This window comes from Euwallacea fornicatus, chromosome 12 (assembly GCF_040115645.1).
Source record: "Euwallacea fornicatus isolate EFF26 chromosome 12, ASM4011564v1, whole genome shotgun sequence".
In the NCBI taxonomy this organism is placed as follows: domain Eukaryota; kingdom Metazoa; phylum Arthropoda; class Insecta; order Coleoptera; family Curculionidae; genus Euwallacea; species Euwallacea fornicatus.
This window is the reverse complement of record NC_089552.1, coordinates 4,189,636-4,261,724: the sequence shown is the minus strand read 5'-3', so window position 1 is coordinate 4,261,724 and position 72,089 is coordinate 4,189,636. Positions and strand designations below refer to the sequence as shown.

Here is a 72,089-nt window from a genome sequence, read left to right as displayed (position 1 = left end):
TCCGGTTGAAAAGACAGAGAAGACCCCGACGATTCAGTTCAATTTTAAACCACCACCAGATTTTGCTTCAGATATTTTCACTAGTTATCTGCAAAATTAGAGTTAGATTTTTTTAAATATATAATCTCTTTCATGCTATACGTCGATAATCCTAAGCATAAGATAAGTACAAAAGGTTTCTATGCAGGACTAATTACTAATAATACAGTTTTATTTAACGTGTAATTAAATATCAGGTTTAGCGCAAGCGTCTAGGCACAAGTTGTTTTTCAAAGCCCCTTTCTTTGTTAATTGCACTGGCTCCATTATTCATCGGGCTTTCCATTAATTTTCGTTTTGTACTTCTCTCCCGATTCTTCTTCCAGGGGATGAACGAAAAACTTTCCTTCGTTTTCGATGTAAAGACTTATTAATGGCGAAATTAAGCGACCCTTCGTCCAATTTTCTTCCATTAAAGGAGAATATTATTTAAAGCAGCTGAACGTCTCATTGGCGTAGGAGTTTACAGGCCGCGACGAAAAAGTACCTTTTAATGTTATTCCACACACCTATTTCAAATACAAATTTACCGTGACTGTAGTGTTTGCTGAGAAAGAAAGGAAATTGGAGGGAAAGTTGAAAATCTCCAGAGAAATCTAAATTCGCCAGCCAGCGCCTCGTTCTTTGTTTTATAAGGGAGAAATTTGTAAGAATTTCAACAAATTTCCTTATTCGTCGAAACCCTTGAGAGGTGAACGTAAAGAAATTAAATCTGAAATAAGAAACTTCAGCAGGCTAAATTAACAAAGGGGAAAATTAAGTTTTCTGCCAGTTCTAAATTTCAATGTTTAATGGTGTATTTTATGTATTATGCACCCTTATGTTGAACCGAAAGGGGCATGCCTACTAGGGCACCCTATATTTTTGACCGATATCCCTGTATCAAGGTATTCTAATTCTATGAGCTACCGTTGTTTAATTAAAGGTAGGAATCTATTCATGCGGAACACGTGAATAGTGTGCTAGTACTTGTGTGTAGGAAAATAAGGATTGAAATATATACTTTCCTGGATCATCCAAATTCAAAGTTATACGTGAACGAAAAGAGTTACTTCCCGCACTTGTCTGGAGGTTATTAGCTGTTTTCTAGTTTTAATTTACCTTATTTTACGTTGTTTCGTAATTCTTAGTCAATAAGGGATTTTCTTACTCATAAATCATTACACTTTTAAAATGACGGTTACAAGCTAGCTCTTGAACGTATGCACCAATGAGCTGACGTCGTATAATATGTTTCACTCTGTATATATTCATGGTGATGCTGTAATTTTTGAGTGATACTAGTAATTCAAATTTTACATTGATGAGAAACAAGTCCTTAACCTGAATAAATAATTAAACTAGCTACAAAGATCCATGAAACTCAGCCATATTAACATCACGACAAAATATGCTAACGGCAACACAAAAAGGACAACAAAAAGGGAAACTCGGCAGCTTTCAATTAAAAACTTTAATGAAACTGGGAGAAATATAAAATCTGGAACTAGACGAGAGGAGCATAAAAAGTTGTTGGCTCGGCTCAAGCCATTACGCTACAGAAATTTAATGAATTTTCAAGGAATTGCCAGAGGATGAGGGGAGAATCTCGGTTTTTAATTGCTCCAGCCCTTATTGGGTGGTTATTAAATTGTGATTTTGTTTTTGTTGCGGTTTTATGGAATGTTCTCCACTTGAGACATACCGCGACTTCGAAAATGTTGGACTAACTATTTGATCTGACTAAAAACTAAATTTCAGGTGAGTGTCCGTAATTCTCTTCAACTTCTCGAAAATATGGATAAAACAAATTTATTAAGTTCAACATAATTTTACCCGTAACATACGATTTTATGTATTAAATATTTAACCCCATGTTGAGATCCGTTCTCGTATAGCTACAGCTATGAAACTTGAGGTTTTAACTTTACTCTAATTTATCAATTAGATCACAAAAGCAAAACTCCTTGGAAAGAGTTCTCGTCTGCGGTACTGCTCAGCTGCAAATAGGAGTCACAGACATTAACAGCGCTACCGACTTTTCCTTTCTTCGAGATATTATGTGTTGGACATAAATCGGCTTGAAATCTATGGATAATGATTCCACCACTGTATCTGATTCAAGCCTTTTATTATCCATTTTTGCGATTATTCTAAATAGCATTTATTAGTTTAGTATCTTTTCATGTTTTTTATGTTTAGTATATTTTTATTTGTCCAATTCGACCTCTTGCCTAAGCATAGGTAACCAAGTGTTATTCATGCTTGGTGAGCAAGAGGCCACACATCGGTTTTTATTAAGCAAAATATATAAACTTTCGTTAATTTTACGCTTCTTTGCTAATGGATTCTTGGTAACGATCCGAGCATCGTTTCGTTTCATTCTCTGACCATCAACTAAGGCATACTAACATACACAGGATGCCTCCGAAAATGGGCGAAGCCGTAACTCAGTTGTTTAAGAATATATTTTAATGAACTAAAAACCAAATAAACTACCATTTTTCAGTTTACTAAGAGACGTCAAAATTGTTTTTTTTTTAATTCAATTTCTTCTGCTTTAAGCGTCAACTTGAGTACTTCAAATAGAAAAAAAAAATTGAACAATATCAGTTATGTAAGCACCTGTATACTAAGTTTGGACATTGTGAGTTATATAACCATCTCTATCGTCATGGGGCCATCTGCGTTATTCTGTGGTCATTTGCATTTCATTCCATCTCATCCCATTGTATCATCTTGCACAAAGGCGCCTGGCGCCATGGACAAGTGGCTTGCATATCATACCCAGCGAGAAGGGACAAGATAAAGCCGCTCTTAACTATTGGAACCACTTCGTTCTACCTCATAATTTTCTTTGAGTAGTTATGCTGCAAGCGAGATTATTGTAAATTAGTTCTGTAAAAAATATTTTTCTGAATCTGATTATGTATGACAAGGTAATGTTAAAATAAACTTAACCTGAAAAAGTTGAAAAATTTTATTTCTTTTAATACTGATACATCGGCTTAAATATTACAAGTAGGATTTGTCTTGTTCATTTAACAATGTATTCACCAAAATTGACACTTGATAATAATCGCCAATAACAAAACGAAGAACTATTTCTATTGATGAGAAGAACTAATTTAGAATAATCACACTTGCAGCATAATTGCTCACAGAAAATTATAAAGAAGGATGATGTAGTTCCAATAGTTAAGGACGGTTTTACGTAGTCTCTTCTCTCGCTGGATATCATTCGGGCGCTACTTGTCCATGTTATCAAGCGTCTTAGTATAAAATATACAATATAGGAGGTTAAATAACTCATAGTGTTAAAATTCATTTTTTTTTCTAGTTAAAAATTGTTTTAACATTAACTTTTCATACATTATTATATTCGGAAAAATATTTTTTATCAAAAAATGTAAAAAAACATGGAGTTCTATTTTTTTTTTGCGAGGAGGTGGAAATCTTCTAAAGACACCTGATCCAGGGTGTTGTTGGGGCCAGGTAGTGTGGGATTCGAGCTTTCAGAAAAACCGAATTCGCCCGGCTACCCACTAAAACCACCTCCCCTCTTCCGCCCCGGAACCGCCGTTAAGCATTACTTCAGGGCATGGAGTTCTATTTGAAATACTGAAGTTGACGCCTGAAGCAAAAGAAGTTGAGGTTTAAAAAATTACCTTTGACGTTAATTAATAATCTGAAAAATATCATTTTATTTGGTTTCTAGTTCATCAAAATCCGTTCATAAATAATTGGGCTGTAGCTTCACCTGTTTTTTTTTGAGACACTGTATTTGACCTATTAAATAATCTAATTTTTCGTGTTCATTGATTCTAATTTTTAAAAGTGTAGACGTTTCGCCGATATAAAATTTCACACATGCGCAAAAAATTTTCAATTTAAACCGTGCTAATCCATTATCAAGAAATTCTCGATATGTAGTATGTTGCCTTTTATGTCAGATTGGTCGGCATCTCTTCTGAGTTGAATTCAGGTCAGTCCGGAACAGCATCGTCCTCAACTCAGGGCGGCGGGCTTGCCAAGACCGGTCCTGGTCTAGGATCAGGTTAGTTCCGCAATTCGCAAATGTTTACACCATGTCACGTGGAATTTCAACACTTACGTGGACGTAGCATGCTGATAAAGGACAAAACTCTATCACATTCCCATAAATTTAACAATACCGCTAGAAACCTTTTGAAAGGGCACTTTATCTCCCGGTAAAAACGTCCTCTCAATGTACTTAAGAAGAAGACAAGGGGAAACGTCTAAAACAGTGCAAAAAAGGAGAAGAAAGATGGCCGCTGGCACCGCAGACGGGTGACAAATTAAGATGGCTGCGATTCGGGACGTCTTAATCTTAATTCTAAGATAAATTGCCAGCAGAAAATACTTTCATTAATCTGGATCAAGCTATCTGGATACTATCTTAGATGAGGTGCCGTTAGGAGGGTCCGTATTGAACGAGACCGAATGCATTGAAGAACTTTTTTTGTTACGTTTTCCTGAATTTAAAACGTTACATAATGAGTTTCAGCTACGACCATATCATGTTAAAAAACAAACACGCTAACCACTAAGTAAAGTTCATTTATTTGTATGTTTATCCTATCCCCTTTTTTACGCAGTAATCAGCCTATGTGAATAATATGACGTTTACGGCTCACGTTTATAACATTAGGGTTCGCACAGGACTTTTATGGAGTAATTTACGTGGACGTGCCATCGCAAAAGAAAGAATATTCAGAAACTTTAAGACAGCAGGGAAGAGCTGACTCCAAGGAAAATACCTTCTGAGTAATTAGCTATAATTTGTGTTCTGCCGTCTATTGTTGGCAATGAATTAAATTTTACGTAATAACTATGTCGATTACAAAAAATAGGACGTGAAAAAGTATCCGTGAAATCAATGAAAACCGCATCGGACTGGCAGTATAATGAATGACTTCAAAAATCACTTTTCAATAAGTTTTTAGGGCGACATATGGCAAGTAGTGTTGTTTGACCCTTGTTCATAGAAAGTTCGTTTGAACCACGGCTTGTGTTTAGTCCCGTAACGATTTCGAAAAAAGTTCGACGAATAGTTAATGTTAACAACGAGAGCTTGACGATTTTTACGAAGCTTTTTATGAAGTTTATTGTTACTTTAATTGAAGGCCGCCAAGAATAGCACAATTTTCAGTAAGTACCTTCATGTTAGTGGCTCAACGACAGAGATCCTAACGCACGAGCATTTGCTAATATTAACATAAATAATAGAAACTTTAAGAAGACCCGCTGTAATTTTTCTTGTAAACCAAAAATTCAAAAATCCCACAATATATTCCAATATATAGTTCAGGGCTCCCAAGAGATGTTCCAATGATAACACTATTTTTGTATTATTCAATCATGGGAAAACCGTTAATGCAAATGTACCAGTTGGCCATCACATTGTTTGTCGTTGGTTTGCACCGGATTGAATAGATTCGTTTAAGATGATCAGTCTACGCCACTGATCCTGTACGAGTTTATCTTTCAGACACAATTTGTTTTTTTAATTATGCTGAGGTGTTTTCTATACACAGAACTATTGCAATAAAAAAATGACAAAGTTTTGAAAATGCCTTGTAGTTATTTTAATTTTCCCAAAAACACCCAAAAAACATATCGACCAAAACCTGTACATGAGATTCCAGCGACAGTTCTGATCACCTTTCAGGTTAAAAATCCAGAAATTTGCATGGCGTTTTGCTTTTCTCTGTATAATATTGAGAAATTTTTTCTTGCAGGATGAATGTTTGCCAATAGTTTTAGAAGCAGACTTTAAGACTCTTTTTTCTTTCATAAAAATTAGCCAAAGGGCCTTCAAAACGCGTGTGCTCATGAATGAACAATTCAATACTCCCAGGTCTGCATTTTAAACACGAACTAAGTGTCAATGTGATCACGTCACGAACTTGGAAAGTAAACTTTTCTACACAAAAAAAACAAAATATTCGTAAACGTCTCATTTGCATTTTACGGGTTTTAGAATTAAAACTGTATTTTCATTCTGTGTAAAATTTATTTACTAAAAATATTTTTAATTAAAATTTGGTTCTCGAACCTCTGTATTAATTTAAAAACTGCTGGGGCTGTCTGCCATCTCAGTAGATGCCTTCCGAAAAAAAAAATAAATATGAATTATGCACGTGAGACTTTTTAGTTAGTTTTAGTTATTTAGGATTTTACCATATTTTTTGAGAGAAATCTACCCTCAAAGTTTGCAATACGATCAGTTAACATCTAATATAAACACAGGTGGAGTATGATTAATTGGGTCAAAAAACCTAAAAAACATCTCTAAAAATGTATGTTTAAACACAAACTGTAGGTTAATTCATGCCATTATCGGGCGTAGAAGAGAAACATTAATATATGATACTTATTTTAATCATATTATCACATATGGTTGTTCGTATCATTCATATTTTTATGAAAAATTTAAAACTGATGAAGTAAGCGCCATTACTCACTTGCTGACAATGATTTTACTCTGTCTAAATGTGCGTAAGTTTCTAATCAATTTATTACACCATATGTTGGCTTTAGTCTAAAAACCCACATCCCACTGTTTGCTTGAATTTTTCAATGATTTGTTTTATTTTGTGACTCTTTATACTCAATTCCATTCTCTATATTTAATAATCAATTGCAATCAACCGACTAACCGCAAAACAGATTTGCTTGCAAATATCCATTTTGTAATTTTATTATTTGCTTCAATTCATTGTATTCGGGATAATAGATCGAAGGCCCCTATAGGCCCCTATAGGCCTTCGATGTATTAAACAAATAATACAAACTACCGTTTCTATTCAAACTTTTGGGCATATCCCTTTAGAACAAATCGTGAATAAACTGCTTAAATCTCAAAAACCTCTATTATCGAAGCTTCAGAATGTCCATTGCTAAAGAATTAGTGAAATCATAGTGTAATTACACGATATCAGACAAAAGGTCTCGTCATTGGCAATGAATAAAAAATGATTTATTTCTAGTCCTGTTCAGAATGCCGATGATACACATTACGCTGGTCCATTTCCCCTTGGACACTTGGTTGGAAATGGACTTTAATCCCTTAAAAATATATATGCGGGGATGTGACAATTAACCAAGGTGTATTGGTATCAGCATACAAGTCTCATAAATATAATAATAACATTTTAACTAATTTTGAGTTATATTCTCAAAAAGTTGAATACTTAGTGATTATACATAGATCCAAAAGTCCCACGTAAATTTGTAAAAAAATGAAGGAAATATTTTTCATGAAAATGCTTGAATAGGTTAAATGTTGTTGTTTGTTGCGCATTTTTTGACTACACAGACATGTATACAGGGTCCCCATATAGGAGATGAATGTACTTATCAATTTTTTTCTTATGGAACCGTATGTATATTATGACATTTTTGAGTTCTTTGACTAATTTTTAATATTTTTTATGTAATGTACACATGTAATAATAATAATACAATGGATGGTTTATATGAATGGGGCAATTAGAGTGGTCTGTTAGATCGCCCGATCTTACCCATATAAACTTTTTCACGAGGTTATCTGAAATATATTGTGTATTTAAACTAGAAAAAATGCAGATCTTTTGGCCCGCTATGTATGTTGGAAGTTCTCTCACAGAAAGCAGTGACGTCTTTCTCATTTTATTAGATTCTTTAAGTAAAACTCGGGCAATATCTGAGGCGCTATTTTGCAAATTTTAACGTAAGTATTCTCATTCAATTTTATATAAAAAAGACAGGAATCGAGAGATATTACAAATGTAAGGAAAAAAAACTCTAATAACATCGATGCCGTGTGCATGAGGATTCCTTTCGAGTTTCAAAAATTGGGTCCCTAAATATTTTTTGCACATTGCTCCGAAATCATAAATATTAAAAATATTGTGATAACCCTGGTTGCTCTCTAGTCCAGAAGTAAAGTCCACAGCGAAAAATGCTAAATTATCGATTACCCACGAAGTGCGATACAACAATAATTATTGTTATTTAAGCAGTTGGTGAGTCATATCATGGTTAGTATTCATATTGATTTAACTGCATCTTGTGTGCTAAAATTCACAGCTAATAGGTACAAATTTTTATTTTAGATTACACCTTTAATTATTTTATTGTTCTTCAAAACAATGGTGGCGAATCCCGATCACGAAGAAAAGGTCGAACCTAATTGCAGCTTCCTCCAGAACGCATCGATCTTGCAATGTTCGGGTGCAAAAATTTCAATAAGAGATTTAGCTTTAAGAATCATGGACCAAACAACGGCAGTACACTTAAAAGATGTGAATAACTTGCTGTTTCACCAAGATGAGTCACTACGCACCAAACCTAATAAAATCAGGACCCTGATTATATCATCCTGCAGAAATGTTAGTATGGAGCCTTTTGGATTGGGGCAATTTTCTGATTTGGTGTACATTGAGGTCACTTCATCTAGCTGGCCAGTAATATGGAATGATACATTTTCAGGTGAGTCACCGAGGTTATTCTCTCCATATACATTCCAAAAACACTCGAGTCATCTTTTTTGTATTTATCATTAGTTACCACTTTGATAGTCACTATAGTCTTTATGAGTTACGTGATATACAGGGTGTTGCTTGACATACTATACAGGATGTCCTCGAATTACGTGGCACAATATAATACCGCAGATTGTTTGAGTGAAAATAAGTCGATTTAACTAAACTTCCCTCAGTCCAAAAGTTGATAATTACGGAGCTACAGGGTGTTAAAGTTGAAAAAAAAATCACATTTTCTTTAATATCTTTCGATTTCTTTGAGTTAATTTCACGAAATTTCATATTTGAGGGTGTTTTAGGATACGAAATTCAAATTTATTAACGATTTAGTTGTTTCTTCTAGGGGGCGCCACAAGCGACCATTAGGACACATTTAAATCTCTGTAACTTTTTCGTGCCACGGTGTATATTATTTTGGTATTTAAAAACCTTTTTCCCTACCTTTTATACTTAGAAAAGGTATACTTTATTGACGTCGCTAGAAGCAACGGTTTTGGAGAAAAACGCATAATTCTAATGCGCTGCATATTTGCGTTGGCGCTTTTAAGTAAATAACTCAGTTGGCTATGTTTTTAATTGACATTTTAACACTTGAATTTGTTTCTCAAATGTCAGTTTTTTTATTTAGCCCTCAGTTTTTCTTGTCAGTTTCGCTTCTTGTTCCTGTAAATATCCATAAGTATGGCCAATAAATTCACTTATTCTGAAATGGTGGATATGCTGTTAGTTTATGGACTTTGCCGTTGTAATAGTCAAAATAATATCTGATTTTGAAAACTTATTGTTATACCTTTACGAATAATTATTTTTGAAAAACTTAATTATTTTTAACGGAAAATAATTTTAAGGTAATTTGCATGCATCATCAGGCTTAGATGCATTTTTCTCCAAAACCGTTGCTTCTAGCGACGTCAATAAAGTATACCTTTTCTAAGTATAAAAGGTAGGGAAAAAGGTTTTTAAATACCAAAATAATATACACCGTGGCACGAAAAAGTTACAGAGATTTAAATGTGTCCTAATGGTCGCTTGTGGCGCCCCCTAGAAGAAACAACTAAATCGTTAATAAATTTGAATTTCGTATCCTAAAACACCCTCAAATATGAAATTTCGTGAAATTAACTCAAAGAAATCGAAAGATATTAAAGAAAATGTGATTTTTTTTTTCAACTTTAACACCCTGTAGCTCCATAATTATCAACTTTTGGACTGAGGGAAGTTTAGTTAAATCGACTTATTTTCACTCAAACGATCTGCGGTATTATATTGTGCCACGTAATTCGAGGACACCCTGTATAAATCCAAGAGGTGCATTGCTGAGCTTATGTTAGCCAAAAAAATCTAATTACATACGTATTCGCCATTGTCTCCGAAAATGAATTTCTTCATTTAGGGCTCATAACTCCGTATCATAAGGAGTCAGCCATGAGTGTGTTAAGGTATTTTTTGGTTAAAACAACCTCAGAATTGGACTCTTTAAATTTATATATTAACACCCCATATTATCACCCCTTTCTAAATCGTTCAATGTTTTAGGCCTAGGAAAATTAAGAACTTTAATAATATCGTCTAGCGACTTATCCCAACTTGATCAAAGATCCTTTGAAGGTCTAAAAAATTTGGAACTTTTGGACTTATCAAACAACAGCCTTTCCAGTATCCCAGCTACTGCTTTTGCTGATCTAAATGGGCTTTATAAACTCTCTTTGCGGAAGAACAGATTTGAGGACCTTAGCCCAAACACTTTTTCACATTTAGAGAATTTATCTGTACTCGATCTGTCTTCGAATTCACTGAAAATGGTTGACAGCTTTCTGTTCAATTCTTTAAAACAACTGGAACATCTGACTCTAGATAACAACAATATCAACACGATTTCCGGAAACTTGCAGATGGAAAATTTAAAATTTTTCTCAATAATTAATAATAAACTAAGTAATTTGGGCGAGGATGTATTTAGCGGGTGTAAGGCCTTAGTATCAATAGACCTTTCAAAAAATAATTTAACATCTTTATTTGAAGCGCATTTTATGAAATTGCCACATTTAAAATTTGTATGTTTACATGGTAATAAAATTCCTCATGAAAGATTCAGAGAAATTTTACAACGTGCAGTTTTGAATTGCGACTTGTAATATTTAAATTTAAAAAAAAGATTAGCAGTACATCGTTACTACTAGTCTGTTACATTATCAGAAGTAATATAATAATGGCATATTTTATTGGGAGTCTGGAAAATACGTTTTTCTGCGCGCGCTTGACAAAATTGGCTTCATCTTACACCGGAAGTCGCGCACGGCAAAATGCTTTTCCGGACGTGTAATGCACGATAGTTTTTTCATTATTTCACTTTGAAAACGATAAGCAACACATCAAGCTAAGTTGCGCATTCCTGTAGGTTTCTTTAAAATTGATACACAATGTGGTAAGAAAATGCTGCTATTTTGGAACAGCTGATATTTTTTTACAATTATTTATTGCTTATCTAAGTCTGTGGTGTGACAATACCGAAAACGGAGCACCGAAAATCTATTTCGGGACTTTTAATAAATTGTTTCTCCTGAGAAAAAGTGTTTTATTCGATTTTCCTAATCCGTAAATGATGATTAACCTGAACTAACTCAAAAAACTCAATGAATAAAAATGAGTACATACTTTGAAGGTCATTTGCTTCTACAAACAATCCTCAACAACCAAATTCGCACATAAGCATTGCTCAAAGTGAGCAAATAACTTAGATTTAAATTTAAGAACAGACCCCTACACTCTTATTAGCAAATGTTTATGCTAATCCTTCCTTATATGCCGTGTAGCTGGATTAACTCCAAGTTGCTCCTAATGCCGCTAACTTTGGGTTTATAAAATCCCTTAATCTACCTATTTTACCAGTTTTCTTCCAATGCAAATGTGTTTTCTTGTTTATGTTGACTCGCTTTCCTTGTCCTTAATTTAGTGCTCTTGTGTTTTAGCGAGCTTGCAGACATTTGATTATGACTCGAGAATGAATTTTGTGTCAAGGTAAATTTTGATGATTTTGAGTTCATTTTGCCTGTTTGTATTACTAATGAGTTAAGTTCTATTAGCTATCGCCTTTTTGAATTAATATATTTCGAGCAATCCTTTCTTAGATATGATCCGTGCGGTTTTTAAATGACCCTTTTTCAAATTTTTTGTTTTCAAAATTAGAAGAAATGTTGTACGAAAAGTATGCCATTTTATTTAAAAAATGTATATTACAGAGCGTCTGAAAAAGCGAGAGGAACTAAACTTTCGTTTTTTTTTTTTAAATGCAATAAACTGTATTTTAATATTTTAATGTACATGTATTTTCATGCTGATTTCAGATATAAGAGGGTTTCTGGAATTATTTTTGAAAGATATTTCTTGAAATGTAATAATGTTTTTCCATTAGATCATTATGTTTAAATATAATATTGTGAGCTTTTACATTTTGGAACGACTTTGTTCTACTGGTATAGTGGCTACTAAATTTCAAAAAATCCACTAAAGCTAATGATAAAACCGTTTATGTACATGTGTATATATGAAGTCAGCAACAGACACATGTAATAGAATATTAACACATATACTGGGTGTCATTACAAAAAACACAAATTGGACAAAATGGGGTTTCGGTTTTTCGGCACTCCCTGTATTTTTCTTATAAAATGTATACATTTTTTGAATAAAAACCCCCATTTTTATATTAAAAAGATAAACTTAAAATAAAAAAAAAAACAAAAAACCAAAAATAGAGGCGGTTATACCAAGACACGTTAAACTCGAAATATTTGAGCCATAAAGCGGATGCAAAATTAAAATGATTTACTATTATACTTAATGCGAGACAGCTACAAAATATTGTAAGATTTAAAATTTTCCGTGTACAGCAGAAAAGCAAAATTTGCTGAAAATGAATACAAATAGTGCACCATTTAATACACAGTTATTAATGATGCCATATTTCTAAGTAGAAATTCTATCTAAAGCTCTCCGAGGCCCTTTTATTTTGTTTCACGTCATTCGTTGGAAGGAGTTTATAAAATCTGGGAAGCCTACTATAGCAATACCACTTTAAGTTTTTCTCAGAAAGTCAGCTATTTTTACTGATAATTGCTAATATGCATTCGTCATGATGATTGGAAAAAATAATTAGAATGTTAACAGGTAAATGGCAGAGAGGCTGATTTGGCAGTTCAAGGTAACTTTAGAGAAGAAGCAGAGATGAAATTTCCCCGGTAAACGGATGATGCTGATTTATTCAGATTATCAGCACAAATAAGGATGAACTGTTTGGCTATTATATATATATATATGTCGACCTAAACGTGGATGAGAAATTCCCTTTAACAAAGGTACTTAAGGATGTTTTTGACTGGGCACCAGGAAGTAGAAAGGAAACCACTTCTTATATGTCGCAGTTAAAAAACAATCTAGCACACGAAATTATAATAAAATACATACATACATGTATATAGGTACATGTATGGTATATTATTTCCTGGTGTACTAACTAGAAGAGGTAGAGAAGCGGCTATTCTGGGACTTATACAAGTCAGGTTTGGAAATTATACAGTGTCATAACGTGGCCAGTTCGTTAAAAATTTTTCAAAAACTCATAAAAACAATTTCGTCAACTTTGGCATGTGAACATGGGAAGCCTTATTTTATCCTATAAAAGTAATTTTACTACCGCAGTGTTCTCAGTTGCATCGGACACCAATTGGAACTACCAAAATTTTAAATGAAACACCCCGTAAATTAAAAAATTTTTGTTGCCTAAAAACTCTAAGCATATTTTAAACTTCGCATTTGTCGATTTACAACCGTTTTACATATGACAAGTTACACACAAATATGACAAGTTTTACACTTTCCTAAATCTGATAGATTTCAAAAATTTGTAAATATACTGGGAGCTTTATTTCAAATTCCAATATCGTCATTAGTTTCGAATGCAAATGACAACTCTACACTAGGAAAACTGTTTATGTAATTTGAGAAAGTTGTATTTTTTATTTATTTTTTTAATCTATATTCATAATAAAGCTATTTTTGCGAACAAAGCAGCCTTGCTTCTTGAAAAATTAGAAAAGGGGTATTTCGTCAATATAATTTTGAAGATGCTGATTTGCCCACGAAATCTGTTTGCCTAGAGTAGATTCATGTTCAGGAAAACGTACGTCATGATTTATACGTATATTGTTAATAAATACGATACGGGTTTGCAACCTGTGTTGGAAAGAATTTAATGACCATTATCGAGACTTTACGGTTCAACAAAGACAAAAGTAAATCAATGCAGGTATGCCGGGAACCTCAGTTAAAATCTTATCATAAGTATCTCCGGTAAATCATTCAAACAAGCATCCTCATCCTCAATATCATACGGACGACCTCGGCGAAGTCAGTAGAAGTATGATACTACATCCAATTCAACAAGTCTTCAAAAATTTGCTCTCACTTGACAAACTGGATCTGAGAGACTGAAGACATGCATTTTTACATATATAATTTAAGATATTTTTCCAAATATTCCTGCTTGAGAATGATCGAGAAACGCGTATTATGTTTAATTTGCAATTATGGTGACGCCTAGTTATATTTGAAATGGGAACATTACGCTGAAAATTATGCTTACATGAATACCACATCCTTCTTCTACACCTTGTGCTGGTTTTGTATACAGATCTGGTACATCAGAGGCCTACTTATTTAATCTCTAGTGAACAGAATACTCTCTCAGGGAATGACATCAAAATGGCTGATTGAAGCAGCTATTGCGTATTCAAGGATGACCAACACATGTCATTTTGATATCATATTTTCGGAGGCTCTTTAAAAAAATACTGAAGCCTTTAATCTCATGTCACTTAAAACCCTAATCACATACACACAAAAATCGAATATATCGTTTTTTCAAATATATATAAAACGATTACAACAATTTACGAATACAATGATTTTTAAACGAAACAATATGCAATACATGTCAAGGAAATGAGCAGCATAAAGCATAAACTGGAAGGTTTTACATGTTGCCCTATATTGCACCTATCTGTGTCACATCCAAGGCACTGCGTGTCATTAGAGTCCAATTTATCGATGAGGTGATCACAAGTACCGTTCAGCGAGCATCCCCTGAAGATCAAGTTGTTATCTCCAATGGAGGACTTTCCTTTGAAGACGAAACATTGGAGGCTCTCTGCAGGTGAACCATTTTGGTGTTCGATGAATGTTTCCATCGTAGCAATTGTAGTTCCTACTCCACTTAAGGAGCAGAATTCTTCTTCCAGGTTATCAGGATCTGCAGAACACTCACCAGATTCACATTTGTAGCAAATCAAAGAGTCCGCCCCAGCCGTGAACATCAGTAAGACGCTAAATGCCAGCTCCACTGCCCGTAGGAGGTGTTTCATTTTGGGATTAATCAGTTAATTTCCTGAGAGGCTTTTTTGATTTTTTATGATTCTTTACACTCAAAAGAATATTTTCTCTTTGACAACAATATTATCACTTCAGTTTATTGTTGTCATGACGGTGTCGTTTGTTAAACCAACGCCAACCATGCAGGGGTGTGATTTACGCCAGCACACAACCAACTGTTGCCTTGAGGGTAGGTATACATTCAATTAACCATAATAAGGTTTTATGGTTCAAAATAAATTTGCGGAATAGGACTTAAATTATCACCGAAAAAACATTTTTGTGAGCTAATTTCCTTTTATTGTCAAGCTAAAGCGTTTTACCATGAATGCCCTAATGGTATACAGGAGATAAAGAGCCCCTGTCAATGAAATAAATATCATGTATCTACACTCGTGGTGTCACATAGAGATCCATTTTGGTAAGATCACTAGAAATAATCCTTTTATAATTTTTGTTGTATGGATGGCTCCAACATATTGCTCCTACTTGTGACGTGCAGATCGTCCAATTGACCTTTGCTAGAAACCTCAGGGTTCTTCTCAGAAATTCTTAGCGGAGATTCCTTTTCTTGATAAGGCATCGCAGGACTGGACTTGTCACAAATATGCCTTCGCCTTTTTGACAGGGATCGAAAAATGTTGAAGACCTGTGTCCCCAGAATGATTTTGCCCTTCGGCCGTTACTGTTTCGCATGTTGGAGAAGAGGTCAGTAAAATAAGGTCTATAAGATCCAATGTAATTAACTGCAATTGAACTGTATACCTGAGTGGTTACAGTGCAAGACATTTTGATGGAACGATTGTTTACTGATATGCGCTTTCAGAACTTACATGAAAGTATTATGTAATCAAAATTGTTTGAATCATATTCAAAGAACATATTGGTCGTTGGAAAGTGAAAACCGAACCATATCATGACGCAAACGGCCTGACAAAGCGCTCCGTATAAGACATTCTTGCGTAGACACAGTACATTTTCTGGAATGTCCCTTTCTAGAATTCAACCATGGGGATCTAGGTATATCAGAGGTATTCAGGAAGAAATTTAATTTTGGAAAAATGTTTTTATTTTTTGTTCGGCTCATTTGACGACGTAATTCAGAATGGCCGATCCTTGCAACATTTCCTCTTCCGCAACTTGGCTATCATATATTTTAAACCCGACATTTCGATATTAGACAACCATCATCAACCTTGTTTTGTCTCGCGGGCGCCATATTGGATTTTCCCATTTTTGAATTGAGCCTTTTTGTGAGCACGATGATGTTTCACATATTAAAATTCAATGTGGCAGTTTGGTAGGAGTTTAAAATACTAAATTTTTCTTGCATGATCTGCCATATTGACGCAGCTATGGAGGGACCCAAACTTTTGGTCATCTCCAAGCAGGATCCCGTATAGTAGGCTCATGTAAGTATCAGAGCGAAAACTAAACATTACGGCCTTGAGGAGAAAAACAAAAGCGGCATCGTCCAGGCATTTTAGGAGAAATCTCGGAACAAAATAACGAAGATGATAAATTTCATACCATATTTTGGAAGTTCGCAGTTTTAGCGCTAAATCCTTTACGTTTACACAACTGTTTTGTTTGAATATCCGATTTCCTTCGTATTTTTCTTAACAAAATAGTGCCAAATCAAACAAAGGTTGATACAACAATAGCTAAGACTCGATTAAAAACCCTCCGTAAATCTTTCGGTGATATTTCTTATGTGTTTTAAATAAAAGCATTGCAAAAACTTCCTCAAGTAATTTTCTACAAAAGCGTAAGGTTCAGGCACAATGGGGTCTATTTATTTGATAAATTACTTTGTTTTCAGATATTACTTTGCTTATACTCCAGCCCTCTGATGAATTTCTTTTTGAGCGAAGGCGGGGAGTAAAACTGCCAAGAAAATCGGATAATTAATCAAAAATATCCCTGGGGTTGGAAAACAGCCATCAGCCATGGGCGCCACGGAAAAATTTTAAATTTTAGTGGTTTTGGTGGTATGAAGCAGGTTTATATAGATCAGCACAAACAATTAAGGGTCCATCGAGAGGAGATAATTAATATCTCCCTTCAGGATTAAGCTGAGTCATAATTTCTAATCGTGCATCCCCAAATAGTTGATACTTCTTTGCCAACGAATTTGAACGTTTTTAGTTTTTTAGAGTAAAAACACCTAATAACGAATTTCTGGAACAAACTATGAATATTTCAGCGATTTAACTTGTTTTACTAACTAACCTGAACTTTCGAATTTACTGGAAGAAATACATGCTTATTGATCCTAACGTTCACAGAACAGCAACAAAATGCTCTGTATATAGGTACAAACTTATTTGTTTGTTGTATAATTTATTACAAACAATGTAACACTAAAACACTGTTCGTAGGAAATAACTAAGGAAGAGAGTTGACTTGGTCGTCAGTCTCTTTCAGGTAGATGCCTCTCAAAACTGTGAGAAAACTCCCTATGCAAGCTATTGGAGTAACTCATAAAATTTGATACATCTCTGTTCACTCCAAAACACACATTGCAGGTAAAGTCGAAATAAATAGTTATAGGGAACTCACAACCAGACGTCAATTGATATTATTGTCCGGCTGCTTTGGTAATGGTCAAGAGGACGTCAGGTGTCCACTACTTAGAAAGCACACGCTCCTGATACCTTGGTAAATAATGTCACGTACTCGAGTAGCGGAAACTCCAGATGACGTCAAGGTCTCAGGGCCGGCCTTAGCAAGTCTGATACGCTGGGCGAAATTTTTAATCACCGCTCCCTATTTCTAAAAAAAATCGTCGACCCAAAAAGTTCACCGCTTTGGATCTTAGCCTAATTTCGCCTTTCCCATAAGCCCAATACTGCACGGACTAATAGAAGTCTCAGAGGTACTCATCACAATGAGTAAGCTGACCTAGCGTTCCAATTAAGTAAGTATTGTAAGTTTGCAATGGCAATGGAATCAGTCCGTGAAAGAGCTTTTCTATTGACATCACTATCAATTTATTTTGCATCAATGAAGGCCGCTCGCTCAATAAAGACTGTGCGTTTTCTCCATTGATAATGATTTTGAAGGCAAAATCGGATAGATGCTTAATGACCTGACATGGACAATATGGGGACCGGTAAGGGCTTTTTAACTGCATCATCTCTTAGGAAAATACGGGAACAAGTAACCAAAACATTATGAATGCAATGACTGTCCACGGCAATCGCTTCCTTCATAACGCTCCGCTTACAGCATTATGACAAATTTATGGCAAATACTTCGAACTTTTCAAAGAATGGCTTGAGATCAGGGTAAACTGTATGATCTGCAAAGAATTTACCAGGAAGTCTCAACGTGGTTTCGTGAACCTTCTCTCTAGTTGCGACCTTCAGAACTTCTTTGGAGCTTGCTCTGAACCCCGGGTCGACAGAATATTAAGCAATTTTTCACATTAGTAATACATGCTGGAGACTTTAAAAGAGCGATACCAAGGCTTCATATCAGGTTGGATGATAAACTGTTATTTGAATTTATATTTCAATTCACGCAAATTTCATCAAAAATCTAATTGGTGCTAAAATGACACATTTTTTTATGTCTTTCCAGAACCAGGGTTGCTTGGTGGAAGGCTTTTAAGAGGTCCAGTGTTGAGCATAATTTGCAATTGTCTAATCTGCAGCAAAAGGTTCCTATATGAGTCAGATGACACTGATCGTCCATTGTAGGTATGGCAGAGCTTTGGTCATAGGCTATAAAATGAATTCAAGCTTTCTCTATCGAATATTTTTAGGAATCTGGTAAATAAACCATTTCGTATGCATGTTATATCCTGTGAAAGACTTTGATGTAAGTACCATGTTCACACCATAAGAAATACTTAAAATATAAAAAGTTCTGAAATGAAAATAATAGTGACACTAGCGCAATCTACATTATCATTCCAACATTGCCAAGTTTCAGATCCGAGCGCCCTCTGTTGAAGAATACTAACTTTATTAGAAGTGCGCTGTATTAAAGCAATCGATAACCTAAAGTGAGAAAGGTTGATGTCTCTACTTATTTCTAGCCCTGCTCTGAATTCTAGTCGGGGTCCAAATGTTATATCAACTGGTTTCTTAACCTTATGATAACGAGAACGTCCTTTTTTCCCAATAGTAAAATATTGCCTGTAATACATTGCTGGTATATAGTGTTTGACATATCTAGCTGAAAGTTTAAATCTTCTTTAAGTCTTACGGTTTAAATGCTTTTTTTTAAATAACTGTACTTCTTGAAAAATTGCGACAAATTAACAAAAAGGTTTGTCCCCAATTTCTTCGTTGTCCTCATATAAATAATTAATTCGGAAAAGAATTGGAAAAAATTAATTACATAAATATGAAACCGTTTCCTGTGACAATTGTCATATATTCCATATCATACTTGTCCAGAAAAGTTGGAATTTTAACTTCATTAATATGTCAAACGTAACTCCTGTCACTGTCTGTAATTTATATAGAGGCAAAACTTGAGCTCTATCACACCAACGGATTTTTATCAACTTAGAATAGCATATAATCTTCGAATTCGCAACTTTTTGCGTGTTATTTCACAACTCTACGTTATTTGACCACAATTTGACTAGAATTCGCAGAAAATGATGACAGCAGCTACCTATTGTAACTTGGGCACATGTAATATTAACTTTATAACGTCAATAGGGGGATTAAGAGATTAAATACAACTCTTATGAATCGCAATAGATAAAAAAAATTGAAAAGTAGACTGCTTAATGTAAGTTAACGATATCGTCACTACTTGAGCAGCACAGTCACTTTCTCAATAGGGCCTTTTACGTACTGTTGGTTTAGGTTACTACAGGTGATTTGGAGTAATGCATGACCGAGCATATTCCCTACAAACTCTATCAGTTTGTGTACTGCTATTTGCATCTTTCTGCTACAGTGCCCCCTTGAATTGGTATATTGGAATTGGATATAAATCATGTTCGTGTTGCCGTCGTATAAATACACAATTCCGAATGAACTCCAATAAGAAATTTCAGCAAACATGAACCTCTGTAATATAAGCGTTTTCTAAATGCCTACGACTAAGGTTCGAACAAAAATTATCTGTAGTCAACACGGTCTCAAAATGACATTACAATTGACTACCGTAGTCATCTTGAGAGTATTCTCTTTCCTAATACTGTTTTAAACTAATTTTATTTCAAATATGAATTTCAAATTTTTTTAATAAAATACCAGTCATTTTGATCTATATACAAACTGCACATGCCAATAGTATGGGTTACTATGTACCATGAATTAAATTCAGCAAAATCTCAGCCAAGAATTAACGTTGACTATCAGCTATATCAATCGGCTCCAATTGTGATATCAACTATGATACCTTGTAAAATTTTACTAAAGCATATGTTCGAAATGCCCATCTACCTAAACTTGGGTAGGTCATTATTGAGAATCGAACATCCTAGAAACGGAAATTCAACAGGAAGGTAAAATTAGAAGATTGTCAATGGGCACAAGATTGCGATCAAATTTCCCGAGTCGATTTTTGTTCAAAAAAGACTATCGAAGCTCAATTCAAGCCCTCCTCGCGCATATCTGCCTTCATGGACTGGAAAATGACACTCCCTGTCTCATGTTACGTGAGCAAAATAAAATAAAATCGATAACAAAGTTCATCAATTCCACGTCTAATCGCACGCTTGCGAATTTCCTAGGCTTTCAATGCAATAATACCGGTCGTCTTCGTTCATCTTAAAAAGGGCACGATTATCGACCCATGCCAACCTCCCCCTCCCGCCCCCGGATTCTTCCATCTCTCATCAACCCTTTTCTGGGAGAGATCAAAAGCGAGCCGCCGCGCCGCGCGTCCCGGCGCGCTTTTCAGCCATCTTTGCCGTTTTCTCGACGCTCCGCCTTGAGAGGAAAATAAGAAACGCCTTAGCGAAAATAAGGGAATTTTCACGGGAAAATCGTTTATTTTTGACTTGCGCACACGCGAACGTCTGAAGGATTGCTCAAAGAAATATCATTGCGATTTTAATTAGGCCGAGAGGCGCTTCCACCACGTGTAAGGAAACTATATGTGTCATGTGAGTGAACAAGAATACTTGAGGATATTGAAAAAAAAGAGGATATTCTGGGATTTGCGAGAGAGAGTCCATGTTCCTACATATACAGGATGATAGTTTATAATTGAGTTAATAAAAATCCCAGTGAATATCGGATTTATAAAGAAGTTGACAAAAATGAGGAAATTTGAAGGATTTTTGACCGCATTTCGGAATACGGTCCCAGAAAAAAATGTTATAAACCGAAGATTCCCCACCAAAATTTTATAGCGATTATTGAGTGTGTTATTGTATATGTAAATGATCTTCAATAGTTTTGTGCAGAAAAGGCAAATATATACCTTACATTCAGGATCCTAAGGCTCAGGCGTATTGAAATGTCGCATAATGACCTAGAACATCAGGAAGTGTATCTGAAAAGATGGTTCTGCTAGAAAGTAGGTGACGATAATTTCAGGTTCTCAACAAATTTGTTAGATGATGAACTGGTTCTAGTATTATTCTATTAAATGCTTTAGGAAGCTTCAAAACGTGTGAGTTTCCAGTGATATCCCTCTATGGGTTTCAAAACGAACGAACTGGCTGGTTGTGTTTTTACTGATTCTGGACGATCCGAGAGGACATTTAACTCTGATGTCACGCCACAACTTTGCTGTGAACAAAACAATACGATTGTGATGTCCTGCATTGAGTGGGTCAGTATAGACGCGGTAGGGGACTATGGTTCCTATTGTTTCTCCGTTTGCATTTAGTTCATTCGATTGCTACTTTTTCATGTAGATGATATGTCGATACTGAGCACCAACGTTAACGAAATAATTTTAAATAAAATTTTAAACCACTTATGTTGAATTCATTACCTAGTCTAAATTTAAAGTGCCCTGTGGCTATATCGAAACACGATTTCCCAACTTTCACCTAAACTTAAAATGGTATATTTTACTTGAGTGGCGTCTGGATGTTTAACAGAATTTCAAAATGGCAATTTCTCGGTTCGGCAACGAGCCTGCTGCTCGACCCATGGCGGAAAGGGTCGACTCTCGTCTTTCCGATATTACTCATAAACTTCTTTACAGAGTAAATCCCAGACCTGGATATTACTAGAGTTCCAAATAACTCCATTAAAATAGTAATAGGGAAGCAAAATTAATTTGTTTTCACTCCTGTTTTCGTACCTTCATATTTGGGTTCTGTTCCGAAGTAAATGTCAAATGATTAAGAACAGTTAAGCTACCTACCTGCGAGAACAGCTTTATTGGTTTCTGGGTATAATAAACTTACGTCGTAGCTCTAAAAACAAATAAAGATTATAACATAAACCACAATGTAATTTCGCCTCCTGGAAATCTAACGAATTTAAGTTACAATTCAGTAAAATAGTTTATAATTACAGTGAAGTTAGGCACGTGAAGTTTATAGAAATAAACTGTAGGTGTCTGTGTTACAATTCAAATTACAAAGTTAGAAACGAATCAAACTTTAGCACCGTCTGTATATTTTGCTGCAAACTTTCGTCATTAGGAATATACAATTAGCTGTAGTTTTACTTTAACGGGATTAGGAACTGGATGTGGAGCACGCAAACTACCACACAACACTCCTCTGTTTTCGAAGAAATTTTCAATACTAACTTCTTGATCCGTTTAAAATATTCCAAGAGCATATGCTCGTCATTGACCCTTATAACTCAAATGTCCAGAAGAAAAACCAGTTTCAAAGGTCAGCTAGGGCGAAAAGGGGTAAAACGGCCTGAAGACGCTCAGACTTGTCCCGATGTCCACTGTTGAACAAGTCAGATCGTGGGAATGACAACTGGTTTTTTTAGGGGTAGGCAGCGCAGGAAAAAGTGGCTGCAATGTGCCAGAAGGCAAATTAGAAGAGAATTAAAAATTTTCAGCTTGCAACACGAAGCAATAAAATCGATCCTTTTATATCTCAAGCTGTCCCGATGAATCTACCTACATATCTCAATTTCTATTGTCAAGACCGTACATAAAATTATATTAGAGTGTGGAGAATATAGAGAATGGGTATAGAGAAGTAAATTTGTCAAAGCAACGTGCACGGCATAGCAAAGTAAGTATAAACGATGTTAAGAAGTTGGCAATTAGTTGAGTATGTTGCCTGGAGGAACGGCGGCGCGGCCCCGTGTTCATTTGCATATCTAATGTGGCACTGTTATATAATATAAATGAAGTTGGGCCCCAAGGAGGTAAAGAAACGAGCCCCGGGGCCCTAAAACTGGCGCGATTGTTTGATATCGACGACACAGAGAGGTGCTCATTAGGTTGAAATAAATTTACAAGAGATTTCTTGAGAAGACCAAGTTGAGTCACTAAAAATCTTGAACTTTGTTTAAAGTTTGTAACTTCAGAATTCATTTTCATCTTTGTGGCACCTGGTTTTACTAATAACTCCAATTGGTGTCCCCAAAATGTTATGTTTCCGCCTTAGGCAAAACCATCTTCGTCATGATTTTCTTGGAAAGTTCATGTCGATAGCGAATTTTGGCTGGATGGGACATCCACGATACCAATGCACTATATCCAACTCTTGATAGATAGATTCACATCTATTTCACGAAGAAAAATTTCCCGGCATTGTCCCAGATTTTGAAATACAAGATGTAATGCGTAATCGTGTAGATATTTCAGTTGCCGATAGCACTTCGTAAAATAATAGAAAAAATGCTAATAGATCCACCGCTAAAAAAGCGCCATCTTCGACATACAGGGTGGCAAAATTTTAATTTTTTTCTCATATTTTGCGGTTTTCTCGCGTATGCCTTGAGTTGAATTTTTGGAATTGCGAAATGTCAAAAATTGAAAAAATATATATTAAAATGGTCAAAACTCGATCATGGTGTTCTAAATTACAGGGCGGCATATGTAAACTGAACTTTCTCGAATTTACATCGATTGTTATTTTTTCAAATTTTAGGAAAACGATAAGACACGAAAATAATGCTAGATATTAAAAAGCTGAAGAAGTGAAGAACGAATGGAAATTTGCTATCCGAGTTCATACAGGGTGTTTCAAAAAACTTACAAAACATACTGGCCCTAAAAAGCACAACACCCTTAAGATAGCTATCGACGATTTTGACGAAACGCGTTGTGAGGAACCGTGTATATCAAAAATGATACGTTTTTGACCATGGATCTACTAATATTTTTTATTACTTTGCAGAGTATTATCGCCCCCTCCCCCTTTCCAAATCTCCTCTTGATGATACGTTACACCCTGTACTTATGATCTTCATGTAATGCTTTTCTTTAACGCCTCAGACCACAGGTGGTTTCATGTAAAATCATTACTAGATTTAATGCCCTAGTGAAGCTACTCTTGATGAATGACTGACAAGTACCAATCAGAATAGATTTATTGATACCCAAAATCCAGTGAAAATTTAATTTTGACCGTCTGAGTGTTTAGCTGTAATTCAGTTAATTTTCAATTGATGATGTTTTTTTGTGTTATTCCTTTGAGGTATATTGAAACTGGGAGTGAGGGACGTGACGATTTATCTTTCATCGGCGCCAATTACACTTGAACGAAACTTAAAGAAGAACGTATCAGGAAAGTAATAGAAACATTGAGTATTTTGCAAAAGTAATTTTCATGTCGCAGCTAGTAAAAGAGAACCTTAAGGAAGTAGTTTCCATTTTTAAGCTTTTCTAGAATTCAGTATATAAAATTTAAACGAAAATGCAATTTTCCAGGTTTTTCCGGATATCTCCGGAAGCAACAGGAATTTTTTAAATATTAAAAAAGAAAAAAACTGTTTTCTACATTTAAATAGAATGCTTTCTTTATTGTTTGGACATTTTATCGTTTACGCAGAAACAATCAATCAGTTTTATATTCATTTGTGCTACATGTTGGCTGCGACTCACATTTCAAAACCTAATCGAATTTTTTGTTTTATTTCTTAATTTATCTGCTTTATTTACTGGTAATTAAGCTCAATTTCATTCTCTTTATCTGTAATAATCATTTGCAATCAGGGGAACAGGTGCAAAGCGAATTTGTTTGAAAATTTACATTTTGTAATTTCATTACTCTCTTCGTGATCATTGTACCTACTTCTGCATAAATGCAAAAAATTCCAACATTTAGATTACCTTTTTTGTAATGAAATGATATCGAGGCCACATCCATACCGCAATTTGTTCATTCCAGACAAAACAGCAACATTGAGTAATAAATTTCAAATTTACTTTCGTAACACTGGAACCTGGACTCTCGCATTGGAAATGCAAAAAATGTTTCCTCATCGTGTTCGTGATGCTCAAGGAGAACACTACGAAGAGTTTCTGTTAATGGCTGGTTAATATTATGTTTTATTGAAAATAAAACGAAAAGAATGGCGATTTTCGGTCAAAACAGTTAGAATTGCATTTCAAAGAGTCAGGAACGCACCAGTGGAAGATATTCGCGAAGACAAAATTGCATTGTCTGGGGAGGTCTTTTAAACAATGTTTCTCAGTGCAGTTCTGTTAATTTAGAAGTTTATTCAACTGTCAAGTTCTCTATATTTTCGCTCAACTTTTGCAATTGATACTAAGTAAACATTTACGAAAAAAAAACGATATTTTCCTCCACAATGGAACGACACAATTTTCAATATAGAGAACAATACAAAAACCTTTTGATAATTACCGACAACAGACAGGATTAAAAAATGTTGCGAAATTTGCAAACAAAACAGATATTAAACACGAAAATCACCAAAGTCTTCCCGGTTTGACATAAAATTGTTGAAAACAAGAAGTTGCCATTTTGTTCCTGTTTTGTTGGTTAAATGTGGCCTCGACACAATAATGTAAATATACAGGGTGAGTCTTAAGTAATGGGACACAGAGCAACGATGGATTTATGACATCAAAATAATGCAATATAGCTAAATTTATGTTATACCAAAAGTTGATAATAACTGAGATACAGGGTGCCAAAGTTGAAAAATGAAATCAAATTTTCTTTAATATCTCTGGAACAATTCGGGCTAATTTCACGAAATTTCTTATATAGGGGTTTTTGGAGATGATCAATTCAAATTTATCGACGATTTCGGTGTATCTTCTAGAGGGCGCCACAATCGACAATTAGGAGTCATTTAAACAATTTAAACTTTTTTGTGCCACGGCGTATGTAATTTTGTCCTCATAAAATTTGTTCCCCTACCTTTTCTAGTTAAAAAAGTTATACCTCATTGGTGTCGCTAGGAGCGACGGTTTTCGAGAAATTCAATTAAATAACTTAAATTCCCATTTTTTCTACTTGTTGACATGTAACAACAAAATTTTTTTGTATTGTTAAAAAAGCACAAAGATTATATGAAAACAATTTAATACCGTAGTTGGTCTTTTATTGATATATTTATTTAAGCTCCAAACGAATATTTTAATAATAACTAAAAAAATTACGACGTTACTTTATCTTAGTAGTCTATGATATAACAAATGAATGATAACATATGTCAAACTAATATTCAGTTTTACTGCATTGTGTTTGTAAAGTAAAAAAGTTTAAAGTTTAAATAAATTTACAATTTAATTAAAATGCCGAGACATAATAATTATTCTAATGTTGAAATGAGAGATATGGTGTGTGTATACGCTCAAGAAAATTATAACGGGCGTCAAACTTGTCAACGTTATTTCGAAATGTACCCAAATCGCCAACAACCAAATTTTAAAACGTTTAAAAGAATTTACGATCGATTGGGTGAGATCGGCTCATTTCAACATAAAAAAAACACCGTTGGACGCCCGAAAATTATTACATCAGAGCAAGAAGAAGAAATTCTAGAAGGCGTTGTTGATAACCCAGAAATAAGTACAAGGCGTATGGTAGCACGTGCAGGAGTAAGTCAAAAATCAGTAGTGCGAATTTTTCATAAAGAGAAACTGTACCCGTACCATTTTACGCCGGTTCAAAATTTATGTGAAGTCGATCTTCAAGCGAGATTGCAATTTTGTAACTTCTTTCGGATGTGCCAGAATGAAGATCCACTGTTTTTAAATAAGGTCTTCTTTACAGATGAGGCAACTTTTACCCGTCGAGGTATAATTAACCACCGTAACAAACATGCATGGGACACAGAAAACCCTCACCTAACTACTGAACGCCACTTTCAGCACGAATTTAAAATAAATGTTTGGTGCGGGATTATTGACAACTATTTCGTAGGACCCTATGTATTACCACCCAAATTGAATGGTCCTCTGTACTTAGAGTTCCTCCAAAATGAACTAGGGAACCTTCTTGATGATGTGCTTCTGAATTTAAGGCAAGTAATGTTTTTTATGCAAGACGGCGCACCCGTACATTTTTCCCGTCCAGTAAGGAATTTCTTAAGTACACGTTTTGCCAATCGTTGTATAGGACGTGGATTTGAAATACCCTGGCCCCCACGGAGTCCCGACTTCAATCCATGGACTTTTGTGTATGGGGTTACATGAAATCTTCCGTTTACCAAAATACAATAAATACACCTGAAAAATTATGAAACAAAATTCAAAATGCAGCTACATTATTTCGAAATGAACAATTGCTATTTAAAATAAAGAGGTCGTTCTGTAAAAGAATTGCAAAATGTATCCAAGTAAATGGTGGACACGTCGAACATTTATTGTCACAGGAAGATATGTTTAATTTCTAATTTTTTTAGTTATTGTTAAAATATTCGTTTGGAGCTTAAATAAATATATCAATAAAAGACCAACTACGGTATTAAATTGTTTTCATATAATCTTTGTGCTTTTTTAACAATACAAAAAAATTTTGTTGTTACATGTCAACAAGTAGAAAAAATGGGAATTTAAGTTATTTAATTGAATTTCTCGAAAACCGTCGCTCCTAGCGACACCAATGAGGTATAACTTTTTTAACTAGAAAAGGTAGGGGAACAAATTTTATGAGGACAAAATGATATACGCCGTGGCACAAAAAAGTTTAAATGGTTTAAATGACTCCTAATTGTCGATTGTGGCGCCCTCTAGAAGATACACCGAAATCGTCGATAAATTTGAATTGATCATCTCCAAAAACCCCTATATAAGAAATTTCGTGAAATTAGCCCGAATTGTTCCAGAGATATTAAAGAAAATTTGATTTCATTTTTCAACTTTGGCACCCTGTATCTCAGTTATTATCAACTTTTGGTATAACATAAATTTAGCTATATTGCATTATTTTGATGTCATAAATCCATCGTTGCTCTGTGTCCCATTACTGAAGACTCACCCTGTATACAGTAGTGGTCAAAATTATAGCAACTTCTTAAAATTTCAAATAATTTAGACTTAACAGCCTAAATTCAAAATAGGTTTTGAAAATATGATTCTACAACGACTGTTGATGATAGAAGTATATAACAATGAAACACTAATAATTTGTATACAAAAATAAAAAAATATATTCATTTCGACCTAGACGAAATAATTAAAAAGAGTAATAAAACTTCAACAAATTACAAGAGAATTGTTCAATAATTAATATTTTGTATAATACCCTCGCTGCTGAATAACTTCTGCACGTCTTCGTGGCATTGAATTTATTAAATTGTTGACGTAATTGTTATCAATACTCTTCCAGGCTTCTTGAAGTGCCTGAAATAAATCCTGTAAATTGGAATATGTATTCCGAATTTTATTATCCACATATTTCCACAAATTTTCTATGAAATCGAGATCGGGAGATTGCGATAGCCAAGCAAAAACTTCTATCCTTTCCTCTCTAAACCATTCTGAAACAAGTTTCGATTTATGTTTGGGGTCATTATCTTGTTGGAAAATGCTTCTTAGTGGCATGGTTTCTTGAAGAAATGGTTGTAAATGATTCCTGAGGATATCTCGGTACATGAATCGATTCATGGGACCTTCTATTTTGTGAAGCGGACCCATGCTAAAACCAGAGAAATAACCCCAAAACATAATCGAACCTCCTCCATGTTTGACGGTTGGTAAAACAAACTTTTTTTGCAACTTTGCGCCTTTGGGTCGTCTAACGTATGATGGGCCATCACTTTTAAATAAGTTAAATTTGGACTCATCGCTGAAAACTACCAATTTCTACTGTTCAGATGTCCAGCGTTGGTAATTCTGCGCAAACTAAAGTCGGGCTTTCACGTTCTTCTTAGACAGCAATGGTTTTTTCGCTGGTCGCCTACCAAATAATCAATTTTCCACTAATTTCCTTCTTATGGTCTTGGAACTGATATGAGCTAGGCCCGTTTCCTCTAAATGTGATTTTATATGAGTGGATGATAGAAATGGATTTTTTTGAAACATTCGAATTATCCATTTACCAGTTCTTTTTGTAGTTTTCCTTGTGCGTCCTGAAATTTTTTCAGCTGCTTCACTTCCTGTTTGTCTGAATTTGTAAATAATACGAGATACAATTGACTTATGCATTCCCAAACTCTTTACAATCTCGCTTTGCCGTTCGCCACTTTTACACCGCTCATTGATAATCTTCCTGATCTCTAATGAGATTGTTTTACCTCGACCCATAATGAAACCATAATATAAAACGTCTTTAAACACACAAGTCTAGAAATCAAGTGAAATTTTAAAATTCCAAGAGTTGCTATATGTTTGTCCGGTATTGAAAAAATATGTTTTAATAGTTTCTTATAGGAATTGTTGATATTTTGTTTGGATGCATTTTAAACATCAACGGTTGTGGAAGATAAATAATATAAAAACGTATATTGGGTTTAGCCGAATAGATACATTTTATTTAAAATGTTTAAAAGTTGCTATAATTATGACCACTAGTGTATATCGGATATTTACGATATCGGTTAACATAGAATTATTTGTAAGTAGCATAAAGCAAAATTTAAACATTTGAGTCTAAATGCTCAATTTCCATATAAAATCAATTTGACATAGTTTCTAGTTTAACAGAAAGCGAACTCAATATGGTACTTTACTTTTATATTATGTATGAATCATAGGGAATTAGGAAAAGGGCAAAATTTCCTTTGATTTGATGTATAACATTATGCTTTTCGAATTCAAAATACAGCTCGGAGAGTATTTCTCGAGATATCGACGGAAAGAAATGACGAAATTTTGGCTTTAGACCATAAGAAATAATAGTGTTCAGAGTTAGTAAAACAAGGCAAATGGTCTTAAGTAACAATTTTTTTACTGCATTTTCTTGAATAGTCTAAACCTAAATGTTATTTTAATTTTTTAATAATTTCTTAGTTTAACATAGCGAAGCCTTGAATTTTGAAGTAGCAAATCTACAACCCATCATAGGTAAGACGTAGTTATTAGTCATCCATTGCTATGTGAAATAAATGGCAATAAAATAATTCTAATTAAAAATTGAAAAATAAATCAAATTGTTTTTCTAAGAGAATAAGTAAAGAATGCAAAATCTTCTAGAACTTACGTTTTCAAACTTATGGCAACATTGCACTAAATATGAAAGAAAATGAAAATAATCTACTTTTTTTTTGAGTAGGTCACTCGCATACTAACAATGCTCCTATGAATGGCGGGCTGCGTTCACGTGTCACTGTGAAACTTTCATCCCTAGAGATGAAAGTTAACGTTATGCGTTAATGATATTCTCTCCCTAGAGCTGAAAATGATCCTTGGGTTAGCATAAAGTGTGATAAAAGTTTTGTGGATGGTCATCAAAGACGTTTTTTTTTGTTTCCATGCAGTCAACTGCCAAATATTAATATAACAAAATATAGAGGTTCTTAAAGATTGACTAACTGACCAAAAATTTAAATAAAAATTTTAAGTTAGGCCAATCAAGTAATTTTCGTTACCTGTAGTTGACTAAGTTTCCACCCTATTATTTTTTTATATTTAAAACTAAAGCGGACATTGTACAGCTATATTTTTTTGCAAACTCCTGTTTAAGCAATCATTGTGGATGTGGAATTTTGTTTGAAATTGAGCATCTCGTGCAATCATGCCTTGAGCCAAAATTTCTAAATTTTTCCCATTGCCTCTTTCGAACAATGCTCTATTAAGCGCTTTCGCCAATTACCGGTGTAAATATATATATGAATTTGTATGCTGATCCTCCAGGTCAGAAAAAATTTTTATTTGACTACATTAAAAGCCAATCGTTTATTAGCCAGATGCTGTAACTTGTGAACCCACAAATGAAGGTATAGCAGTAAATCTTGAAGCAGTAAAGCAATGCTCTAAATCTGTTTGGTTACCTATGGGAAAGCTTGCAGTTACTGTTAACATGTTCTTCCGGAACAACTCGCCTTTGTGAGCCTCTCGCATTCCAGACAACACGCAAACAGTCCCTTGTACGTTTTCAGCACTTTCTTAAGATTTCGCTGGCAACAAATTTAATAGAAGTAAACAGGTGTGCGGAATTGCGCCCCTAATTAACCAGACTTAGCACTTTAAAACGTTCTGATTCCGCTAAATCTTACGAACAACCCCTGCGGCAGCCGGATTGTGAGAAATGTGAAATCTCCACCTTTAAAATCGTATCTTCGTAAGTAATATATCTCATAAATTGCGAAAGCAGGGCACTAAATATATAATAATTGTTGAATAATCGTTCGACGTATTTTGCTCTTTGCGTACACATTTATGGAATTTTATGTTATTTGACTATGTTACACTCTTTTGTTGCCTCATTATTGAAAACTTGGTTCGGTAGAGCTGAAGGGTGAAAACCAGTTTGACGTACTGGACACTGGTCAGTACCGAACAAATTAAAACCAGTGTTCATTGTAAATTCACAATGCTGACGCAGCTGGATTTTAACAAGCTAGCTAACAACTTCCCAGTGGTAGTGTATGGACATTTTCGGTTATGCCTCGGGTCAAACTTTTATTATTCCTTTATACAGCGCTTGTAAAAAGTATTGCGACACGTTTATAACTTTCATAAATTCGATATTAAAAAAATCCTTAAACACGTATAATATTATGCCTACGAAGATATGTAATAAATACAATTAAACAACATTTTGCTTGATTGAATCTATTCATCGACATAACTATCGATACTGGTGTACAAACAGTCTCGTTTGATAATGCACGATCTGCATACATAACATTCGCAAGAACTCAATGTATGGATGGGTATAATCGGCCACAAGTTCACCGGTCCATTTTTCATAAAGGAGGCCTTAAACAGCGCATCATACTTCCACTTGTTGCAAAACGAAATAGTTCCATCAATCGTCACAATTTTCCTTGGAGAAAATGAGGAACAAGTAGGCAATAATATTAGGTTCCAACAAGATGATGTCCCATCACATTATGCTACAACTGTGACATAATATCTTGACGAAATTTTCCCTAGGACATGGATCGTTAGAAGAGGCACAATGGAATGGTTGCTGCGATCTTCAGATCTTGTGTCACTCGACTTTTTTTTGGGTTACTTAAAAGGTTTTATTTAAAAAAATATACCAAGAAATTTAGATGATTTATGCCTTAGAATCCAAACAGAATTAGAATTAATAACAGAAACAATACTGGATAATTGCATAAAAAAGTTTGAACAACAACTGAATTAATTCCAAATTGTTACTGAAGCCCAAGTTGAATATTTACTGTAAGAATTTAGATTTTACTTGATGAAATAGTTTCTGAACGAGTTATTTTATTTGGATCTAACAATTTTATTTTCTGAGGAAACTGCAGATTCAATTTTAGTTTTCAGTGTACCGTTGCGTTCCTTATTCAATAACCTTTCATTTGACATACTACTTGGGCACTTTTCCATTTGAAAATAAAAAGTTATTAGGGGTAGCTGGATAGGGGTGAAAATTTTGAATATCGAAAATAATGCATTATATTTCTTTTTTATTTATAAAATTATACGTGTTTAAGCATTTTAAAAAAATATCAGATTTATCCAAGTTATAAACGTGATTTAATACTTTTTATAACCATCCTGATTTGTTCATCGTATTTACTCGAATAAATCGATTTACTTCGGGTAGTTTCCTATATCGAGTGTATAGTCCCGAAACCTTCAACAACCTTAATAATTATTGCTTATGCTAATCACATTAGCACCAGTTTGTCTAGGTGGGTTGTCCCTATACAGAGCCTCTCTGAAATTTTCTGGAATCTTAGCTATTTTAGAAAAATCAAAATAGTACAAATATTTAATGTTATTTTTCTGTCTGGGACTACTGTGGACAGTTAATTCACGCTGCCAATGAACTCGATCATAAACATGTTCTTAAAAAACTCACGAATACATCGATCAGCTTAAAACATGATAATAAAATCCGCCATGAAAATTGTATCGTCCTGAGGATAGCTCCAACTCGGTGCAGAAACGTTTCAAAAATTGAAATAACCGTGAGTATATTCTTATAGAAATTTCATAACATTACTTTAGGCTTGATGAAAATACCGTCAAGGGGCCAGTATTGAGATTTTCACGATGACGCAACTGTCTCTAAACAGCTCCAACCAAATAACATTCTTGCAAAGGGAACTTCAAAAAGAGTCATCAGACACATGAATAGAGCCTCTTAAAACTCATATCACCTAGGGGTCGGCGATGCTCACGCTCACGTTCAAATGACCGCGACACCATATTCGAATGCACGGGATGCGTGTTGCTTACTCTAATGTGAACGCACTGATTACTTTTAAATGAATTAAATTTTAAGATTTACTCAAGTGGTCTGTGAATGTCACTACAGCACGAAATGGCCTTAAAAGCGAGGATGCAAGACATAATAGAAAAAAAGTCTTAGAATCTAGATTGAAGTCAATGGTTACTAGACCATTCCTGATTTATCTCTCAGTGACCAAAAAGATTATAATTTTTTTGGAGATTGCAGATTGAATTCACATGTCATAAAATTATGAAAAATGTTCTCTTAAATTGCATAATCTCACTTTTATTATTTGGAATAGTAAATAAACTAAACGCCAAATGAAGTGGCAGAGCCCAAAACTTACCTAACTTTGGCTAACGTTAACTTCAACACTTCTTTGTCAATATTAGATTTTCATCTAAGGAGGACAAGCGTAGTATTTACTATAATATTTGAAGCTTTGGACCGAGAATTTCAGAAACGTGAGTGGTTTTAGAATTTTTGATCGATGTTGTGAATCCTTAGGTTTATCTTTGAACATGTTTGAGGGTTTTTTAAGACATTTTGTTGCTATAGAAACATCGCAATTTTATGAACTATGGTGTTATGAGTTCGATATTTTGTCTTTTTACTTATACAATAACAGACAAAATCTAAAATGAAAAATTGGATATTTTCTGATGGAACCTATTAAAACTAAGAGCGTATAAAAAGGAGCTATGAGGTAAACGTGAAAATTCGCTAAAAAAAAACCAGTTTCAGTTTTATCTGCATTTGTCTACGTGGTGCATGTATGTGTAATTTGTTGAGATACCTAAAGATCAATTACACATAGTGTTCCAAAACAAATTAAGAGATTTAATAGTATTTTTTAATACTTCAAAAATGTCGACGAAGATTCTCATCCTTAACAAAAATCTTCAAGGGATATTAAAAATGGAATAATTTTTCTCAAACTTTCTGGATTAACCTGTATAATAAATACTCTTTTACACGTCAATGAATCGTACTTACACAGTCTTTAAATAAATTTAAAAAAACGGACTCAGTAGTGGTATTTTTAAATTTCTGAAGCTGTTTTCCACGACTCTGAATTTGTCAAAATTATGCTCATTACAGTTATAGAACCTCTTACACAGTAATGCCCAGTGATCTTTTTGCACGCTGCTGTGTTTAACATTTTATTAAAAATTGCTTCTTGTAATTTTGACGGTGTCTAGTATTGTATAATTAAAAAAAGTAATTTTTTTAAAGACATTATTGTATAAAACGGGAATATTTTCATAAAATGGAACATATAAAAAAATCTCAACGTCTTGAAATGTAAGCCCAACAATTCACCCAATATGAAAAAATTTTTTTAATGTTTTGTAGTTTCAAACTAACACTCTTTAAAACGAGAATGAATTTTAAAAAACCCGGATACCAGTGACGTATAGGCCAAAGATGCAAAGATGTCTCTTTCAAACTGAAAAATCAAAATCGGCAAAGAAATAACGAAGTTTTACCAGTTAACTTTAGGAAAATTTTCAGATGACCCAATTCGTGTTATAACTAGTTTAGTTACAAATGAACAACTCTTTCAATTTGTGTTGAGTAACTTATTCAGAGATGAACATATTCTACAAATCATACCCTTAGATACACTTTTTCCTCAAGGGTAAATGTATACTTTTGAAAACTTAGATAATCAAAGTTCCAATCCCAAAGGGTCATCATATAGAAACCTGTTTCTTCCCCGTGAGAACTCAAGAAAGGGTCACTTTTCGGGTCACTTTGGTCCGAGCCTGTCCTCATTGAATTCGAACGGCCCATGGTCAAGACAATTGCAGCCCCTATTGAATTGTCCATCCAAGCCGGCGACTCGTTTTTCTAGTTTTTGAGATATGGTAATTTTTTCGCGGCTTGATATTCATGAGCTCTTTAGTCCGGCTTTGAATTTTCGATCGACAACATCTTTGCAAGTTTGAGTTATGTGATTATGATTCGAGTTGGTTGTTGTTTGCCCGTAAAAAGTAAGAGAATTTTTGGTGAGTTATTTTCTTGTATTGTTTAAGTATTTCTATTGAAAATGTGCCAAAGAAAACTCAGCCCCGTGGTAATAATAAATGTCTTTTCGGTGGTTGGCACCCCTAGCTCATTTTGGCGGTTCGTATTAAATTAAAATTAATTCTTAACATGATTAAGCTCGAGAGGGTTACGGAAAATTTAATCAATTTTCTGTATTAGATCCTTATTATAGGAAATCGCTGATTTTCGGTTAGATTCTATTAAAATTTCCCTTGCGGTGCTAAGACCCTTTCCTCAAGATTTAAGGATTTTGTACTGGAGTGAGCTTTAACTTAATCTGTAATCAGCGTGGTGGAATATTAATACTTCCTTGGTTCAGTTACATGGTTTATTGTTTAGGTCGGATCTCTCTAGATCTTTTTGTCCGTCTTTTATCCTTCTTGTCATTGGTGAAAAAAATAGCGAAGATAATAATTAGAAAAACTACGATATAAAATTGGTAGTAATAACGTTGGTATATAATGTACCTAGTAGAAAAATAATATATTCTCGAGCGACAATGTAAATTGTAAACCGAGGAGCAACCACGTGTATCAAGCATCAGAGACCGAGAATATTATTTTCCGAGAAGGTACACATGTCATATTTTCTGAAATTCAAGATTAATTTGAAATGTGTAAACTTTAGACATAATCTATACGAGAACATCCGTACAGAAATATGTTGACGGCCTGTTATTTGCCCTGGTTGCAGAGCAACGGACATTCTCGGCCGCATATGTGAGCAAACCTGCACCTCACTGGAACAATTACTTATGTGACGTTAAAATGCGCTGGAAAGTTGTCACATTTATGAGGAATACATAAAAAATTTTAAATGGCAATAAAGTTGGGAAACATTTCAGATTTCCGAATTTTCCGGAGCCCTTTTGTAGTTTTCCTAGAATCTTCCAAACGTTGGCGGAAGCAAGAAATTCGATATTGAAAAAGGGGAACAGCCACGAGAAAGAGTAACGCCCTTTAAATTTTCCAACTCATTTGACATCTCTATTTATGCAGCGTATATTGTGTGATGAACATACAGTTTAAAGCTGTTTAACCAACTAAGGGAGCTATTAAGATTTAATTTAAAACGTAGAATACGGTGCTAAAATTTGTTAAAAGTCTTCTTGACACCACACAGGGTGTCTTGAAAACGCGTGTCAAAAATGGTATCATTATTTGGATCAATACATTAAGATTCGAATTAAAAATATTTTGAAAAAAGTACCTTTTTTAGACGCTAATGAGGGCCAAAATTCTTGAAAAAAATGCTATTTTATTATTTCTGAAACATGCTGTAATCAATTTCAACGAAACCCATTGTGCAATTATTCATTAGTATAACGATTATTTTCGCGCAACATTCATGTTTGTTCGCAATGTGCAAATGCGGTAAGTGTTTAGTCATGTTCGAACAAAAATGACCAAAACTTTCATTGGGTATCTCTATCATATTGATTTTTTCTTGATGATACATTAGTCTTTTCCGTAACTTTTCTATTTTTTGCAAATTTCTCGTACGGTTAACATTTCATGGCGAAAAAATTATTCTTCCAAAAACCCATCATTTTTATCATTTCTTCATTAGAGAAAGCCATTATTGGTCTGAAAAGAAACTTGAAAAATTTTGACAATTTTTTATGATATTTTTCATAAGTGACATCAACGTTCACATTGACAAGTATCGATAATTGTTATCGAAGTGATGGGAAATTGATGTTCTGCATGAGGAAAGAAAATAATTTTTTTTCGGCGCGAAACGTTAACCGTGCGAGAAATTTTCAAGAGATAACAAAGTTGGAGAAAGGGCTGATGTATCATCCAAAAAAAAATCTGTATGACGCAGCTGTTCTGTGAAATGTTCTGGTCGTGTTTGTATTGAAATATTCTCAAAGTACAGCAAAAAACATGTTTTTTTTCCAAGAATTTTGACCGTGACTAGCATCTAAACAAAACACTTTTTTCAAGTATTTTTTAAATCTTAATGCGTTGGCCCAAAGAATCTCATGACCCCATTTTTGACATCCATTTTCAGAATACTTTGTATATTAAAGTATCATGAATAATCAATTTATTATATTTTAAGCAAACATACAAATAATCAGTCGACATACAAAGATTTATGATGAACACCCCATTGACAATATAAGACGAACAACGGTGGGTTTCGGACGTCAAATTTGAGAAATGTAGAAATTGGTTAAGAATTAACATAACTATTCGTTCATGATTTTTCAAATTAAAATGAAGATATGCACAGGTCAAGTTCTTATCCTACGAATTGAGCTATGTTGAATGATGAGGAGGTAATTTACAGACACATTGGATTTCATGATTCAAGAGATTTTGGTAATTGTGCAGGGCATTACTAAAGATTCTGTCGTATAGTCATTAGGATATTCGGCTGCTTTTAATCAGAGAATTAGAAAAAAAGTAGTTGTGCCGTAGAGCTTGGGCGAACTTGAATGTATACTTATTTAGCTGTAACTCTAATACGCCATTTCGTAACCATTAAACTTTGTAATAATATCCAATTAAGATTTTTGCCCATAAATCAACCGACTTACTAATTAAAGGGTAATTTTGACAATTCTAACTCCGACTGTAACCGAGTGGAAAATTGCTTCGGAGGAAAATAGCATCTTAAAAGGAAAATTTATTCTCGCTCGCGAGTCGCGCGTTTCGCCTCGATAAATTTCCCGGGAAAGCCACGCCCTTCGCTTTTAAACTTGTATATTTCAAGAAAATGAAACTTTCCTTTGACATTATGAACTAGAAAGGTGCCTTTAATATAAATTATCTGGTGCTGTGCAAAACAAATTAACACTTGCGTTCTCTCTCGTGCTAGAGAGAGAAAACTTTCCGTACGAGGGAAGGACTAATAAATTCTACAATGTTTATTATACTTCGAATTTATTAGTCTTTGAAAACTTGTGCGTGGGGGGCGTATCGTCAAATAATTATGACTATACAAATTAACACAGAACTTAAAAAAAAAACTCTGTAGATTTCCTCTGTTTAATTCGTCATATTTCTTGTCCTTCATTTCTTTAATACTGCGATATCTCCTTCCACTGCCAGAAGTTCCAGAAATTATTACCATCCTTAATAGCCACCAGACATACAGACATGGCAGACATCTACATATGTATTCCTCCTGGGAACAGAAAACCAAACCTCGATATCGTAATTTATAGGATATGCGATAGAATTTATAGAAACTCTGGAATGCCAAGATAGAATATTCTACAATACCCATTGAAGGCGTAACACACATCATTTCTTGAATTACCCATACCACGCCTACAGATTGTTACGTAGTAACACGTCTCACGAGTTCGTTCGTTTTACACTTGTAACTTCCTCAGTTTTTCAAATAAATTCCAAATTAATTGTAACATTCTGTACCTCGATAAACCCGAAGGCGGTAAAGAAGAGTCTGCCACCGTTACCGATCAGACGTCGTCAACGTTATTTATCCCTTTCACGTCGGGTGCTGCATAAACGAGCAAACTGAGACAGAAGATCAAATGGCATGTCTGAGCGAATGAGCAAGTCTAATAAAGCGTTTATGGCTCTCTGTCTAATATGAGCACTTATCTTAAAATAATGCAAAACTTACTACGCAGCAGCAGGTCGTTCCTTACATATGAAAGAAATGTCAAAATTTAAAACTTGAACAACTCACTTCAAAATGTACTTTTCTAACTATTGCTCGAGCCCTAATATAAATCCTTCGGAAGCCTTAAATAAACATGCGAGTTTCCTAGGATAAACTGGGAAATGGGATCTCGTACCAGGAGCGAAATTGGGGAAAGAGTCTTCTCGGTTTCCAAGAGACGATCTCCCAGTCCCAGACCCTAACAAGCTTATTGGGCTTCCACAGATTTGGAAAATGTAAAAATATCAATGGCTTAGTTTTGAAAGAAAACGTGCTTTCTTATCCAAACAGATGCAGCGACGCTGCTCTTCAAGCATAAAGTCTTTGAAATTTTTAAGATAAAAGCATGACACTATTGCTTCCATGACCCTTTACAAAGGGACTGAAACAAATATTCCATAGAAAGGTGTGTAAGAACACAATTCGTTGAATATTCTCCCGGGCGACAGCTACATTGAATGAAATGCAAGCAAGTAAAATGTTCCCCTAAAATATGGCGGGCACATTTATCTTATTTTCCCTTTTCTTAATCTTATCTCTTGACATAAGAGGGTTTTGCTTCAATGTCGTAAGTTTTAATGAAATTAGGGGAGGAGCTAAGCCTGTCTTTGGTTTTCAGTGCTCATTGCTCTCTGCAGCCACAACGATGAACTCGTGCACTTGTATGGATATTTGCTCAAAACTATTTTGTTTGATATGAAATAACTGAAGTATGTTGGAAATGAAAAGACAAATAATAATCGCTGAATTTGGGACGAGGATGGCAGGGAGCACCTTACTCCCTGAAGATTCTTTGCATGGAAAACGAAAAGGGAACGTGGTGTCTAGAAAACAGGCACGCGTATTTTTTAATTTTGGCAAATAACTCCAGATTATTACTAAACGATAAGTTTTGACCCCATACTTTCTCCAGTTAAATGTGAAACGATAGAAAATGGCAGTGAAGATTTCTCAGTATGTATATCATCACGACTGGACTCACACGTCATACATAATTAAACCCCAATCGAAAGTTCAATGTGGAAGCATCATATCCGAAAACCTCTTTAATGATACAAAGTACATTCTTCCTGGTTCTCAGAAGCTATGATGATTACGTGATGATTTCTGATATGTCATTGTCTCATATGGAGGCACATTTCTGAAGCCCAAAGCATCTCGCAAGTGATTGTAGACTGATTCAAGATTTCTCTTTAATGATTGGCGGTATCTGCAAGTCCTTTAAAGTAATGCAATTTAAAGAAAAGATTGAAAAATTACCAAACTTTCAAGAATAACGCAGTTCATTTGATATATGGATAGGAAATGGTCAGTAACAATTGCGTCGTTGTTCTTCTGAAGGGTCAAATCATTCTCATATCTGAGGTTGATGAGTTTTCAGTGTTCAATAGGCCTGTTGTCTTGCTTGTCAAGAGAGTTCACAATGGTGCAGTTATGACCAATGTCACTTCTTTTTGCCTGAATTTCTCAGTCTTTTACCTATCTTTGTCATGCCTATGGCTTATCTTTATCGTCAGTCTTAGAGCAATTTGTTCTGCTGTTGGTCAAAAATCTTGCGTAACACTGGGCGCCTTTTCTCCGATTTCACCAAGTCTGTATACCCGAAGATCGTCCTAGAAGTACCTGACCTAATATTTGAAACAAAAATTGAAAAATATTACATTATTTCTCAACATAGTCTCCTTTGAAATTGACACGATTTTCTCAGGGATGTTCTATGACATCTATACCCTATTTGTAGTAAACAGCATGGAATATTTCAAAATTGGCATTATTCTCGGATTCCACCTTTTCATCATTGGTAAATTGCTGTCCACCGAGCAAATTTTTAAAGTTTGGAAATACAATATAATCTGCGTTAGTTCATTCTGGCAAATAGGGTCGGTGAGATAAACAACAAAAAACACACAAATTTGTAACAAAAAAATCCCCAGCAATATCTCAGGTGGGGTACTTCTGGGAGTATCCTCGTATTGCCATTTACAAGGTCCCCATGCTAGACATCCTTATCTTGGACACATTGTATATGCGCAATCTGAATCCGAATTAAGCTTACCCGTAGATATTTTAAACATATAAAGCAGAATTACATAACTCTGGAAATTCTCTTTACATTCTGCAGGAGGTAAATACAAATAAGTTCCTTAGGGCCCTAAAGGCAACAATACAACCTGAAATGGTAATCGTAAAGCTACAACTTGAAAATTCAAACTTATTCTCGGAGCTTTGCGAGCAGAATAGTCGCGTAGTCGCGGACCAATAGAAATCTGAGGATTTTAATTGCATCTTACTTTGCTTTTGTTGCCTCCTGCTTCCCTGCCTTTGAGCTATGGTCCCTGGAAAGGGTTTAGTTTCGGAACATAAAGAGCGAAATAAAGGAATTTAACCTCGTTAAATATGATTCGGAGTGTTATTGGAATGATGTTTTAAATTGCAACTTGTCTTATATTCGGCGCTACTTTGTGCAAAATGAACAATTATGCTAAATACATTATTGTGTTTGGATTTGGTGAGCTGCCGGCACAAAACTCCAGGGACTTCGTGCTCCCAAAGTTAGTCGACCCTCATTCCACGTCTTATATTCTCAATTAAAATTTGGAAATTCCCCTAAAGTCTCAGTTTACTTTAGTAAAACATTTCGGGCTCTGTTTAGAATACAAATGACGTTAAATACGTTCGGATGGGAAGGAGGGCGAAATAAGAAGCGCAAGGGCGAACATGGGGTAAATTTTGATGAGGGGGTGAAAAAAGACGGGGCTCCGAGAGGAAACGCAAAGGCGGCCATAACTTTTTACACGAATCGATACTTCAATTGAATACTATCTGAGATGAAGGGTGCGGCAGCCATCACCATTTTCGGCATAAAAATTGTGTGCTTCGGTGTCTGGTTATCACATCGACAAACGTACGCTTGATGGCTGCTTCCTGTTCCAAAACAATTAACTCAATTTAACCCGCCGAGAAGCAGGACAAGGAAAAATAGACAATTTCCAAGGGGGACTCTGAAATAAGACGATTCCCGTTCAATTAGCTGTGCCAAGAAAGTTCCGCGAACAAAGCAATTGAATAGCGAACGCAAAGTCCCAAAACGCGTCAAAGTCTATGCGAAGTCTTAAATTTAATTTCCAAGACACAGTCGGCGCTGGAAACAAGAGAACGTCGCGTTGTGCGCGGCCTCCCTTGATTTAATTAAACAATTTGTAAAAGCGTGCTTTGAATATCGACGATCGGGAAACAATTGAAGAAAGGGCTGTGGCCGGAGGCCCTCCTCCTTTCTAAAACAAACGAACAACGGCGGTAGAAAATGGCTCTGCAGGGATTTCAGTTGAATTTCCCAGTTGTTGCCAGAACTCTATTTCAGAGAAAATTATCGAGTTACTTAAGCTGTTTAAACATTTTTGAAAAACGATGTAACAATTGCCAAAGCCAGTGACGAAAAAACGCTCCGGTTATGCGGGTATTTACCACAAACCACGTGCCATATTATCATGAATACGCCGAACTGCCCTTAAAGGAATTCCCTAGTTTCCCGAGATAACATCTCACCTAGTGGAAGATACAGCCGTATACTAAAAACCACTTTAGTGTCACATTTACAATCATCTTCAAATTAATTACCCGAAATTGACAATGAAAAAAACTGATCCCTTCACACCACTATTCATGCACATACCGGCACGTATCAAATCTCATCTTACTTACTCATCAGGCTTATTGTACTGCCGGTCACATTGCATCACGAGGACCAATAACGAAGAAGAAGTGTACAAAGCACATAATTGCCACCAAGATTGGTCTAGGTTTTTTATGGAAGGCCGCCATTTATTAGTGCCCCAGTGACGTCATATAGTCGTCAGAGCTGGCATGCGCCACAGCAATTGACTCATATAACACAAAACAGATATGGCGACGTAATTTCCTCGCCATGGATTAGTGCTTTATTAGTCAAAAACAGGAACACATTGTAAAAAGCCATGCTAAATCTAGTCTTTGTCGATCATTGACGAGAACAATAGTGAATACAGTCAGGAGCACATGTATGTCATCTCTTCTTAAGCAAATTTGTAATATAAATCCAAAGCTGCCTTATTTTAATTAATTGTTTCTGAAACCTTGAGTATCTCGAAGTAACTTCAATGAGAATTTTTTTGATTTTTGAGGGGAAAACGTGGTTGCACATACATGAGGAAGTAATACTACTTAATGACCGCAATCGGCAGAGGCTATCATAGATACGAATGTAGTCCTGGAAGTACCCGACCTCACATATAGATGGCGATTTTTCTGTTAAAAATTTGCCGATATTACGAAGACCTAACCTTAAAAATCTTATTTCTAAAATTGATTTGAGTTTGTTTTGGAGCCGCTCTTACCGAACGCTTTTAGAAATTTTGTGAACATGGAAAAAGTGAATGATCGACTCTTGATTCAATACTTTCACTTAAAAGGTGTTAATTCATCCAACAGAAAAGCGGAGTTAGATTATATTTTGAGATAATCTCACTCCGAAACTTCGTTAACAACTGTAAAATATTGGGTGGCAGAGTTTAAACGCGATCGTATTAGCTGCCAAGACGAGCTCCGCAGTGATCGACCCAATGACACTCCAGATCTAACCTCTCCAGATATTGTGGAGAAAATCTACAAAACTGTACAGGCAAATAGACATTTCAAAATTTACTGTACATCGCATTATGTAGGAACAATTGGAAATGAGAAAGCTGTGCGCAAGATGGGTGCCAATTGAATAAAAACAGCGTCATGAGGATGTTTCAAGGGAGTGTTTAGCAAAGTTTTGAAGGCATAAAGCCGGATTTTGGGTCGATTCATAACCATAAATGAAACATGCTTTCACACCTGAGACGAAAGAACAGTCAAACAATGAACTTGAGGGGAGAATCGGCTCCGAAGAAGGCGAAAATTTTCCCAACTGAAAGAGAGGTGAAGGCGGAAATTTTTTGGGATGCACATGAGATAATTTCCAATGAAAAGGAAAAACAATAAACGGAAAATATTCTGCAAATTTATTGCAACGTTTGAGCGAAAAAATTAGGAAAATGCGACCGGATTTGGCGAAAAAGAAAATCTCGTTTCATCAAGGCAACGCACCAGTTCACATTTTTGTCATCGCGATGATCAAAATCAGTCAACATGATTTCATATTCTCTCCTCATCTGCCCTATTTACCAAATTTAGCCCCTCCAGTCTAGTTTTTATTATGCTTAATTTGAAACATTCGAAGCTGCTTATTATATACAGAGTGTAGAATCTCGTTCGAAAAAGTGTGTAGATCTCAAAGGAGACTGTATCGAGAAATAATGAAACATTTTCCAAATTCGTTTTTTCTTTAAGTGTTAGCTCAGTGTCAGTGTTACTAATATCAAACCATACAATAGTCGTACAGAACAAGATGCGGAATGCAACAGAATGGGGGAAACACACTTTATGGCCTCTACTTAACGTTTTTGGTTAGATATACCTGCAAGAGACTGATGGCAAGTGCAACAGACTGTTGACGAAAATTTTATTGGTGTAACTGCACAATTTGCATTAATTTTGTTGGTAGTTTTTTCAGATCATATAAAACTACAATAAAATATTACGTATAAACCAGGTTTTAGTTCTTATTCTTAGACAACTCTCTGCCGTCTTATTTGTATAGAAAACTCAAGTCCTCCAATTTTTGGCAAATTTGTCAAACCAAGTCCTGTTGAAATCTGTCATTACCTGCATTACTGATCACAATATTTTAGGTGCGGACCCAGCTTTAGGCGCTAAAAAGTCCTAAGCACCTTTCATTCGGTTCAGAAGTGAGGTGTGTTCATATTCATATTAAAATGAGGTGCAAGGGGGTAAGAATGAACATGAATTATTTCATTGCTCTTTAATGGAAGCTTGAGAAATAGACTTCTTGGGTATGTTGCACAACAAAAGACTATTTTGATCTATACAGGAAGGTGAGAAGAGTCTTCATTCCGATCTTTTGCCTTTAATCTTAGGCCAGATTATGGGATCTTGGAACATGATCATTTACTGGGACTCCCATCAATATAACGAATATGTGCTTCTTGATTATGTAAATTGCGTAATTAACGATTTTACTACATGGTTTTAATATATTTCTCTGGAGACGTTCTACTGCAGAAATCAGTGAATCTGGGCCCGTGATACTGAAAGATCTCGCTGATGATGACGAATTGAATAGAAGATTTATTTTTAATGTGGGAAATTGTTTAAATTTGAAACTTTTAGACACAAACAAAAAAATCTGCTTTGCTGTCTGTTCGTTGATTGTACTTGAGCATTACAAATCGATACAATATAGAAAATAGATTACAGAGAGCTAGGAGAAAATAGAGAGAATTAAGCAAAGAAGGGGTTTGGTTTAGAAAATTCACGTATGGTCAGCACCTAAAATAAATGGATAAAAAGGTTACAAAGTGAACTCTCAATATCAGGATAAGCCTCATGGCTGCGACTGACTGGAACACAAATTACGGATTGAAATCAAGATCACCCATCTCCTCCTTTTTAAATGGCCTGCACCTCCAAGCATAGAGGAAGATGATTTTCATCATTGTGCTTGTTAAAATTGAGTCTTCATCTTCTGAGAGGTTCTGAGAATACCCAGACACAAATTCGATTTCAAATACAAAAGTCTGAAATCTGCCTTCGCGAAGCATTTCAGGAGAATGAAGTCACACGTATCATTGCAAACCGGCAATATATGACCGTAATAAACCGTTCGAAATTGAATTTGAGTACCGACATTAACATAAAATATCTAGAGAACTGTTCGCAACGAAAACACAATTTTTCACTCAGTTCCATAGCAGAATATTGTGCATTTAATGCATTTTCATAATAATATATTTAACTGAAGATAAAATTGCAAAGCAGCCATGCATAATTCAAGACCAACATTCACTGTTAAAGAGTCTAATTCGCTGGCTTATCATTGCTAGTGGGGATATAGTTACATCAGATGATTAACTCAAATGGATTATCCCTGTATAACGTCATTACGATGAAAACGATTTTAATCTAAAAATCGGCAAGGTTTAAATACTTTGGGGGAATTTTAGCTCCCCTCAAATTTGATATTCCAAATAGAGAATTGATTATTACTCAAGCAGACGTTCCCAAAATAATTTGCAATTAATACGGGCATTCATGTATGATAGCTTGCAATAAACGACAAAAAATCCGATAACTCAGCCAATGCTTTATAAATATCAGTATAACTCCAATAAAATTCGAGTGCAAACACTGCAATCATATTATACAAGTTTCGAATTTGGGCAATATTTAGTACATGAATATTTATCATCTTTTTGTCGGGCTTTTTGAATATTTCACTGACTGGCATACTCGTATATTGCACCATAACTAATGCAAATTGGAAATAGTTTCATATTTAGAGCATTCAGGGCCATATTATGTTTTCGAACACAAACAATTTCGATATAACATTTACATATTTTTACACATTCTCTATTTGAATATATCAGTTTGCGACCATAACATTTACACTAGCTGCCGTTACTGTAAACCAGTGTTCTTTTAAAAATTCTATCTTTGAGACATAACAGGACGCCCTTTAATAATAAATTCTACCCCCTACCCTCATTCCCAACGTTGCTACCCAAAGGGGAGGGAGCCCAATTAAAATTGAGAGAGTGGAGAAAATTAAACCTCGACATAAAACATTTCTAGCAAAACTAGTAAAATGTTTTGCCTGATTTCGAAACCCTTGTTTGATTGTAATTCTTCGAGGGTTGGTCACGTTTGGGTTGCCTAGCATGAGAGAGCCGGGGTTATTTTTGGCTTCACTTTGCGTTAAAAAAAACTGCTTTAATGTGGTTGATAATACCATCTAATGGTGAGATTTTTGGGAGAAAATCGTATAGATTTTTTTCACCTCGAATTCCGTGCATTCCTTCTTTACAGTAGAGAAATCTCCACCCCATTATTCCGGTGATCAATGCGACCATCGACATCTTAATAATATTTCACATCATGAGTCAACAAACTGAAAAAATCCACGTTCACATTTTCGAAAAAGTCCCAGCTAAGGAACTGAAGTAGATACGGTACTTGAACTTAGTTCCATAAATTATCAATATTCGGTGCGTTGCACACGTACACGAACTGATATATTCAAAAAGTTCTTGGCTTGAGGAAATGAAGTCACTCAAAACCAATAAATTCTCCATTGAACGACAGAGAACATTATTCCATTTCCTGGAACAGTCCTGTGAATCTCTCATAAGTATTGAGTCCTCAACAAAACCTTATATCGAATCAAACCCACCCCTGCTGTCGGCGTCGCGACGTTCCAATTATCCCCCCATAAAATCTCTCCTTAAACTTAAACACAACTAAAATCTGCAGAGAAATTCAAATTGGTATTATTCTCCCTACATTAAATAGAGCAGCCATTCCGAACCCCACCGGGCAAACAAAAATGCGGCCCAAAAAGCGCCCTTAGGCGCTCTCGCTATAAGGGCGGACGCATTTAAGGAAAGGAACGGAGCCGTACATATAAAATAAGGGGCGAGCAAAAGCAGGTTTTCTACAAGGATCGGCTTTCAAGTTGCGTCGGGGAATTTTCACCCTTACGAAAGGGGTGAGTTCAGACGAAAGTTGCATACAGAGGATTTCCATCCAAGGTTTAAAGAAGGGCGGAAATAAGGGAATAAACGCGGAGAGTCGGATGCTTGCTTGGGGTCGTATAACTTTGAAGGAGATGCTTTGGCGAATTTATAATCTGGAAGGATGGAAGTTTTTAGTTAAGTATACAACGCTCGCTATTTAAAGTTTGCTTGAATATAAATACATACATACAAATATAATATGGAGTGTATAATAAATATGCACATAAATAATATACGGGGTGCTTCAGTGATTCTGTTACAAGGCGATATCTCCGTTATGATTAGAGATCCTCGAAAATGTTTTGAGACCAAACTGTTTGGTTTGATGAAGCGCATTACTATTTTTACTACTTCCGGTTACACCGGAAGTCAATGTCAACTTCTCTATTTCGAATGCAACACCCTATATATTTTTGCAATTTTAGATTCCACACATTAAATTGATTTAAATGCCATATGCGAGTTTTCGCTGCGTAGAACTAAGAATCACGCCGATAACATGTTTGTAATATGTCGATGGAATTATTAACCATCGTTAATCAAATTTCCACGTTTAAATGTTGAATATCCAAAGTCGCCGCATCGAAGATTTTGGAGTTTAAGGAAACTTTTGCACTTCCAGATTTTGCATTTGCTACGTCGAAATCTGGCAGTATCTCAATCCAAAGACCGTTTCGGCCGGAGATCGGTAGGTGTCAGTTACCCGAAACTGGTGTGCACTTTACTCATTGCGTCCATGAAGCTAAGTAAGGATAAAATATACCAATTTGGGGTAATAAACGCCTACCAGTCGCAAAACAAAATTGTCTACAGTAAAGACTTAAACTGTCAGAAAATTGGATTTGACGCAGATTTGTTAAAGGATCGGATCGTAACTATAGACATCAAACAAGAAATGCTTTAATCCATAAGGTAAATCTCAGAGGCAAATATTATAGTGGCACACATAGTCACTGAACCAAATTTTGTTCGAGGCATTAATGAATAGAATCTATTAAAATTAAATAACCCCTAAAAATTAAATTCTATGGAAATTTTGTTTTTATGGAAAATTGATTTCCATAGAATCATTGAAATTGAGCGTTCGTATTGATGAGATTGTTGGTTCCTAAGGAAAGTAGGTCGATATTAAAACTAACGTCGCATTAATAATTTGGCCATAAGCGCAAGTTTTACAAGCCAAATTAACAAGTAACTGACAGGTGAAATGTCTTTCAAACTGAAGTTAAAGCTTAACCAATGGTTAACACACACCTCCGTTATCGGACACACCTCCGCAATGAAAAAAGACAGTTTAAATGATGGTTAGACTTGATTTTAGGTTAGTTCACATGCAGCTACGAAGACAGTGAAGAACCGCTGATACAGGCAGATAAATAACAACTAAATTTTTTACAAACGGATATAAAATTACACAATTTATAAATATTTATTCCCTCTCTATCCTGAGTTGTGTGTATCTGGACGCTGAGTAACTTGCCCTTAACGTATGGTAATAAAAATTATGGATTCTTACTGTTAAAAATTTTCAAAGACTCCATATCCTACATCAAAAAAATCCGTGATATATGAAATAACGTTTTCTCCAGTAATCCTAAGATCCCATAATAATTTCGTTTTATGTTATTTTAGGAACGCATTATACATTGTTTTAAAAATGTTTCAAAATGAGTTTAAACATTCTTCAGACAACTATGCCTGCATTTCCCCTCCTTAATTTAAATAATAAAAAAAATTATGGGGTAAAAAGAATAAAAAATATTTTAGTCTTAAAAATATCGTGGAAAATAAACCAGTCAGGGGATAAGGTAAAAAATAAATTAATGGGGCAGCATCAACTTTTTTCGAAAGAAAGTGTTTGGTTTAGTTGAAACCTCGAACAAAATGCATCACGGAAACCCAGAAAGCCACAAAAACGAATGATTATCTTGAATTCGGAGTCCCTTTCGGTTTGATTAATGTCCGTTGTTCTTCTGATGGCCTTAAAGCCCCCAGTTTACTTTCGGGTTTAAATTTATAGTTTCTAATTTTTAATCGAACAGAGGAGATCCACTGGTCTTATGAACTTTTCGTAATTCACGAGAGGCAAAACAACATCATTTTGCCTTTAATTTCGTTTTGGGAATAACGCTTCACACAGTCGCAGGGGCTGCTAGAGCAGTGGAAAAGTTCGCTACTTGAAAATAAGCGAGAATAGCATTCACCAAAGTTCGAATGAAAACGTTTTGGTGAACAATTCAGCAAAGTCTTAAGAATCTGCGAAAAATTGATCGGGAAGCTAAAAATGAACAGACACAGTTAATGATTAATGTTACAATTTAATGTCTGATTTAATCTGTCTTGTCTATCAGTTACTTCATTATCTACGTTGATGATTATTCGAAGTGGTATTTATTAGTGAATTGGAAAAATGGAAAAATTATATCTTTGCATATCGGACAATATCAGGGATAATTGGATAGGTGTATCAAAATTCGTGATAATTTTGCAAAAAAAAATTTTAATTCAAAAATTCCTCTGTTTATTTTCATAGCGTGGTAAAAGAACTGGTCTTTGTAAGATGAGAGCTCTGTTAGCACAATAAGAAAATAAACGAAATAAAATACTATCAAGATAATGTAGAATGTGGAATTATTGGGGTATTTTGGTTTACAATTGTGAATTTGGGGATTATTATTGATTAGCTAACTACATATTTATAATGAGTATTTTTGAAAATAATTTGGCCACAATTTAAGACAAGAGAAGACGTAAAATATTTGTTCATATAGGACACTGATAAGCCACTAATAGGTATAAAATGTCAAAATTACTTTTGTTGTGTATTTCAGACCATGGTTTCATCAATGAGCCTGCAAGGCAACCATGATGCAGTGCAATTATCGATAACTAACGGGGAATTACCGCTGTAATCTTTCAATAATTACATTCCGCAAACAGGCAGCTTAACAAAACAGGGAAATATTCTACTAAGAATTACTAATAAATTAGGTATCAGTAACGGTAATTGGGCTAGTAAATTTACTTGAAAATTACATATTAATTTACCTAATAATTCTCGTTCATAAAAATTAACTTGGAATTAGAAGTGCACCTTGGTCATAGTGGGAAAGTAACATCACAATCGCAATTAATCAAATGCTAAATTTATTATTGTACACACAAAGTATGTTACATATGTATATAAAGGATAAATATATAAAAAATATTAAAAAATAAATGTATAAACGGAAAGCTCGTTTACAGCCCCTATTAGATGTCCAGCTCTTCGATGATCCCACATGTGGCAGTTCCCGGATCAAATTCTGATTCCGGGACTACAATTGCCCTCTTTTGTACCGAATTACTCTCTGAAGAGAAAGCGACTGCTAGCAAATTAAGGATCTAGTAATTTAACTACCTACCACAGTTAACTTAAATAATAATGATGATTATGATTATTGCTTGAAATTTGAATGCTAAGTCGGCATCTTACACCCGAATCCCAGGGAGCCAACGTTTGACGTTATCAGCCTCGGTCGGTTGGTAGCAGTGGCTGGCGACGCCAAACACGTACTGCGAATTAAATACCCTGGAGAATTTTACCCTGATAAGAATAGTCGGTTCTATTGTAAATAGGACCGTACTGAATTGATTTCGAAAGAGGCACAATTTGCGTTTCAAATGTATTAATCCATACTCCGGATAATCGCTTTATGCTATATGCAGTGGCAGACCATTCATACACAGTTTATAACGCGATTTTGACATAATATAAGTCAAACTCAAAAATCAAGTCAAAGCTTGACATAATGCAAGTGAAAGTCACAAAAGTCAATTTTTGGTGTAATGCAAGGCAAAGTCAAATTAATATTTTGAATCTTCTGGATGACCTGGAGCATCCTAATAAATATGTATAAGAGATTTTTTTAACATCTATTAAAAGTTATCTCACAGACAATATTTGCAATAAATCTAAAATTTGATCTTCTTTTGTAAGTCAAAACTTACTGTCAAACTTACTAATAAACCCATAAAGTTAACAATATCAAGAATGTTTTATCACTGTTGCTGGTTTAAAGTTCGCCTTTGAAAAATATAAAATTTCTCCGAGTACGTACCTGGCACCGACTTCAATTTGCGTAGAAATATGGCCGAATAAAATATATTATTACCTGAAATACTTGGAGAATGGAAATTCCTAGTTTAAGGTTTCGCATAGTTAGCGCAAACTGAAATTTCTAAGGCGCTCTCAGCGCAAGATAAGAAGATTTATTGGTGATATTTTGTTCATGGCAGCATAAATCACAGGCTCCGGAGTGCTAAACATTACAGGAAAAAATCCGTTATAGTCAAGGAGTTCTGATTTATTGTCTCACGTTCTAATAGTTGAGCTTAGCCTGAAAATTCCATCCATCAGGGGTCTCACGGTCGATACAAAATGGTTATACCTCATCACTCATTACCTTTTCGTATAGCAATTTTGCCGAAACATCAATTCAATTTTCGGAGATATGATGGGAGCCCCAGACTTTACCAGTCCCAAAACTTCGCAGAGACAAAAAACGATATACGTACAAGAGGTGGAGGTAGAGGTATTGGCTGGACATAACTTTAAACATATAGTGTGATGTCAAAAAGTGCATTAGGGTAACAAGTTCTCTTCTGATCTTTTAGTGTTTTTGCCTAAAGTTTTCTAGATATCTTGCTGGTAATACCAGAAGGAAAACCAAAAATTAAACAAAGCAAAATTTTCGCTTATGACATCTCTAATGCACAAATTATTTCTGGAAATTTTTTTGAAAATGCAATTTTTTTCTACATTTTTTCGAACAAAATCTAAGTTTGAATTTTGAATTCATATTCGACAGAAAAATTTCAGAACTAATTTAAACCCGAGGAGTATTCTGTTAAGGAAACTTCACTCTCCACCATTATTTTATAAATATGCCAAAATTAAGAAATTAAATTTTTTTATCAGCATTGATAAAAAATAATGAAATGGTATTTAATTAACTAAATTTCACGAAACATGATTTAATTTGGATATGCTTGGAATCTAATGGTTTTATTACAAGGACCGAACTTTAAGTTGCCATAGAAACCAAGCAAATATCCAGCTTCTGATTTGCTAAGAAATGCAGCAATCAAATTTTCAATTTCGTTTTCAATTCAACTTTTAATATGTTTATTAGGTCATTTGCGCCTCTCTCTAGAATCGGATGACCACGATTCGCAATAGGTTCCCAAAATCTACAGGGTGGTAAATTTTAGACGGGACGATCCCTTTTATTAACTCGACTTTCTTACCGTATGTTACTGGCAATTTGTTCCCTGATGTTTGAAGTTATTGTTCAATGCAGATGGTTTTTTCGCTCTTTTAATTGGTTTTCATATCTGTCACCGTTTTCCAGATATTTGAAGAAGTATCGAGGAATGCACACAACTTCCAAATGGTTCCCATTTGGATTTCCAAATACAAAATCCTGGCTAAAATAGGGCAATTCTTTTAATTCCATTCTTTCCAGAGATATAATTTATTATGCGTCTGAAAATCCAAATGGTAACGACCACATGAAACAGATGCAATTCTCAAAGGGAAGCCGTGCCCTTTTCTAGATACTTTTCCAAACAACAGAAAAAGGGTGAGAGATGCGTAAGAGCGGGAAAAACTTTCTAACAGTAAAATTACTAATTAAATTTTTATTTTAACATGAAACTAGATTTCATCGAAGCGAAGAATTTGGTCAATTGCGACTCTATTTCAAGGTTTCAATGGAAGTTAGATAGCATTTAAAGTAAACAAGTTACATGTTACATGAAATTTGTTCATAATGGAAGAGCGAGTCAGAAAATGTCCTAAAAAGTTTGTCATTTAATAAGAAAGATCAACGTCAATTCACTGCTATTTTGTGACATACCTTGTATATTTCTGGATATCCCAGAATGGTGGTATTTTTAAACTCCCTCAATTTTTATTTGATGGTACTTCGTCATGAATTTCCGAAATTATGGAACTATTGAACAACTTAGTGAAAATATTTTCCGACAATATGTCGCAATCGTGCCCATGTTTTAAAAAAATAACTTGGGATGGCTGGAGTGCATTTGATAGAGGGTAGTGGATACATCTTGCCGTCAATCATCTGTCCCCACCGTATTATGCTAGAAGTGTTTTTGGGCTTTTCTATGGTCGGCATAATTTCCCAGAAATTGACATTTATCCTTTTAAAAAGCCCCCTCTGTATAATATATAACTAACACCTGAACCCGAAAAAAATTTATTGACCAATTGCACGGGACTGCTTTATATTCATATTTGTCGATAGCGGAGGGAATTGTACCCACAAAATTCGAATGATATCAATACAAAAATGGAAAAAATTGACCGAAACTTCGTCAGTAAGCAGCAAAAAGATAAAGAACCCACTAAAATCTACTTCAGATACGCTCGGGGTGTTTTATCTAAAATTACTGTCTAGAATTCGTCACGAAGTAACAAATTCTAATGTCGCCCTGGGAATAAATTTACTTAACTTTGAACAACGAACATCTCCGCCTTCAAAGTATAATAACAATATTACGCCATCTTGGCTTTGCTAAAGAGAGAGACTTTCCATCAAGTCTTTCCTTTATTTTAACGCTGGAAACTACTAAATAAATGAGTTTCCACCGTCTGAATAAGACCGATGAAAGTGCTTGCTTTGTGTCTAAGATTAATTTGGCAAATGGAATATATTTGTCTTTGTTGGGGCCCTTTTGGAAAAGTCGACGCTGATTTAGGTACGCTTTGACACCTTTGAAATTAATCCGTTGTACTGCATTGATTTATTAGGTGACATCCCTGGATCTAGAGCAAAAATTCCAACAGATAATGCACCATTATTATTAATCAAACTCCCTGTGGAAATAGGAAAGACCGAGACTACAAAAGTTTCGCGTCATTCCGCGAGTTTAAGGAAGACAGTAAGCACACAAAGTCCGCCCATAATTTAAACTTCAAGCGAATCATATTTCTTGGAGTTTAATTTTAATCAACATCCATCATCCGGCGAGTATGAATAAGTAAAACTCCCGTAAAACTTCCAAACTCCGCGATACTCAAATTTTAATTAGTTTTGAGTCGGAGTTGGGTTGAAACTTTCCTAATATTACTGGCGGAAATTAAAAGATAAGAAAATAACAACCCTTGCTCTCGCTATAACGCCGTATTTGGCTCTCTCCGCCAAGCTTTAAGGAAAGTTTTTAATGATTCAGTTAAGCTAACTCTAACCGTTTCCTTTGTTTTGACGTTTCGTTCGCAGTCAAGCGAATCCATCTTATGAATTAACCAAGACATATGAATTTAAGTAAAATGGAGTTTGTACATCTGTGGACGTATTCCCCACAAAACTTAAAATATTAAACAAGCTCTCAAGTAGATTTGTGTGTACTTTTCGCGGGCATTATGGGGCTCCCCATCTATCACACTATTTCCCGTTATAGCGACAAAAGCGCGTGCACCCACATTATGGGATATATGTATGTATGGCGGAAAACGTACGCACATGTGGGTGTAAATGGAACAAAAAACAAATAAAAACAACAACAAAATAAAATATCTCGTAGATTCATCCAAGGTGTTTCCATGTGCCAGATATTTATCCAGGATCTCCACCTTAGTATGGCCAGGGATACCTGATGTGGTTAACTAACCGTGGGAAGTTTTAAACAAGGAAGTGTTTGCGAGGGTGATGGGACATGTTAGGAAAGCGTTTTCGGCATTTCCGCAAATTTGACCCACAAAATGCAGACGAGTTGTTGATCTTGTGGCTTTAATGCCTGTCATTTCAGCTATAGTAATCTAAAGATCTGTCCCCACTCGGGGGATTAAAGGGCAACTTTAGTCATTGCTGACATGTTTCTAGAAGTTCTTGAATGTAGTCCTCCAGTCTCTCACATATTTAATAACAAGGGACATGGCATCAGAAAATGGACAACAAACGTTGCTTCTATGTGCATGGGTCTGAATATCGCATAACATTTGTCCCTGTCAATACATTTTCCCTTCGCTTTAGCTATATCTTCAATACAACCTTTCCAGCTGGTCGACTCACTTAATTCTTCATATATTTTGGCAGTAATGTTAACAAAGAGATTTTCGGAATTTTAGGCACCATAAATAATTATTACTACTTGACTCGTACTCAATCCATCGATAACTGATTGATAAATTTCAAAGACAAAAAATAACCAAAAACTGTTTTTTGTACCCGATGAAGTGTCACCATTGATATCACCAAACAGAAAGTGAAGATAGTCAATTTTACTTTGAGTCTACCGGGAATTATTGAGCAATGAGGCAATATTTCTCCAACTGCGACCTGTAAGAAGTAGCTATCTATACCATCGACGCTTCCAGTGACCATTCAGCAGGCAGTCATTCCTTGATTGAAGAAATTCCAGGACATTGGTCATAAAAATGATAAATGACCAAAGTGGTGTGACCTACTTGAAATAAATGAGATCTGTAATATTAGTCTTTCCAACAAATCAACAAAACAGAGTCCAATCTAAGACCAACGGAATAACAATTTAAGATAATTACAATTGTAATCTAAGACTATCGCAATGGCAATTTGATACTATCACAACGACAATGTAAAACTATTACAATGAAAATTTGAGACTATCGCAGGGACAATCCCAGACTTACTGCTTTTGTTAGCCTTACAATTGCCTATTTGGTTCAACTTAGCAAGTATTCTCTGGCGAAGTTGAGTGAAAGACTAACTACATATTATAGGAGACATCAAGTTCTCCAATATCGCTGTTTCATTCGCAAGAACCGGTTAGACGTCCAATTTAGATCTTCATGTTAGTTCAGGTTGGTTAAGGTACATGTGTATATTATGTAACATCGATCCATTTATGAGAATCAATCAGTTGTCTAACTTAGATGTTCAGGTTAATTCAAGCAGATGGATGGCATTCGATTCTACTTTCATGCTTCAAATAGGCAAGGAAACTTACGGAAGAAGATGAGAGTTTCCAACAACTAGAAAGCTCAATCTCATTTCTCCAATCCAGACCTAAATCAAGACATTATTGCTATAAAGTCTAGTGCTGTACTTTGGCTTTAGTATTATTATCACACATCATATGAACTTAACCAACTTAAAGCTCCGAGCGCGTTCGACTCAGTACAATTGATATGGCAAGATTTAATTAAGTTTGATTCATTATCTTCATCATAGAATGGACATTGTCCACTATTCAGACAATGTGCAGCCATTCGTATCATTTTTTTTCAGCATAAAATATTTGCAATCTTGCGAGGTTCAGTTCGAGTTTTTCGTCTCTCCCCAAAAAATATGTTCCAAAGGGATGTTTTCGGTGAACTCTTTCCCCAGGAAAGAAACAAATTATCCGGTCTGACGTCTAAATAATGTAAAACAATCTGCTCCACTTTAAATTCACTTAGCTAAAAGTGTCCGGGGCCATTTTTCACCGGGAAAAAACGATGCCCAGGAAGAGTTAACGGCTCACCCGGCGGTTTTCCAGGCATTTTCCGCACTCTTTCGTATCGTTTTTCTTGATTTTACGGCGTCGAGGGAACATTTTTCATGTACTCGGTTTACTCTGGAAAATTAGCCACTTAACAGGGGTTAGCAGGAGACTATAATATGTGCTTACGGGGTGGCTTTTGGACTGAGAAATTGAAAAGCTCATAAAATGCGATTCCTGCAACAGTTTTTCATAAACATTTATTCAAAATATAATTTTATTTCAGATTTTATAACACGGACCATACCCATTAAAACCTGAAGCAAAGCCGGACTCAACTATCCTTTGGGATTTTCTCGGATTTCAATACCAAGTTGACAGGGGCTTTTTAAGAACTTGGCGACTTCGACCCCTGAAAGCTGATTGTGAGTATTTTATATAAATCCTGCTGACTGAGTAGTATATTATCGCTTACCCTTTTTCAGAATAAATTTTAATTTAAAAAAAGAACCAAAGGATAGAAGAAAGATATCAGATTGAATCCGTCACCAAATTTATCACTTCGACATAAAAAGAACGGTAAGTTTTCCCGAAAACAATATGTAGATTTCTCTCTAAAGATATGTTCATATGCTTTTTCATGACTTAGCAGCACCTGTTACGAAGGGTACAAACAAATTTACATACAATTAAATAGGTGCAAAAAGGCTACTCATATTGCAAACAGATGCCTACCTAAAGGATGTTTTCAAATTGATAAATGAGTACCCAAAAAATCACCTGCTTAGCAGAAACCTGCTGTTTCTAGGAACATATTGAAATGGAAATATCTTTGTCAATTAATTTATTAAATTTCTGAAAATCAAGCAGTTGACAATTTACTCGCAAATAAACAGTTCTTTTAATTGAATGAAAGCTTAACTAACGGTTAAATAAAAAACGACTATGTGAAATTCCCCCGCATTTAAGGACCAAATTATTAATGCGCTGTCAACTTTAACTGAAGACTGATCCCCATCCAAACCTTTGAAATAAAACCTAGATATTGGTCAGATTACTGGTTTCTATGCGAACTAACTTGCTGTTCAAACTAACAGTAGATCAATAATATGACCTTGAGGATCACATGACCTTCACAGCTACAGATATGCAGTTTCGTTTCATAATTCACCACTCCGGTCTACGTGATAATAATATCGCATTGCAACTTAATGGTCTTTCCTATTTCTCAACTGATCCTACGATTGGCGTGGTCTGCTTCTAGATGGATTTCTGCTTGGTGTTTATAAAATTTAATCCTTATGACAAATTTCCAGAGTTTCCCCCTAACAGTGTCTACGTTGAATGGTTTATGGGCGTGCCCTATAACCTCTACGGAGCTACGTAGCTTCCTGGCAATCGTTTACGATGGTACTAATTTCCAATTGAACTCTATTTCCCATATATGTCGGTAAGGGAGTCATTCAGAATGATTCAACTTATATTTTGAAATGCTTATACAGAATTATAACAATCAAATCTGTCTACTTTACGGTACTGGAAATAGTAATTTACATAAAGAGGGGAGGAAGTAACTCATAACGCACGAGCGTGAAACATTACGCACGAGCTGCGGGCAAGTGCAAAAGTCACGCAAACCATTGATCTATTCTTGACTGTGTCGTTTATTCTATTTTTATGCGAAAAACTGGAGCAACTGTAATATACGTAAAGTGTACTGTAACCGAAGACATGCAATGATTCTGGGTTAGCAATAACAGAAGTTTCCAAATGACCTCATAGGATATTTGGTTATGTGGTCTTTTTAACCACTTTCTTCCTAAATGATGTGTCTTAATTTCCTGTTCGTTCTCGTGATCTATACAATCTGTAGTAACATGGTTTCCAGAGGATTCTGGAGTAACTTCTGCATCCAGGAATATAGAAAAAAAATCTTATAAATCGAAAAAGACTCTCAACCTTGCTCTTAGAAATTGTGAGAAATTTCTAATTCAGTTTTGGGCAAGCTGTTTCTCTTCTGGCTATGCGCGATGTAGCACCTTGGTTGGAATTGTAAGTCGATCGATTGACATTTTCTTTGGGGCTTGATTGGTTTGGGAAAATAATTATGGGCCTAATTCGAAAACAATTATCACCTTGTGGATTATGTCAACTAAAAATAAATTAAAAAATACATAAAAATATATTGAAAATGGAATGATGAAATTAAAAAAATAAATTAAACCAAAAAATTTGCCATATCTAAAAAGAAATGGCAACGAGTGTTCGCTCTTTGTTGGGCAGAGTGAAATACATTCCCGATGGATATTCACAGGACTGGACTAACATATTCAGTGTATTATGAACTTTCGGAGGATCTGCGCATGGCTTTTTGAGCGAAGTTCAATTGCCAGATCCCAGAAGATTAAATATATTATAATTTGCCAAACTAAGCGAAAACCACAATGTTTTAACCAAAAATGCGATGACATTTTGAGAAAAGTCTAGCAATGCCAAAATAGCAACCATAAGCCAGTAAAATTGTGGATCTGTTATGTAATTGTCGCTTGAATTCCACATAGCTAAAGGTTACCAGTGCATATACTTTTGTTGAGGCTTGGGGGTTTAATAAACCTCACAAGGCTAATTATAAACACTTGTATGGCCCTGGTATCCTTCCAGGTACCCATATTCACCTGTAACACGCCTGTTTGCGAAATATATAGTTCGTCCGTCATATTTTATTTTTTAGAGCTAACTCGGGATTTTTATAATATCCTTTTGACAAACAATTTTGTTAATTATTGCATTTTTACAGAGACACTTTTTCGCCTTTATTTAGTAGAAAACGAAAATATTGCGAAAATATATTTTTCCCTTTGATTGCTAATACCTAATGGCAATGTTTTGGTCTGATTATGTAAAAAGACCCTACCTACTCGTGACCAAGAACAAACCCCTGGACATTCCAAAGGAGCAACGACTTTTTATAAAACGTCCAAGCTTAAGGAGTGGGGACAGAGCTGTGAAAGTTCAACCTCGCCTCACTCGAGAGGGGGGAAAACTCACCCCCTACAAAAATTCAAAATCGCACCGGTATAAGTCTTCTAGGGCACGAGGGGTGGAAGGGGTAAGAATAAGGAAGGGAGAGAAGGAAAATGGGCGTGGCCGACGCGAGTAAGAAATCAATGACTGTGCAAAAGGCGAAGGCCCAGGCCGGGGAATTTTTATTTTGGAAGACCTGTAGTAACTCGAGAATTGTAGGAAGTTGTCGTATGTTTTATGGGCAAGTTATTTTGAGGATTATTATTCGGTTGGCAAAGGTAAACTGTATTAAGCGTATTATGTCCTGGCTTGTGTAGATTTTGCAAATACCAACTCAAGGACAAGAACGATAAGTACACTGGAATGGGACTATTAAAAAAGGCAGCATGAGCCACGACCTTAAAGAGGTGTAAACTTCCAACCCAACCTCAGTTTCTCGGAGCTTTGTTTATGCTATCCCGTGTCGTTTTGCCCCAACAAACTCAAGAGCACATTGGATGAATATTTTACAGAGTCTCATATTTTATTCTATGAATCTTAAATTTTGCCTCTAAGCTTAGTTTTCGGCAACAGATTTTGTAGCTATTATATTATATTACTCGGGCTCGGATTGCGAATTCAAGGCAGACAGGAGTTTTGCGGTTTAAACCGGGTTTCGTGGCTTTATTATTTTAATAGCCTGATTAAAAACCGTCTACGAGAATAAGGTAGTCCCTGAGTGCCGATTTAGCCCTTTCCAGAGACCTTCTAAAAGAAAAATCTGACCAGCAATCGACAACGAATAAGCGAGGTTTTTGCGGACATTCACGTTAGGTTTCAGGTATATTTCGCTGTCCGATTATAAATGTAATATATCTATTATAAATTATAATAATACAAACAAACAATACATTAGTGTATCAGACTGAAATATTTTTGTTCTGACAGTTATTGCCGTTGCTGTCGAATGATAAATCACGCGAATCGATACTGATACAAATTAAATTTTGCAGTCGCGCTCCATAATGGAGATAGTTTCCATGCCGAAATATTATTTTGATTATGTATAGGGAATTAGGTATCTAATATTGTTACAGCGATAAATCGCGCACTTAAAACTGTTACTGTAAATGGAAATTTCGATTTAGTAGGGAAAGGCGATTTTTTTATCACACCTTATCATCATTTACTTTAACACTTATTATTTATTGTCTCCTAATGTTCTCCCCCAAAAATATTCATCCCGCTGTATAGACGTAAATTTTGTGACGTTTCAAATTGTAGCTGGCATCATATAATTACACTATAAACCACATACAAATAAACTAAACACAAGATCATTTTTGTCTATTAATAGTGCCGATTATAATACAGGTTGTTTCGTATTAGTCGGCCAATCCGCTAACCGGAAGTTCCTTATGCGAAAATAATTACACTTTTACCTTACTCTTGTTAGTAAGTTGGTTGTTTCTCAACGTATTTTAATGGCACTTTTCAGTGATATATGCTTCAATTAGGTGCACATTTCCTATATTTTGGAATATGGATTTGAATAAAAAAATTTGGAAAAAAAGTGGGGGAAAATGGGGGGGATTTTGATTTCAAATATGAATTGCCTGGCACTGTTGTCATATAAACGAACATACAAAAGAACTCGTTTGCAGTGTCCCTTCGCCATCCTTTCCAGTAAGTAGGAGTGAGCCTCACTGATGCTCAGAATACCAGTAGTTTACTCCCCATCTCGACAAAGTTTTGCTATAGAATATCTGGAGTCCAAGTTGTTTCATAGAGTCGCAAAGTGCCACAGATGTGCTGATTGTACTAATGGAAACCAGAAATCCTTGGATACATACAGTCCTTGGATATTCACGACTATCTTGACAAGGGAACCTTATTTGCGATGGATAGACCTGATTGTTCTAAATATTTCCCCCAATCATTGAAGCGGTTTCAGTGGTAAATCAAGCGTGAATTTCTTAGTGTGAGTCTCTAGCCGATAACCATAAAGATAGCTCAAGCTCATCGACTCAGCGACTCAATTAGTTCAACTGCCGGCCGACCACACCTTTGGTCGAATGGAATACCACATTTTGCTGATGTTCTTGTGGTGACTTTCTAGGTACTAGACAGTGGGCAGTAGTTTTTATTCACTAATCAATTATTATTCTGAGGTGAAGACTCCATTAGGGTTAACAGAAATAGTAGATCCTGTCGACCGCGCTTTCCATTGAGTGCGCAGCGAATGGCAGAATTTTATATTAATCCTCCGTTTTATATCTTCAGTCAGTACAGACACTAAACTGAGCTTGAGGAGCCCCTGAATATGAAGAAAAACTCTAATTTTGAATTACAGATTTCACACGTCGGGATTTGACCATCGGTTTTTACCGCTATTGGTAATTTAAATTAGGAAGCATAATAATCAAAGTATGAATGATATTAAAACAAGAAATGCGGGCTTTATGTTAAAAAAGGGGGAAATTATGAATATAATCATATTCTAGCACATAATACAATAAATAGGTTCCAAATTCATTAAATTATAGGAACAAAACATTATAATTATATGCTTAGCATAATTGGCAATATCAATGTATGCCTGTGTGATGAAATTTGAAAATAAATAACTGCACAATATTAGCAATTATTTGAAATAGCGTCCTGTCCATCAATTAGTGACAGTACAATTACTTAATTAATCGCTATGTGCTCTTATATACGTCCTGAAGGTATTTAAATTGACAAAGATTAATTCTGTGGGAAAAAGCTAAAAAAATCCAAATAGGTATGTTTAACCTTAATGAAATCGTGGACACGAGCTGTGAATAGTTAACAACCGCACGGATTACCCAATTACCTCAAATGGAGTGAAAAACGGCCTTTTTAGGCATAAAAAACCGAGCTAAATTGCTTTTAAATTGCGTACTTTAGCCGGACCTCTTCAAATTGAAAAAAGCCCTATGTTAAAATGCAGAAGAAAGGTTTGAGTGGTCATTTAAGAGCCTCAGCTCTGGAAGATATCTGCCCCTCAAATCTGTGAAGTGACGAGAAAATTGATTAATTGTATGAAGGCGCTTTTTTGGAAAATTGACTTGACAAACGCAAACCACAGAGAGGTCTTAGCAACTCCGAAAAAGCTTTTTTCAACCAAAATAAATTGAATTGAAATTAACCTATAATCTTGAATAAACTCCTATAACTCTAGGATGAATTAAAGATTGAAATCTTGGAATACGAAAGGCTGCTAAATGGCCACCCTTTACACTCCTGGTCATTAAATTTAAAGAAAAACCTAAGGACAACGTAATTTCTAGTTCGCAAAATAAATCTAAAAATAATTTTTATTTACGCTATACTTCGCCAAGGGAACGTGGGTTATATTGGAACTCTTAAGGACCATCCCCTATTTTTATGACTCAATACTATCTTCCTCCCGATTTTTAGGGTCGGCACGCTTCACGCACATTTTTTTTGGGCGTGATCAGAATGGGGTTGGTTTTTTCGGAGCAACAAGTTGTTTTATAAATGAAACAAGATAAATTGGTCGGTTTAGGGAGAAAATGTGCTAAAAAGTTTGCGGCTGAGCTTGTTTAGAGCTTTCCAGGGATTTTTTAGGAGTGATTTATGAGGTTGACTGGATTATCCTGTGGAAAAAAGGGGTTGATGGGATCGTTTTGACGATTTGTCACTGCGGAACTTTTTTATTTCCTTCAGAAAATACTCGTGCTCTTGTTAGATACCGCTACTAGAGCTAAAAATATGAAACTTGATGTATGAAGTAATCACCATGGACGGGAGGAAGGACGGCGCTGGTATGGTTTTCATATTCAAAAATTATCCTTTCAAGGAAACAAACCGAACGCATTTAAAAATAGAATTGTTACATAAGTACCTCTGGTAGGCAGTCCAGCCAGTCCATATTAGCATTCTTACAAATTTATTATTTTTTAGAATAAAAACAAAATCCGTATTTATGAATATTGTATTAAAACAATAAGAATTTTATTTAAATATTAAATTTAATATAAATAACAATTAAAATACCAATTACGATGACGCATTCGGATCATCCAGCAGCAAGTTTTATGTTTAAAATACCATATATGTACATTTTGACTTCTATTCTGCTTTTCAGCAATACCTTCAGACAATGAGGATGATATCTCAGATTTCATTTTTTTTTAAGGCAATGTACATATGTATATGATATTTTACACCTACCATTACCTCATAGCTTCTTAATTCCTATTCTTGGTCGAACTATAGCCCTTCGAGTGAACTTTAAATTAAAAGAATTAATTCAATTTTGAGTGAATTTGTTGCCTACTCTAAACTTATTACGATAAATATACTAACAATTGATGTTGTTACAGGTTTTACTTGCGATTGCGGCAATTCCCCAAGAAGCCATATGCAGGAGGAGCTCCTTTCTAAAATGCAACAGCTACAATAAAACATCACGAGTATCAGCAAAAATGGAAACAGGTCTTACGTTTCCCAATTAACATGCTTCATTGCTGATTCAAGCCTGAAACGAAAACAAAAAAACTTTACTTTGGAATGTTCTTACACCTCCTTTTCTGCAGTTTTCCTGACCTTCTACACAGAGCTGTAGCCTTTAGGCAAAAACTATATTCATAACTAGTTGATGATAAAGGAACGTAGTTTTACTCACTTGATACAGTTTGGATGCAAACGGGAAAAAAACAGGACAAAAATCTGTCATCTATTAATTTTATCTCAAATCATTTTACACGTCATGCGGACCTTTTTTTAATCCCCCAACAAAATCTGGTTATCACCCAGTTAATTTGCGAGGTCCTCCAGAGTTAAAACGATGAAAAATGATGCGGTTTTAAATGAGATTGAAAGGGTGAAAAATTGAACCTGATGGAGATTGATACATTTTTTCTGGACTTTACCGGGTAGAGGTTTATGCGCGATAATTAGAGTTCATCTGGTACGTTAATTATTTAAAACATGTTTAAATATTTTATATATAAATTGTAGTGCCTTTTATGGTAATGTTATCCAGTTAGTACAAATCTTACGTCCCGCAAACTAACCGAATCTGAAAATGAAGTACCCAAAAAGTGGTTGTCAGTAATTGGAAACTATTTTTCACTTTGTGATTTTTTTAATCACATTTGATATTTAAAAATTGTTATTAATTCAATTTTCTTTAACGTTGCGAACGCAAATAGGCAGAAAATAACAAAAAATCCAAACGGTATTACAAGAGTAGCAGTCTCCAGCTAGATCTTTTATTATTGAACTGACGTCGACGACTTTTCAAAATTGTACAAGTGAGTTTAATTAGCCACAAAATCCAAAAAAATTTCAAAAGCGTAACAAATATTAAACTGCAAAAATCTTAAATAAGAGAAATAATTCTGTTTTTCGCAATATTTACACATTTTTTTACACTCCCTAAGTATCTCATACAAACTTAAATCTTATAATAATTTCTAAACATATCGGGGTGAACAACAAATTACTCAGAATATTGAGATCACTGCTGATTATTTAAATTCAAAGGAATTCACTTTTACAACCAAAAAACAGGAACAATTTTTTGAACATGTTTTATAGAAAATATATAAAATTTGATCAATGCATGTACCATTATTGACAGTGATTAACATAATTTATTCTCATGTAGAGAAAATGCGACAAAGTATTCACATTCAAAACAACATTAATCACAAAACAACAAGGATATAACCGCATTGTGGAACAAAATATTGATATTATTTAGTTCGCAACCATTTGTTAAACAAATATCCTATATTTTGGCAATTATGCAAATGAAAAAATAAGAAGTGAATTATGAAAGTGATTAACTACGTAAATTGTTTAAACCAAATTTCATTGTTTGTAGGCCCAAATTATTAAATAATAACAAAAGCGAATATTCGATTATTTTGCTTAAAGAATCACCTCGAAAAATATAATTGTAAATCATGAAAATTCATACCGATTTGGCTGATGAAATTTACTTCAATATGTTCATTCCCTGAAATTGCTACGTTAAAAATTCCAAATCCGTACCAAATTATACAAATTTTTAATAAACTAAATAACTTAAACATTATTTCAAATCAAATTGAAATACGATTAAAACTGCATTTTTAATATGTAGAGAGAGATTTTCATTTTTACATGAACTTCACTGAGACCAAACTTATAGTATTATATCTCTTTGTTTTCGGAATGAAATGTAATGAATTACATCACACTCTCCATGCTTTTTTGAGTTATATAGCCTTGTTCTAAGTATTCTTATAGTCTCAAAATACAAGTAAAAAAAATGTAACAACAAAACTAAATCAACTAAACCTAAAAAAGTGATGTCGCTTTCTCGCATTTTGTTAATAAACTTGTAACAAATTTTTCTAAGACCCTACCTTTAACCAAAAATGTTTAAAGATTTATTGAAATAAATTTAAAACATTTTTAATGATTACCGTCGAAAATATTAATGCACAATATAAATTTTTTTTCATCGTTATCAGTCATATTATTGAATTGGATATAATCAGCTTTCTGGTACTTATTACTTTCTGAAATTTTTTCCTAAAAACTAAACACTTTTTTATTATGTTTAAACACCAGACACGATTCTGATCGATAGGTTTTTTGTTGAATCGATTCCAATAATTATTGTTGCTTCACTAGCAAAATTACCATATAAAATTCTAAAAGCTAGGTCTGGAAGTTTTAATACTGATTTAGTTATAACTACATGTAATACTGCGTACAGGAACTCTCTTACACTCACGCTTACACTCACACCTAATTGAATATATCAATTTACAAAACTTACATTTCTTTAAAATCTGCCTTTTCGAACAGCACTGTAAAAATAATTTCGTTATATATATCAACATAATAATTGTAATAGTTGAAATAAATTACATTAAGGATAAATCTGCAAATAGGTTTAACTGACATCGTTTGTAGAATACTTACTATAAACTCAGGTTTTATCAGTAAAGACAGCTTTTTCTGAATATTCATTATTATTGGTACGAAATTATAGACAGGTTACAGCAGAAACTGTACATAAATTAGTAAAATTTTAATTGACCAACCTAATTTGCTAACACTGTGCAAATTTCAAAGCAAAATTTCACGAATTAAAAATGCAAAGAAAAGGTAATTAACAGCATTTTTATATTTCCATTTGCGCAGAAAAGAGTTATGCCACCCTTAACGTTCCTATCAAAACTGAATAAAACAGCAAACTAACTTGATGTAATCAGCACTATAAAGGAAAGCGAAGTACACAATAATATACCTTTTTATATAATTGTGTTACAACTGAAAAATAAATGAATCAACCATTTCACATTCAGTTCGCTCCGTACATATTTTACGGCTTAAAATGTAATATTATTCGCCATAAATCAATGAATTTTCAGCAAAAACAAAAAAAAAACGGCATAAAAACAACAGAACTGTTTTTTTTTTTATCAATTTGCCCCACTCGTGATGGTAAACATTGGACGATACACAATAAAAGACCTTAAAAGTAAAAAAATAAATGAAAAAGTGAAATTCTAATTGAATATTGTGATAGGAAGAAACGATTTCACTGTTAATGGTAACATGGCAAAATCCGATGTCATTCCGGGAAATAAAAAGAATTTACTACTTTGTCTTAGACACGAATGCCGAAATTCATGGTTTGTTTCGCATCCTAGTACTTTAGCAACAACATATGCACACCATTATGGACCACCACTGTAAATGCTTCATTTTGACCTTATACGCGCTCAACATTCTGTTCTCTTAAAACTACCACCACCTACTCGCATGCCCTAAGTAATAGTAGTCAAATTAAAAACAGATTAAAATAGTATGTTCAAGGCTGCCATACCTTGTCGAAACCATACAATCCCGATTAAAATATTTGTTAATTAATGAAATTTCCTTTAAAACGTCCAACACGACGTAACGCTATGCTCGTATGGAGTTCTAGACCTGTGTGTTGTTGAAACATGCAGTTGGTGCAATGGTAAACTTCTAATTATTATTCGTTGTTTTAAATTCTCAGTTTCATACACTCATAAAATTGTGCATTGTTTACAATGTACAACACATCTATACAACGCAAAATGATATTACATAAACTCCGCAGAAAACGATTAATAAGAGAAAGAGACAAAAAAAAATTTTTTTAGGCTTCGAATAAATGAAAGAATAATTTGAAATAGAGCATTGAATTGTCATGAATTTTAATGATAATTAACTGCTAAAGCTTGAAGCGATTTGTAGACCTGGATAAAATTGGTGAAAACATTGTCAGCTAACTGTGTCTTTCGTTATGTCCATTGAGTCGGCCAATTTCTAGCCGACACAACATCAACATCGGTCAGGACAACATCGGCAACTGTGCACTGACCTGAGATACATCTGTTTTAGTTTGTTAAATATATGGTCGAATTATTTTGTAGATTAATTAATTATCTGCGAATCTTATATTATTGCTTCTATTAAGAATCATTCATTTGCAAATTTTAGGTTCATGATATTTCCTGCCTTCTTATAATTGTTAAATACGCGATACAAACAAAAAAAGGAACAAAATCTTTCTACGCAAATTTTCACTCAAGTCACGTGGATGACATTAGAATTGTAGCATAATCAATTTTCTGTGCCATAAATACTAAATAAAACGGAAAAACATATATTGATCGCTCATTATACGCGTTTCACGTGGACCTAAATGTTGGAAATTAATTTTCCGTATCCAAATCCAATAATCCAAATTTAATGAGTGGTTAGATATATTAAATTATATTTATTTAGTTACTAAATCAATTTCTTTGAAAATAATTTACGCAGATCCATGGTTGACACAGAAAATGCCTATTGAAAAAAAGGACTAATTCGAACTAAACGAGATTTAATTTTCGTGATTGTCCAAGTAACTTGGAAGGTTGGAGTGGGCCCACTGATTGCATCCAGGCCTGTGGATGGCTTGGCCGAACCAAACTGAGACCGGTGTATCCCAGGCCAGGACAGACTTTCCGACGTTTCCCTATTAAAATCGAAAGCAGACAACATATCGGCGGACTCAGTGGACACAAGGAAAAAACAGCTGACCGACGATCTTCTCCCCGATTATGTCCAGGTTTGTATGCAACTTCAATCAACTTGCTACTCTGCGTATTCTGAGATTTCTAATTCATTTATTACTTGCAGAAATGCCAATATCAAACTTTTAAACATTTTTAATGCACCAGCATATTAAAACTAAACTCCACGAATGTTAAGTAAATATTTAATTAATCTGTTAACTCTTTGTTACTTAGCAATGAGGTTACTTTATTTATAATTAAAGTCATATTTCCCAAATGTATCTAAAATTAAAATCCTTTGTTTCAAATATCACGTGATTGATGTGAGCAAAAAGTTTACTTTTAAAACCAAATATAAATCAGATTAATTACTTTTAGTGTCAACTGACATCAAAATGTTTATTTAATGGCTAGCAAATCGAATTTTGTGAATGTTCTATTTTAACGCTTAATTGTTCAATGGATTCATTTTAGAGCAAGATTCTATTATAGGCAGCCAAATATACAAAATCAATAAACATGGTATTCTCGTCCTCCTTACCACTTACTCAATAGAGAGAGTTATGACATAAAACATGAGATTTTTGTCACCTATATGTCTGCCCTGTGTCATTTTTCCGTCCTTGTTAATAAGAGTCACCTTTCGAGAGTCAACTCGTATACTTTCAACAATACTCCCACGTATGGCGGGTCATGTTCATGCGCAACTCTGACTTTCCTTGTAAGTTGAAATTAATTATGAACCGTTTTATTTACGTCAAAATCAGAATTTGATCCTCAAGAACCATGGTGAATACCTGAAGGCGTCAGAAAAATATTGTAAGTAACTCGTATATTAATAAGCGATCAATAACCTTAACTCCATTAACGCGCTGGCGTCAAACATTAGTCGCCTTCATAAATACACTTGCTGGTTAAATAACTATTACAAATCCATGTTTTTATTTGCAAAAATGTAGATTCAAAGTCTGTTAACTTGTTAGTTAAAACTAAAACGAAAATACGTGTAGTAACAAGATGACAATAAACCTTTTTATGAAAGGAAAATGCTCCGTTGATTTTCCTAGGCCAGGTAAAGCTCCTCAATAAGAATTCTTCTTTGGTAAATGAGTTTTCGTACTTGAAATAGACAAGCGTATTTATACCGTTTAGCAAATTAATCAATTGAAACGAATACTTAATCAAGTTTTGCCAATCAAAACATGCTACCTGACCTTGCGACCTCCTTATATTTTCATCCTATACCATTCGTAGCAATATCATCAGTATTCTAAAATTTTTTTGATAAATATTTGATAAGAGTTTGCTCTTTATTTTATGAACATTCGTCCTAAAGCTTCCAGAGGAATTTTTTCCCTAGGTCTTCCGAAAGAGTTTTCATGGCATTCTATAGTTTCGAATCTTTCCGGTTAGTTCAGGTAAGTATTTCCGGAATTTTCTAATAAAATTTTCTTCTTTGTTTATAGAATATTTTTCTGAATCTTTCAAAGAAATCTATTCGCTCACTGAATATTCTATAGATTTTCTTCTAAAGGAATTTGTTCTTCATCTTGTAAACATTCATTCAGAACCTTCTAAGGAAATTTCTTTGTCATTCACTAGAACTTCTTGATTCTTCAAAAATAATTTCTTTAGCACTTGATAGGCTTCTTTTCTGACTATCTGAAAGGAATTTTCTTAGTATCCTATAGATTTTCTTCTAAATTTTTAAAAGAAATTTTCTTCCTATTTTCTTCCAAGGGAACTTTATAGTCTCTCTAGATTTCCTTCGAGGATCTTCAGAGCTAATTTACACGCCATTATATAGTCGTTCATTCTGCATCTTCTAAAAACATTTTTTCATTATTCTATGCAATTTTTTCTAAATCTTTCAAAGAAAATTTCCTCGTGATTTAATAAATGATGCTTTGGAACCACAAAGTAATAACTACTTTAATACATATCTATAACAAAATGGGTATAGTTCTATTTTGTTAGCCCACTGTCATTAGATTTATAAATCCAATTTAAACACGATTTAATTAAATACCAAATATTACAATGAAATCATCATTTACCAGGTACGAAATATTCCATAAATTCTAGAGAGAAACCTGACACTAATTATTATTGTCCAACGCTAAATGCTATTGGCTGATCTTCAAAGATAGAAACAAGACTTAGATCCAAACCAAATAATTCGCCTTTCTTTATGATTTTTACCTCAAATTTAATTCTTAAAATTTCAAGTTATTTTAAATAAACTAATATGGTGTCTTACGGGATAATTCTATATATTTCTAAATAAATAAAGCATTTGATTTTTTAAATAGTGTCCATAATAAATTGATATTTAGTGCGTTTATACTGCGTAAACCAATTTAGGTCAAGAGTCAAATTGCCTAGTAATTAAATACAATACTAGAGTGTTGGCACTATAGTTTTGAATGACTTTTTTAATCCAATGTGAAGCAAATGTTGCTCAAAATTTTACAAAAAACATCTTCGTTTTTTGGCTCTGCTACATAAACCAGTACTGAAGTATTTAGACCATAAAAATTATTTG

General features: G+C 34.7%; 2 protein-coding genes and 2 long non-coding RNA genes across 6 annotated transcripts; 3 read left to right on the top strand and 1 right to left on the bottom strand.

The window, feature by feature from the left end:
- Positions 1 to 7,887: 7,887 nt before the first annotated feature.
- On the top strand, positions 7,888 to 11,137 carry LOC136342677 (leucine-rich repeat-containing protein 15-like). 2 transcript variants are annotated; one of them, XM_066288739.1, is made up of 3 exons: positions 7,888 to 8,063; positions 8,139 to 8,514; positions 10,104 to 11,137. In XM_066288739.1, exons 1-3 carry the CDS (start codon positions 8,061 to 8,063, stop codon positions 10,700 to 10,702), a joined length of 978 nt encoding a protein of 325 aa, XP_066144836.1. In that variant the 5' UTR covers positions 7,888 to 8,060; the 3' UTR covers positions 10,703 to 11,137. The 2 variants fall into 2 exon arrangements, with proteins under 2 accessions (XP_066144836.1, XP_066144837.1); XM_066288740.1 differs by lacking the exon at positions 7,888 to 8,063 and having other exon boundaries at positions 8,071 to 8,514.
- A 15,475-nt stretch (positions 11,138 to 26,612) lies between these two features.
- On the top strand, positions 26,613 to 27,515 carry LOC136342631 (uncharacterized). Its single transcript, XM_066288622.1, has one exon. It carries the CDS (start codon positions 26,613 to 26,615, stop codon positions 27,513 to 27,515), a length of 903 nt encoding a protein of 300 aa, XP_066144719.1.
- Positions 27,516 to 35,553: 8,038 nt separating this feature from the next.
- LOC136342355 (uncharacterized) lies at positions 35,554 to 66,715 on the top strand. Its single transcript, XR_010732629.1, has 4 exons — positions 35,554 to 35,651; positions 57,742 to 57,880; positions 57,941 to 58,034; positions 64,832 to 66,715. It is a non-coding gene; the product is annotated as an uncharacterized lncRNA (long non-coding RNA).
- Positions 51,085 to 52,188, bottom strand: LOC136342476 (uncharacterized). 2 transcript variants are annotated; one of them, XR_010732650.1, is made up of 3 exons: positions 52,145 to 52,188; positions 51,395 to 51,545; positions 51,085 to 51,340 (listed from the first exon to the last, which is right to left on the bottom strand). It is a non-coding gene; the product is annotated as an uncharacterized lncRNA (long non-coding RNA). The 2 variants fall into 2 exon arrangements; XR_010732649.1 differs by lacking the exon at positions 52,145 to 52,188 and adding an exon at positions 52,091 to 52,107.
- Positions 66,716 to 72,089: the final 5,374 nt, after the last annotated feature.

Coding starts and splice junctions, on each gene's coding strand:
- LOC136342677 (XM_066288739.1), top strand. Junction 8,515..10,103: donor ATGGAATGATACATTTTCAG/GTGAGTCACCGA, acceptor TCAATGTTTTAG/GCCTAGGAAAATTAAGAACT.
- LOC136342631 (XM_066288622.1), top strand. CDS start 26,613: ATGCCGAGACATAATAATTATTCTAATGTTGAAATGAGAGATATGGTG.